Consider the following 72,089-nt stretch of genomic DNA (forward strand, 5'->3'; position numbering starts at 1 on the left):
GCCATGGACAGAGGGGTCTGGCAGGCCACAGCCCATGGGGTCCCCAAGAGTCGGATACGACTCAGTAACTAAAACCACCACCACCAAACTTCTTCATTCTGTTTCCTCTCAGACAAAATGAGGAGAAGAGTAAGAGCCATCTCAAAAAGCTGTAGGGAGAATCTGTGCGTTCCCTGAGAGAATGGGTGAGGTCTGGCACCTAGAAGATGCTCCAGAAATGGTGTCCTTGATTGGTTACTGGGCATGCACAGAACTGGATCAGTTTCTGCCACAATCTTGTAAGCTAGGGCTGTGCAGAGGGGGAGAAAGGGTGGACGGGGACAGAAATCACTACACTTAGAGAACGGTGGAGAACCCAGCAAAGAAATCTATGATTCTCAAGAAACGAGCAAGTCAGATCTTAGGTCTATGGGGATTGGAAGGGGCTGAGGTTATATTCAAACAGGGCAGTTGAGAAAAAGTTCATAGGAGATAGGTTTGAAAGAAGCCAGGTCTCCAAGGGCATGAAGACAAGCTGATCTGCCCTAGTTGAGGATCCAGGGCATAAGGAACGTACCAGGTCTTCAGAGAATGTCAGTTGAGAAAAAAAATTCCCGGAGCCGGGGAAAGTCACAGAGGATGCTCCAGCATGGTGGCTGGCACTGCGTTGCTTGTATCTGTGTCAGGATGAGGTTGACGCAGATCTCTGTATTGAGTGTTCCTGGAGAGGGTCCCACAAGATGGTGCGGAAACAATACATGCATGACCGTAAGAAAGCACAGACAATTTGGTGAGAAAAGGTTCTGACAAGCCAGTTATGGTGTTACAAAGACTAAATAATTGATCATGGGCCTCTTTTCCACTTTATAATTTTGTTTCACGAGTTTCAGAAGCCAAATGTAGACACAGTGTAAATGTGAATATATAGCATCAAACGGCAAGGTCAGCCTCCCCAGCCGGTACAGGATATAACAGTTGGCGCCTACGGACCCAAAAATCAATTCCAAGAGTGAGTCTATCTCAAGATACCATCAAACAGAATTACATTCTGATATCCCTTCCATGTCTTGTACTCAGAAACTTACAAGATCAAGCAATTAATTTCCCAATTGGATTACTTAGACAATCATATATGAAAGTCTATGGATATTAAAAAACTATTACGAGCATTTTAAAGGCAGCATACACTAATCTTTTCACAGAAAGGATAAAAATACAAATCCATTTGCCTCCTAACCTTTCAGCCCACAAACAAGGAGGAATATGGAAATTTCCAAATTTCATGCAAAGAAAAAATATTTTAACTTGTGAGGGTTTATACATACTCCCTTCCAAGGTGCTCTCTGGGGAATATTTTTCACCAAGTTATATTTTGAAGCTACATTGACAATCTGGCTCGTGGCCCAGACTGTCTTTAAATGGTGTCCAAGTTGTAGCATTTTCACAGATAGTGTATAAAAGTTAGGAATTTTATTAAAGAGACATTATCTGATATGAATTCTATATCCAGTGACAGGAATGACATTTTGGTGGTTAGAGGACCACAAGAAGGACACGATAGGAGGCTGAAAGCTGTGAGCTAGAAGCAGAAGGGGAAACAGAAACTACGTCACAGAAAGATTAAATGTGACTTAGTCTAAATGCAGTGTGGCATCCTGGGTTGTATCCTAGAACAGAAAATGGACATTTGGGGGGTGGGGGAAGCAAAAACCAACCAACCAAGCAAAAGGCACTGGGGAAATCTGAATAAAATCTGTCGTTTAGTTACAGTAATGTCCCAACATCTTAGTTTTGACAAATGTGCACCGTTATGTAAGATGTCTGACTCTTGAGGGTCCCTTGGACTGCAAGGATATCCAAGCAAGCCATCCTAAAGGAAATCGGTCCTGAATATTCATTGGAAGGACTGATGCTGAAGCTGAAACTGCAGTACTTTGGCCACCTGATGAGAAGAACTGACTCATTTGAAAAGACCCTGATGCTGGGAAAGATTGAAGGCAGAAGGAGAAGGGGACGACAGAGGATGAGATGGTTGGATGGCATCACCTATTCAATGGACATGAGTCTGAGTAAACTCCCGGAGTTGGCAATGAACAGGTGTGTTGCAGTCCATGGGGTTTCAAAGAGTCGGACACGACTGAGCGGCTGAACTGAACTGATGTAAGATGTCACCATGAATGGAATGGGTGAAAGGCAGACAGGAACTCCCTATACTAGCTTTGCAACTTTTCTGTAAATCTGAAATCATTCCCCCCCCCCCCAAAAAATGGTTATTTAAAAAAAAAATTGACTCAGGAAAGGAAACTCAGTTGCAGGGTTGAAATTTTTCATCAAGGATGAACCTGTTTGCGGGGCAGGAAGAGAGACGCGGATGTAGAGAGTGGACTTGTGGACACAGCAGGGAAAGGAGAGGGTGGGGCGACATGAGAGTGGCTTGGACACACCTACCCCACCGTATGTAAAGCAGATAGCTAGTGGGGAGATGCTGTACAACACAGGGAGCTCAGCTCCATGCTCTCTGATGACCTAGATGGCTGGGAGAGCAGGGGTGGGAGGGAGGACCAAGAGGGAGGGGATACGTGTATTCATGTAGCTGATTTATGCTGTCGTACAGCAGAAATGAACACAACACCGTAAAGCAATTATATTCCAATTTTTTTAATTTTCAATAAATAAATGAAATTCATTAATTAAAAAAATAAATGTTCATCAAGGGAAAAAAGAGGAAAAGAGAAGCTATACCATGAACTACAATAAATATAATATGTCACAAACATGAAAGAATTAGGTAATATAGTAACTGCTATTCTATCCCAATGACTCACCCACCGGAGGATTCCAGAGAGGAACATCTTAAAATACTGAACTAGTGCATCTGAAAACATGCCTTGTTATGAATGCATGTGTGTATGCATGCTCGGTCACTCTGTCACGTCCGACTGTTTGGGACCCCGTGAACTGTAGCTTGCCAACCTCCTCTTTCCATGGGATTTCTCAGGCAAGAATACTGGAGTGGGTTGCCATTTCTTTCTCCAGGGGATCTTCCAGACCTAGGAATCAAAGCCACATTTTCTGTGTCTCCTGCATTGGCAAGCAGATTATTTACAACTGAGGAAGCCTTGTTATGAATGATCTTCATACAAAAAGAAAGGCCTGTAAAGGCACTGTCCTTGGCTCCTTGCTGGTCTAATCGGAAGGAAGCCCCTAACCAGCGCATTGCTTGGGTGACCTTCAATGGCCTTTCTAGCAGGTCTGTTCAGTTCAGTCACTCAGCTGTGTCCAATTCTTTGCGACCCCATGGACTGCAGCATGCCAGGCTTCCCTGTCCATCACCAACTCCCAGAGCTTGCTCAAACTCATGTCCATCGAGTCAGTGACGCCATCCAACCATCTCATCCATCTAGCAGGAGGAAGGCAAAACCTGGTGACCCTCACAAGAGGTGGTGCATCTACTCAGAGCCTAGTTTGTCTCTGGCCCATGCTCTGAGCCATCATCTCCTTCTAAGCCTACTCTGGGGAGAATTCAGCTGTCCAGTCAGACAAATCTGGGGCAAGGAACAGGTCAAGACACACAGTATGGTGCAGCAGGACTAGATCACACACCAGAGACTCACAATTTCCCTAGAATCAAGTTAAGTCCAACTGAAAGCACCCCTCCCACTAGGCGTCAGGAATTCTATCTCAGCCATCTCCTGGGAGCTCCCATCCTTCCTTAAGTACACATAAAGTGTTAGTCGTCCAGTTGTGTCCAATTCTTTATGACTCCATGGACTGTAGCCCACCAGGCTCCTCTGTTCATGGAATTCTCTCAGCAAGAATATTGGAGTTGGTTTCCATGCCCTTCTCCAGGGGATCCACCCAACCCAGGGATCAAACCCAGATCTCCTGCATTGCAGGCAGATTCTTTACTGTCTGAGCCACCAGGGAAGCCCACATAATAGTACAGGGGACTTATAAGGTGTCCAGAAAATGGGCACAGTCCTTGCATCCCCAGCTCATCACAGGCTTCTTGGGTAGCCTCACCATTTGAGCCCAAGGGTTTCCTGGGAGGCGGGCTTGAGCCAGGAAACCTGGCCTTCTTGGGGGTCCCCATGCCAGGGACCAGCCTTCCTCAGTACCCCATGGAGACCTGAACCTCTGAGCAATCATGACCTTTATCAGGAATTCCTGACAATCCTTCCCTCTCCTGACCCCTGGGTATGAACTCTTTAGCTCAGGTTTTGGAAAACAAAATCTATGATGGGTAGAGTCTGCTGCCAACTTTTCCCTTGGGCAGAGTAAAACCTCAAGGGCATGGGGGAGTAACAGTGCCCATGTACCATTCCAGAGATCTGACTCCCCAAAAATTGTGATGCAATTAATTAAAGCATTGATTATCTCATCTAATAAGATAATGAGGGTTTGATCCCTGGGTCAAGAAGATTCCCTGGAGAAGGGTATGGCAACCCACTCCAGTGTTCTTGCCTGGAGAATTCCATGGACAGAGGAGCCTGGCAGGCTACAGTCCACAGGGTCCAAAGAGTTAGACATGACTGAAGTGACTTAGCACACAGCACACACAAGACTTCCAGAGATAGGAACTTCCAAGAATCCTTTGGTGACTCAACAGTATATGAAGATTCCTTCAATACTTCCTCATTCACCTTCAGGGAGTTGACCACATCTTCCCTCTTGGTGGCAAAATGGTTGCTGTGTTGCTAAATATCACACCTTACACCACACTGTCCCAAGCAGAGAGGAATTTCTCTTCATTCTCGTTTCTAAATACCAATCACTAGCAAAAGAGAAAACAATGGCCAAGAATGCCTTACACAGTTCAGGTTTGCCCTCGGGAACTAGACATCCAAGATTCAGGGATCTGTTGGGAAGAAAGGAATGAAGGTACTAGGTCCCCAACAAAGCCTGACACACCCCACCTTATTTAGTGGGTGGGAGGGTTTCGGGGAAAAAATAGAAGCCAAACACAAGTGAGTAACTCCATAAACTATCCTGCCTCCACGAGGAGAGCAAGTGATGCTCAGAGTCAAGAGAAACAAGTGAGGACTGTGAAAATACAGGGAGAACAGAGGTGTCCAGCAGGGCTGCTGTTAATGTGGCAGAATCCTGAGCAAAGAGGAGAGACTGCAGACCTGGTCCTCGTTTCTGGTGTTCACGCTCCAGGGCAGACGAATGTGGGGTCTTCTCCCGGGAAGTCTGGACCTGGGTCTAGTTCCCAGCAGCCCCCTGAGCCCCCAGGACAACCACACATGTCTTCTAGGGGGCCCACCTTGCCGTCTCCAGGGTCCCCCTCCCTAGTAAGCACCTTATATGGTGGCCCCTGGGCTCCATAGGCTGCAAGTTCATCACTTTGAGAACCACAGATGCATTCCTGTGTTTCATTCCTTACGATCCAGGCTGTTCCCTGCAGATCCTACTTAACTTCATTAAAAGACTGCTGCTGAGAGTAGGTAGGTGGTCTGCCCACTTCAAGGGCCAGCCCCACCCCCCTTCACGGTCATCACTGTGCCCACTTAATATCATTTACTAAACATTTTCCCCTGAGCTGGCTTTCCAGTGGTCATGTACGGATGTGACAGTTGGACCATAAAGAAGGCTGAGCACCAAAGAATTGATGCTTTTGAACTGTGGTGTTGGAGAAGACTCTTGAGAGTCCCTTGGACTGCAAGGAGATCCAACCAGTCCATCCTAAAGGAAATCAACCCTGAATATTCATCAGAAAGACTGATGCTGAAGCTCAGGCTCCAATACTTTGGCCACCTAATGCGAAGTGTTGACTCACTGGAAAAGACCCTGATGCTGGGAAAGATTGAAGGCAGGAGGAGAAGGGGATGACAGGATGAGATGGTTGGATGGCATCACCGACTCGATGGACATGAGTGTGAGCAAACTCTGAGAGATAGTGGAGGACAGGGAGGCCTGGTGCGCTGCAGTCCGTGGGGTCACAAAGAGTTGGACACAACTGAGTGACTGAACAACAACAAAGCTGGCTTTTGTAACCAAAAAATTAATCCAAAGGCTGTTTCAGTCTCATCCTCACTATTTGATCCTCTTCTATGAAATCCTGGATATGATGAGCTAGTTTTACTTCTAAGCAATAAAACAAATTCCTAGTTGTTAGTGTTTTGAAGGCACATTGCCAAAAAGCATATTGTGGGCACCAAAGGAGTAAGTGCTCGCTTGGGGCATGACTCTCAGAGGCTAGTATTTAGGGACTCGATGGTATAAAGTAAGCCTTAGGTAGATTCCTTCTTGTTGGGGAGAGCAGGGGAAAGCGGTAAGTATGGGTAGTACGTAGTAAGTAGAAATCAATTGAACCCAGGAAATCAGCACTTATAGGATGTCCACCTAGAAACACAGGAAGGGGTAAAGGTGGGAAAAGAGGCAAACAGAAGAGATGAGATGGGGCGAGGGGGCTTGGCTGGAAAGTGAGCCCAGGGCTCAGGGGAGCCTGGAGAAGACAGGAACCGGGGGCAGGAGACCAAGACAAATGCAGGGGTGATCAGCCAGGAGGGGAAGCTTCTGGGGAAGCCTCCAGGCGAGAGGAATGCCTCAACATCCTGGGGAAACTGAAATTTGAATCCCAGAAAAAGAAAAAAGAAAAAAAACTCCCCAGCATAGCTTCAGGTTATGAGATTTAAAAAAAAAAAAAAAGAAAGAAAGACCGCTTTAAGCTATCTTCCCCAAAAAAGTGCTGCGAAACAGTGTGAGCAGGGGAGGCTGTGAAGCATTGAAAAGCTGAATTATTTTTGCCGAGGTCCCTCTAGCTATGACACTATTTAATAGACCATTTAATAGACAATTACAAACCCGGTTGTCTTCATTATAGTAAACAGACAAATGCCCGCACAATGGGCAATTTTGTGGATCAAACGGTTGAGGACAGAAAAGGTGAAACCCTGGAAGCAGGGGCATCATTCTCATCTGCAGCACATCGGAAAGAAAATTCTAGGGGCCCCCCGCCCCACCCCACCCACCCACCAGCCCGGCACAGGAGACCTTAGAACTTGGTGTGACGTGATAAATTCCTAATCCCATCACGGGTAGAATACACCAATAAGGGACTTCCCTGCTGGTACAGTGGTTAACACTTCACCTTCCAGTGCAGGGGGTAAGGGGTTGATCCCTGGTAAGGGAGCTTCCCTGGTAGCTCAGCTAGTAAAGAATCCGCCTGCAATGCAGGAGACCTCAGTTTGATTCCTGGGTCAGGAAGATCCCCTGGAAAAGGGAGAAGCTACTCACTCCAATATTCTTGGGCTTCCCTGGTGGTTCAGACAGTAAAGCATCTGCCTGCAATGCGAGAGACCTGGATTCGATCCCTGGGTTGGGAACATCCCCTGGAAGAGGGCATGGCAACCCGCTCCAGCATTCTTGCCTGGAGAATTGCCACGGACAGGGGAGCCTGGCGGGCTTCAGTCCATGGGGTCGAAAAGAGTCAGACACAGCTAAGCAACTGAGCATGCAGCACAGGGGAACTAAGATCCCACATGCCTGGAGGCCCCCAAAGCCAACGCGAAACAGAAACAATAAATTAACAAATTAAAGATTAAACATGGTCCACGTCAAAAAAAAAATCTTAAAAACAAACAAACAAAAGATACACCAACAGAAGCCTGGGTGAGCATCACAAAATTTACCCTCCAAGGTTCCCATCTTTCCTGGCCTTAAGCTCCCACCCCTGCCAGCTCTCCCTGTCCCAACAGCGGAGAGTCTGGAAGGTGGCCAGGCGGTCACAGACCCTAATGGCAGGGTTCATTTATGCCCCCTCCCCAATCAGAGGTTAAGTGGATGCCCAACTGTCCCACCCCATCCTTGGCTGATAGAAACATCCTAAGACTAAGACAACTGTAAATGTCTGAGATGCGAAAACGATTTATAAAGCAAACAGAAAACAAAAAAAATCTCATATTTTTAAGTCCACATGCACCTCACAAGAGGCCATTTGATTTGTAAAACGGGTCCGGATTAAAAGAGAAAGTGAAATGAAGGTAAAATCGTTCATCAGTCCAAACTAGGTGTCAGGCAGGCAGCAAGGATGGAGCCAGATGGAGCGGCCTCTGAGAGGACTGGTCACAGGCGCTGGTGGACAACCCGAATCCAAGCTCGCCCCTGAAGCCAAGTTGTAAACAGCAGGCTCTGCACAGCTGCACCCCCTCCGAGGCCACATGGGGAAGAGGTTTAGCAAACATTGCACAAGGTCAGGTCTGGCCCCAGCCCCTACAGAATCCCAGGTCCTCGGTTTGAAAACAGTTTTCCTCCATGAGGGAACTATTCTCATGATGTTAAATGTCAGTGAAAGAACAAACAGGACGGGACTCAGGCCACGACCACGTGAATCGAGAACAGTACCTACGGGAGAGCAGCCAAAGGAATCAGCCCCCACCCAGACTCCAGGACCAGGCAGATCAATAGCAAATGAACGAGTAATTGATCTGATTTCGATCAGGCGTCTAATCGATCATAGTATCTTCCATTCATAACAGAGCTGCAATCCTATGACTTCAGAGCCACAAATAAATAAGTCCCATTTGGTAATTACTTGTGTTATAAATGTAGCCAGTGACTGGGACAGCGTGAGTCAAGTTTTCTTTTTTTTTTTTAAATATGGACTAAGATTCACACATCTAAACAAGGGTTTTCCCTTCTGAAATCTCCCTCCTCACCAGCCTTGGCTCCAAAGGGGCTCCCTCTGCTCAAGTCAGCTTTAGACTCTTCCCCTGGAACTGAGTTGGAATCCATTTACAAGTCCCAAGGCATGCAGGTCACACCACGTTTTTTAAATTCACACAAAAAAAATATTATTCAAGTCAGCACCCAACTTCGGGGGGGGGCGCGGCTATTTGTCTGTTTACCAAAAACAACAGTGCCCCTCTGGCTCTGAGTTTGTGAGAAAGAAGGAGAGTTTTACCAACCACTGAAAACGCAGCGTGATTTATCAGCGTGCGCAGACCCTTCCACACTGTGCTTAAAAATACACAGCCAACTCCTTTAAATTCACCCACGCCGTCTCCACTCGTCTCCTTAAAGCCCCAGTTCAAACGCCTGCTCTGGAATTTTACAGGTCAAAAGCCTTACATCAGCAGTCAAAGCATATCCCTGGCTCCAGAGCCTTCTGATAAAAACACTTTGAGTCCAATCCCCTTGGGTTTAAAGAGGAGATTTTGAGCTGGGAACCTCCTGACCTCAAATAACGGTCTCAAGTGTCTTGGTCTCTCTGCGGTTCCAATATTCATTCACTCCATTTGGGCGACAGGAGGTGGTTTCTCCATTTGAAATCTCAGCTACTTGCCGGAGCTGGGCCCTGCCTTTTTGCTGCTCTCTTTTTAGGAGTATGACTCACTAAGTTTCACTGTAAAACAAAAAGAGTTCTCTAGTGCGGTGACAAAAGAGCCTATGACTGATCGCCAGCCTACTTAGTAGGAAAATGTTTCCTTAACCCCATTTTCCTTAACTTTTATTCCAAAAGGGGGAATTGCTTTGAAAATCAGCAATCAGGTCCACCCCCACCCCACCCGCTACCATCTGACACAGACACATTCTATGTACTGCTGTGCTCCCAACTGCAAAAAAATTTCCCCAAAAAATACAATATAGTTTCTTCTATTGAAAATTAAAGCCATAGAGACGCTTTCAACATCTATGAACTCCAATGATCTGCTGATTTTGACTGTGAAAAGGAAAAAAAAACTTTGAATATTTACTTTTTTCAAGGGACAAACATTCTTTTGACTTTTAGCATAAAGCAAGCCTTTTTTGGGTCTTCCCAGGTGGTGCTGGTAGCAAAGAACATATCTGCCAACGCAGGAGATGAAAGACAAGCAGGTTCAATTCGTCGATCAGGAAGATGCCCTGGAGAAGGAAATGGCAACCTGCTCCAGTATTCTTGCCTGGCAAATCCCATGGACAAAGGAGCCTGGTGGGTCCCATTACATGAAGTTGCAAAGATTCGGACACGACTGAAGCAATTTAGCACTCCAAGCTTTTTTTATCATGATGGGGGAAAAAATCCAGAAGGAGGTTTTTGTGAACAAATATTTCTGAAAATTGAACCATCAGTGGATCAAACTTTTAGCTACAGCCCTCTGCATGCTGGATATAAAACACAGATCACATGTTCAAGAAACGTCCAAGAGGAAGAGAGGGGGTCAAATGAAAGGGAAGGAGAAAGACAAGGATCCTGCATTTTAGAACCTCAAGCTTATATTTAATCCCTTCGAATGCAAGTTTAACTTTACTTGCTGCCATTAGAAGCTAGGCCGTGTTTGAACCTCAATTTTCTTCCAACCTTTATTTCATTACAAATAAAGGTGCAAATATAGAACTGTGTGTAATAAAGGTCTTCATAACACCAAGAGAGAAAATTAAAACAATTATGAAAGCCATTTTTCATAGTGGTCAATGATGTACAGCTCCAATTAACTGCTGTCCTAGTAAGAGGTGGCATTTGTAACTTACCCTTTATTTTCATTTTGTTGTATATGAAAACTTTCACAGTTTATGTAAGTAAGGGAACAGAAACAAAACCGAGACGCTCTGTCCTGAGGTAGCCTTTCCTTACGATCACAGAGGGAAAACCACACTGTGGACGCACACAGGAGCCGGGGTGGCTGCCCTCATTCCCTGGAATTCTGGTCCTGGGAGGTGGCTCACCCACGGCGATTTCAGACGGCTTTCCCAGCGCATAAAAGGGCCAGTGTTCTCGAACTTCGGCAAGTGTAGGAAGTCTCCAGGGGTGGCTGTCAAAATGTGGACACCAGAAATGAAGGTGTCAGGCCCCAGATCATCTGTACAAGAGGACCTCAGACTTACAGATGAACAGTGACAGAAAGTCTGACCATAGAGGAGGAGCCAGTGTGCCCAGACAGTGCATGAGATGATAAAGGGGGCCTTTGACGAGGCAAGGACACCTGAGCTGAGACTAGAAGGGCTGGTGAGAGCCTGTGTGTCGCTGACCGAGAGCTTGCACAGAAGCCTGGGCAGGCCTGACCTTTCCCCGCAGACCCCCCAGGGACTGACATCCACAAGCCAGCGCCCAGCACGCCTGGGCCCCAAGGTACCTAAACCCCACCTTCTCTCGGGCTCTGCTTCACCCTCTGCAGGGACAAGACTCTAAGAATCTCCCCTGGCCTCCCAGAGCCACCCCGAAAGCATCTCTGATGAACCTGCTCACAAGATACGAGCAGAAAGTATAAATCTATTCTAGAAATACTGGCTTGGTCAAAAAGTTTGCTTGGGTTTTTCTATAAAATGGTATGGGAAGCCCAGATGAACCTTTTGGCCAATGCAATACTTGTTCTACGAGCCAACATGCAGCCTGAGCTTGAGTTTTTCAGTGAAGCTCTGAGCGAAACATAGCTGAACAAGGACTGGAGAAGGCAGCCTTGATCCTATTACGGTGATCAGGTTTGTTGCTGCAGTTCAGTTGCTCAGCGGCATCTCACTTTTTGTGACCCCATGGACTACAGCACACCAGGCTCTCTCATCCTTCACTATCTCCTGGAGTTTGCGCAAACTCATGTCCATTGAGTCAGTGATGCCATCCAACCATCCCATCCTAGAGGTCCACACCCTTCCTCACCTGGACAAAGGAAAAATACACTCCTTTCTAAACATCTATTTCTGCTTTATTGACTATGCCAAAGCCTTTGATGGTGTGGATCACAATAAACTGGAAAATTCTTAAAGAATGGGCATACCAGACCATCTGACCTGTCTCTTGAGAAACCTGTATGCAGGTCAGGAAGCAACAGTTAGAACTGGACATGGAACAACAGACTGGTTCCAAATAGGAAAAGGAGTATGTCAAGGCTGTATGTTGTCACCCTGCTTATTTAACTTATATGCAGAGTACATCATGAGAAACGCTGGGCTGGAAGAAACACAAGCTGGAATCAAGATTGCCGGGAGAAATATCAACAACCTCAGATGTGCAGATGACACCACCCTTATGGCAGAAAGTGAAGAAGAATTAAAGAGCCTCTTGATGAAAGTGAAAGAGGAGAGTGAAAAAGTTGGCTTAAAGCTCAAGATTCAGAAAACTAAGATCATGGCATCTGGTCCCATCACTTCATGGGAAATAGATGGGGAAACAATGGAAACAGTGAGAGACTTTATTTTGGGGGGCTCTAAAGTCGTTGCGGATGGTGACTGCAACCGCGAAATTAAAGATATTTGCTCCTTGGAAGAAAAGCTATGACCAACCTAGACAGCATATTAAAAAGCAGAGACATGACTTTGCCAACAATGGTTCATCTAGTCAAGTTTTTCCAGTAGTCATGTATGGATGTGAGAGTTGGACTATAAAGAAAGCTGAGCGCCAAAGAATTGATGCTTTTGAACAGTGGTGCTGGAGAAGACTCTTGAGAGTCCCTTGGACTGCAACGAGATCCAACCAGTCCATCCTAAAGGAAATCAGTCCTGAATATTCTTTGGAAGGACTGATGCTGAAGCTGAAGCTCCAATGTTTTGGCCACCTGATTCAAAGAACTGACTCATTGGAAAAGACCCTGATGCTGGGAAAGACTGAAGGCAGGAGGAGAAGGGGAAGACAGAGGATGAGATGGTTGGATGGCATCACCGACTCAATGGACATGAGTTTGAATAATCTCCGGGAGCTGGTGATGGACAGGGAAGCCTGGCGTGCTGCAGTCCATGGGGGTCACAAAGAGTCAGACACAACTAACAACGGAATTAAGTTGGCTGTCTGGATGAATTTAAATAACAGCACCATCGTTTGCAGGTTTCTGTGAACCGAGCATACTCGTGCCTCACCGAGTTGGGTGTTGCAGATGTGAATGGCTATTTGCACCCAAAATATTAACTATATATGTATCCTCTGATCCATGAATTCAACTTCTGTTCCCCTGTTCTAAAGAGCACCCCTAAATACAGAAGGAGTTTTCCACAAAAAGATGTGCATTACAATGTTATCTATATTAGAAAAAGTTTGAAAATAATTTGTATAAATAAGAAATGAGGAGGGAATAGTGCATTAGATAAATTCCGTATCTGGAAACTCATGTAGAGAGTCTGATAAAGCATTTACAATACAAAATAAAGTAGCAGGATACAAAACCGTGTACTTAGAGTACAGTCATATGTGTGTAAAAGAAAAAATTATTAGGAAAAGAGTTGAAAAAAGTAACACCAAATGTTAACAGTAGTTACAACTACATGAGGGACTGTGAGTGATTTCTTTTTCTTTTTTCTACTTTTCTATAGTTTAAAATTTTTCTAAAATGAGCACATGCTTTCAGATGGGAGAATTCAGTAAGCCTGAAAGTGGGAGGATGTGGTATGTGCAGAAAAGGAGAAAAAAAATTTGGAAGGAGAAAGATGACTGTATGTGTTCTGCAAATACTCGAGGGATCGCTCAAGAGTTCCCTGGAAACTTTGTGAAGATGCGGCTCAAATCAGACTCTCTGGGGATGTCACCGCAGGATCCTGTCAATGTGTTGCTTCTCTTCTAGAAGCGTAAGTACAACGAGGTGGTGTGGCAGAAGGCCCTGTTAGGACCAGCCGTGATACTCCCCTTATCATCAACGTGTTCCCAGATTTGACATGAGGCCCCTCTTGGGGCCCTGATGACCACAGCCCCCTGGCTCAGCCAGGGAGTGTTAATCCAACTTCCCGTGCCCTACACACAGTGAGGCCAAACACACTGAAACATCGGAGTCTGGAGCAGAGAAAGGCTTACTGTAGTGCCATGCAAGGAGAAGCGTGGCTCATGCCCTGAAAAGCCCAAGCTCCCAAGGGGTTTCAGCAAGGCATCTTTAAAAGCCAGGTGAGGGAGGGAAGGAGGTCATCAGGGTACCTGATCAGACTGTGCAGAGTTCTCTGATTGGCTGATGGTGAGGTAGCAGGGTGATGTCACAGGGGTGAACATTACCGGTTCTTAGGCTCCAGGAGGCCTGGGGCTTTGCACTCTTCTTAAGAAGTCAACATCTTCTATTTGTGGCAGAGGAGGAGGCTTTTACAGCTGCAGGACAACTCAGAAAATTTTCATCAAATGTCGTTATCTAGGTACTTCGGAGAGGAGCTAAAGCCGAGGATGTGGGGGGGCCTGTCCTGAGAAGGCCCCATCGGGTCCAGCTCGGTTACAGGCGCTCCTTCCATACCAGGTCCAAGCTGCCAATCATGAAACTGAATTTGGTACAAGCAAAACAGGATTTGTTGAGAGTTATGTTTTATTAGGTGTGAATTTTTAGGACTTCGAGCCCAGGAGGCAGCAACTGAACTAGTCCTGAGAGAACTGCTCTGAGGAGGCAATGGGCAGGGCCAGGTTAGATAGAAGTTTGCCACAAAGAGCAGGGAGTCTGTACATCAAAAGATTATTGCGAATTAAAGAAATCCAGATATCTCAAGTTAAGGAAGTTAGTGCATTTCTATGTATGGGAAGATGCCAGAGTCTGGACTCCCTGAAATCACTCCTTTCATACGTATCTCGGTTATCTGGAGCCAATATCCTGCGCTTTTCACACCCTGAGCTCCTCACTGCTCGTGGTAGGGAGTGGCTGCACCCAATGAGTGCCTGACCACAGCTTTTCCTTCCTGGGTGCCCTTAGGGCTCAGAAATACACATTTGGAGGGTGGAATCACGGATGGCTGTGACACCCTTGTTTCCTGATATATAAAGAGTACTCCATTTCTCTTATTCCATGGCCAGCAAACAGAGAAGGGAGGCTTGTGTTCTAAAGGCACTTTCTCCCCGACCAAGGGAAACTTTATACAACAAAAGGTCAAGCTCCTCTGTCTGTAGGAGTCTCCAAGCAAGAATACTAGAGTGGGATGCCATGTCCTGCTCCAGGGGATCATCCCCACTCAGGGGTTTTTCCCAGTGTAGGGATCAAACCCGAGTCTCCCACATTGCAGGCAGATTCTTTACCATCAGAGCCACCAGGGAAGCTCCAGGGAAAAGGCAGAGAGTTTCAGGAAATAAGGTCCTTTTTTTCTGGTCCTTGTAGGGTCATGATACCCACAGTGAGTCTTAGCCTTATAATGTATTATAAAGGATATAAAGAGAAAGGGCTTCCCAGATGGCACTAGGGGTAAAGAACCCGTGTGTCAACGCAGGAGACATAAGGGATGCAGGTTTGATCCCTAAGTGGGGAAGATCCCCTGGAGCAGGACATGGCATCCCACTCTAGCATTCTTGCTTGGAGAATCCCATAGACAGAGGAGCCTGGCCAGCTACTGTCCATAGGGTCACAAAGAGTTTGACACTACTGAAGCAACTTAGCAAGCATGCATAAAGAGAAAAGAGATGAAATCTAGCCGCCTTGGAACTGGCTGGTTCAGTCTGGATTTTCCTGTGTTGCGTTCAGTTGATAAAGCGTGACCACGCTCCTTGGTTCATGTGCAGTGTTAAAGACAGTTTCTGCACCTGAGATTTGGGCTGCAAAGCTTGGGGGACAAAAAGAGAGAGAGACAGAATCTTTCAGACATTTCCACTCTTCCAGGCCCCTAGAATATGACAGTGACAATCACTGAGGCTTTAAGCACCTTCTTTTTTAAAATTTATTTTATTGAAGTATAGTTGACTTACAATATTATGTTAATTTCTGCTGTACAGAAAAGTGATTCAACTACACATCAACATACATTCTTTTTCATATTCTTTTCCATTATGGTTTATCACAGGATATTGAACATAGTTCCCTGTGCTATACAACGTGTGTGTGTGTGTGTGTGCTCAACTGTGTCTGACTCTTTGCAACCCCGTGGACTGTAGGCCATCAGGCTCCTCTGTACATGAAATTTTCCAAGCAAGCATACTGGAGTTGGGTGCCATTTCCTGCTCCAGGGGATCTTCCTGACCCAAGGATTGAACCTGTGTCTCTTACATTTCCTGCAGTAGCAGGTGGATTCTTTACCAGCGTACCACCCGAGAAGCATGTTCTACAATAGGTCCTTATTATGCAACTTCTCTTAATTTCTTAACCTTCAGGCTCCAGGGCTTTCTTGCAGTCTCCTCTCTTATCAGCACCTAGCCATCTCCCAAATCTGAGTCTCTGGCTCCATCTCTACCTTTATGACACCTCTGTCTCCCTCCACCCCACTGATCGATCACGCCCAGCCCAGTGTTACCTATAACCTCCTGTGGTCCTCCATTATCACACACTAGGGACAGTGAATCCCTAAGGGCCTGTGTCATCGATAGGCTGTGAGCCTTGGGAGGACTGAGAACACCCCTCACTCATCAAAGAAAGGTTGTTGAAGAAGTGAATGGGTACATTTTAAAAAATCAAGGAGTGGTTCTCTTTCCTGAGCTTCAGATTTTGGCTACTAGTCACTTGGCGGTCCTTCTTGAACGCTTAGATTCACAAATATATTGAACAAATCAACGAAAGAGATTTATAATTGAGTAAAACACTTTGCAAGATGATATTTGTGTGCCTTCTCCAGTCAACAAACTAGACATCCAGCTGAACATCCCTCCAAGATTCCTATACCTGGATTAGCAGAGAGTTCATCTTAAAAGAAACTGGCAGTGGCACTATCATTTCTGGAAGTTGTTCTCTTGAGAGATTTCCTTTAATAAAACTTTAAACAAAGGTGTGTTAACACAGGTAACATCTTCATGGATCATGGTAAGATGAACTGGACATTCTTGTTGATCTGGGAAGAAAGGAATCAACAATGCAAAGTTCATTTTTATTCAGAAAAGCCAAAATGAAATTTTGTGGTCATTTCCCCAAAGTAGAGCACACTCTCTGGACAACTTGGTTTAGTCAATGTCACAATTACCGGCCTGATCTGCTTTATATGGACTAAATCCTAATCTATTCATAAGAGAAAGACCACATCCCTGCTTAACATTCACCTTTGAAATGTCTTGAGCAGCTAAACCTTCCCATGACCCAAACTGTAAAATATCTCAGTGTGCAACAAATCACGTCACTGATCGCAGTGTGATTCCAGGGGTCATTCTGAATAAACTTCTGGTGTAAATAGTTGATTAAATTTTGTGAAAAAAAACACTTCTTCCTTTTTCAGAGTCCTTAGTGGGTATAATGTATCACGATTTTCCCATTAGTTTCCTGCAAGTTGTTGACTATCGGCTGCCACTCAAAGGGCAATAGCCTTCACATTAGGCTATATTTAGAGACATCTTTTCAAATATTTATTTATTTACTTACTTATTTGGCTGCTCTGGGTCTTAAAGCTCAACATTCAGAAAACTAAGATCATGGCATCCGGTCCCATCACTTCATGGCAAATAGTTGGGGAAACAGTGGAAACAATGACTGACTTTATTTTGTGGGGCTCCGAAATCACTGCAGATGGTGACTGCAGCCATGAAATTAAAAGATGCTTACTCCTTGGAAGGAAAGTTATGACCAACCTAGACAGTATATTAAAAAGCAGAGACGTTATTTGTCAACAAAGGTCCATCTCGTCAAGGCTATGGTTTTTCCAGTGGTCATGTATGGACGTGAGAGTTGGACTATAAAGAAAGCTGAGTGCCGAAGAATTGATGCTTTTGAGCTGTGGTGTTGGAGAAGACTCTTGAGAGTCCCTTGGACTGCAAGGAGATCCAACCAGTCCATCCTCAAGGAGATCAGTCCTGGGTGTTCATTGGAAGGACTGATGTTAAAGCTGAAACTCCAATACTTTGGCCACCTGGTGTGAAGAGCTGACTCATTGGAAAAGACCCTGATGCTGGGAAAGATTGAAGGCAGGAGGAGAAGGGGACGACAGGATGAGATGGTTGGATGGCATCACCAACTCAATGGACATGGGTTTGTGTGGACTCCGGGAGTTGGTGATGGACAGGGAGGCCTGGCGTGCTGCAGTTCATGGGGTCACAAAGAGTCAGACACAACTGAGCAACTGAACTGAACTGAAGTGGGTCTTAGTTGCAGCAGGTGTGATATTTAAGGTTCGTCACAAGGATCTAGTTCCCTGACCAGGGATCGAACCCCAGTCCCCAGCACAGCAAACACAGAGTCTTAACCACTGGACCACCAGGGAAGTCCCTGGGCTATGTGTTTAAACAAGAGATTAAAGAAAACCCAGCCCTTGCTTTTCAGTATTTTATTGAAATGCACACGTTTTAAGTCCAGATCCCACTCTCAGATCAGTGAGCCTGGAGTTTGATGCACGGCTCACTGGAGATGACTGAAGAAAGCAAGACTAAATCCAGCCATCCTAATAGTCCCTCTTTAATGAGCTTGAGCTAATATATCACTTAACACAGGTTCCTTAATTCTCCTGGCCTCTGAGAATGGGAATATCTATTATTTCCTTTTAGAGCAGGAGAGCTGAAGCCTCAGGGTGTTAAATAACCTCCCTCTAACTCTAGAGCCTACGCTCTACTGCACACAGCAAGGCCAGGAACACATCCTGCCTAGCTTTGCAGAGGCTGGAAGTTACATTCCTAACATCAGAAGAGGCTCTGGATGAGAATAAATCACCCCCTTCAAGTGAAATTGAAAGAGTTGCAACTCCTTTTCCTCCAGGAGTGTGCTCTAATCCTCCACATTTGTTGTTGTTGGTGTTGTTTAGTTGCTAAGATGTGTCTGACTCTTTGTGACGCCATGGACTGTAGCCCACCAGGCTTCCCTGTCCATGGGATTTCCCAGGCAAGAACCCCGGAATGGGTTGCCGTTTCCTTCTCCAGGGGATCTTCTCAACCCAGGGATGGAACCTGCATCTCCTGCATTGGCAGGTGGATTCTTTACCACTGAGCCAGGGACTTGGGATAAAGGCACTTTGCCCTTCTCTCCACCGTCCCCTCCCCCCACAGCGTGTCACCAGCCTCTCCTTTCTCATAAGGGCGCCGACTTGCCTAACTTCTGGTACCCGATCCCTCGCACACGTCTTGTGTTTATCTGTTCCGGTGGTGGTCCGTGCAGCTCTGCCATGTTCCTGAACATCTGGACTCATCTCCTCTCTGCTAATGACTCAGTGGTCTGCAGAAAGGCATGCTGAGTGCAGACGCGCCAACCACCAGGCTTAATGGGACACAGAGGAGCCGAATCTAAGGGATCTCTACCCAGGGCACCAAGGGCTGGAGCAAGCAGGTGCCAGGTAAGGGGGTGAGGGGGATTCTGGGCTCTGCAGAAAGACCCAGGCTGGTCCCCTTGGCAGGTGGGAGGAAGGAGAGCCCAGACCACAGAGACCTGCTGCGAAAGCCCCCTTCTGCCTGGGTTGCCGCTGACCCCCCATGGTGGGGGGTTGACAGAGACGGAGACCTCCCCGAGAGGAACACAGCTGAGACACTCAGTGTGGGCAGCGAGACAGCCCAGCAGGAAGGGGCTCCTATGTCCCAGCCCCCCTCGTCTCCCACCCAAGGGGTCTCCTCCTCCCCGCAGAGCCCAGACACATGCTGTCCCCCATGTCCCCACCCCTACACTTGGCATTCCCCCACTTCCCAGAGCAAATGACTGGAAAGTCAGCTTTCTCACCAAGTCCCCCTTTACCCCTGGCTATGAAATCTTATTATCTTTCATAATGTTATTTATATTACTTACAAGATATATTCAATCACTGATATATAAATTTATTAATATATTATTATCCTATAACAGATTAAAACAGCATTATCCTTCCAGGTCATAGAAAGTGGGGTCACATTTAAACAAAAAAACAACAGGCATGTATACTGCTAAAAATGGGATTCACTTCTAATGAGGTTCCTGTAACACAACAGCCCTGAAAGGCAGCAGGAGGGGAGACCCAGCACCGCCCTGGGACCCCGAGTCACTGCACACAGTCAAGCATCCTCAGCGTGAGGTCCAGAGACCACCTGCATCACCATCTCCAGGGAAGCTGCTTCCAGTACAAGGTTCCCGGTGCACAGAAGGCTTCCTGGACCAGAAGCTACAGGATACGGGGGCAGGGGTGGGGGCGGGGGGGGGGGAGTGGGCAGGGGTAGAATCTACATTTTGAGTGAGCTCCCAGATAATTCTGAAATACCAGCAGTTTGTGACCCCTACATCCTTAACCATCACCCAGGACTGACCCTGCACACAAGACCAGCGGGCTCGGGGGCTACTCACAAGCCAGGAAGCAGGGGTCGGTGGGTGGGGCTGGATCTCATCACAGCTCTGGATCCAGTCTGCAGCCTCTCTCTCACCTGCCTGTCTTGGCAGCTCTGACTTCCAACCCTCTCCACCTGTGGTCCCCTTCACCAGTCTCTCTATCTTCAACCCCAGGGCCACTCCCTCCACAGCACCCTCCCTGGGGTCCGGACAAGCCTCCTGACTCATGTTGCAGGGCCCTGAGCTGCTCATGCTGGGAAAGATTGCAGGTGGGAGGAGAAGGGGATGACAGAGGATGAGATGGTTGGATGGTGTCACCGACTCGATGGACATGAGTTTGAGCAAGCTCCGGGAGTTGGTGATGGACAGGGAGGCCTGGAGTGCTGCAGTCCATGGGGTCGCAAAGAGTCGGACACGCCTGAGCGACTGAACTGAACTGTGCTGCTCGTGCCACCTGTCCCCTCACTAAACTGCTGTTGAGCCTATCTGCCTGCTCCCTACTCACCCCATAAGAACCTTGCAAAACCTAGAATGACCCTTACCTTTCCATCTCCAGCTCTGATGTGGGTATTTGACATGCAAGTACTACAGATTTGATGAAAGCAACTTCATCTTTTCAGAAACAAGTCTTGAGTGAAACGCAGGAAATGTGAGAGGTGACAGAATCCGGGCCAGACCTGCTGTAAACATCAGCTCCCCTGCACCTCCCCATGGACATGTGAACAAGTAGCCAAGTCGCCCTGAGCCTCAGTTTCCTCACCTGTAATATGGGGATGAAGGCTGCCTTGTAGGTGGTTTTGAGGATTCAGTGGAGAAAAATTGTAAGGTACAGTAGCCTATGAAGGGTCCTTGGTGAAAGTTAGCAAGTAGTTAGAAGAGGCGGAGAGAAAAAATGATGATGGGAAAACCTAAAACCTATTTCTCTTGGGACTCAAGCGTTTTGTTTTCAAATACAAGGCTTGCGAATGTATAGAACATTGACTGAGCCCTGGAAATACCATCATTTGTGGGATTGGGAAGCATAATCTGGTTTTCTGATCATATATGAAAAAATGAACCAAAAATTACAAAGTGTACTGCTAACTGGCCCAATTTCACTTTTTTCCTCCAATGCAGAATTTTAGTATTTAAAGCTACTTTTGGAAAGAACCAACTTGACTGCAGATGTTTTTTGTCATTTAAAAATTAAGGGCTTGTGTAGTTCAATGAAATATAATCTATAAAAATACTGAACCACTATGCTGGGCACCTCAAAGTAATATAATATACTTCAATAAAAAATTGATAAGTAAATAAATTTTTTTAAAATGTAAAAATTAAGGTTTTCGAGAAAAGCTGCAAAGACAAAATCTTGCCTAGTAAATTCAAAGCTGTCAGGACTGGAAGTGAATTCTGATAGAACTGTGCTTATTCATTCAACCACCACCGGTGAGCTGGGCAGTGTGGACACCAGGGTTCCAGAGTCAGCCAGGGCCGGGGTGTGGGGCTGGGGCGGCAGGGAAGACAAAGCAGAGAGATCACGCTGTGACCAGAACCAAGCTTGGCATGGTCAGAGGTGTGGGATGCTCAGAGGAAGGGTAGCCAGCTCGGTCTGGGAGGATCCTGGAAGCTTCTTCGGGGACAGGAAGCTGCTCTGCCACCGCCCCCCAGGATGTGCCCACCAGGCAAGGATGCAGAAGATGCCCACTGACACCAGAGGTTGGAGCCCAGGGCATGGTCAGCAGGGCAGGGGACGGGGGAGTCAAGAAGGAGCCAGGGTTAACCCTGACCTGGCCAGGGTTATTCTGTACTTTATCCGAGGACTCTGGGACACCAGGGACATGCCGTGGGGACAGGAACGTGGGCAGAAGGCAGGGAGGCTGGTCGGAGCGGCGGCAAAGGGGAAGGAGGTGCAGAGGAATGGCTGAGGCTTTTTTTTTTAACTAATTAATTTATTTTAATTGGAGGCTAATTACTTTACAATATTGTGGTGGTTTTTGCCATACATTGACATGAATCAGCCATGGGTGTACATGTGTCCCCCATCCTGAACCCTCCTCCCACCTCCCTCCCCATCCCATCCCTCAGGGTCATCCCAGTGCAGCAGCCCTGAGCACCTTGTCTCATGCATTGAACCTGGACTGGCGATCTATTTCACATATGGTATTATACATGTTTCAGTGCTATTCTCTCAAATCATCCCACCCTCGCTTTCTCCCACGGAGTCCAGAAGTCTGTGGCTGAGGCTTTTTGACTGCAGAGCAGGAAAAGGAAAGGAGTCGAGGTAGGCAGCTGAGTGCACAACAGCATTTACTAGGAGCTGGGGGCAGGGGTCTTAATGCCCTCGAGCCATCCTTGTCACGGCTTGTCTCCGGGGTGAGGTGTCATGGACGGGATATCTGTGTCCCCGCCTCTCCAGTTCATATGCTGAGGTACCAGCCCCCAGTTCCGTGGTGATCGGGATTAGGGCCGTCATACACAAGACCCAGGCTTCCTTGGTGGCTCAGCTGGTAAAGAATCTGCCTGCAATGGGGGAGACCTGGGTTTGATCCCTGGGTTGGGAAGACCCCTGGAGAAGGAAAAGACTACCCACTCCAGTTTTCTGCCCTAGAGAATTCCATGGACTGTATAGTCCATGGGGTCACAAAGAGTCGGACACGACTGAGTGACTTTCACTTTCAAACAAGACCCAGTTTGCTCGGCCTTTCCCCCATGGAGGGCACAGCACGGCTGTCTACAAACCAAGAACCAAGAAGGGGCCCTCACAGACGCCAGGTCTGCCAGTGCCGGGATCTTGGACAACCCGCCTCCAGCCCTGAGAGAAACAAATGTCCCATTGTTCAAGTTACTCTGTGTGTGACACGTTACTGCAGCAGCCCCACCTCCCAGGGACTCTGTAAAATCAACACCCCCCAACTTCCCCTGCAGCACCCCTTTCTCCCAACAGGCAAGTCACCAGCCTGGTACACGCCCCCGGGTCCCTAGTTCCCCTCCTAGCAGGGTCGTGCGCGAAGCTCAGAGCCCGTGGGGCCCTCTGCTACCCCAACAACACATTTCTACTAAGCTGCTTCTCAGTCCACCGGGTCACAAAGAGTGGGCAGGGCTGAAGCGACTCAGCACTCAGGCACAAGCTCTTCCTCAGGGACTGACATGCCCCCTATTTCCTTGACTCAACAGGTCATAACGCCAGAAGCTTTCTGTTCAACCACAAAGACACCAACAGAGAAAGGGGCTGTCATGAACAGTTGGAATAAGTTTTATCAGCACTTGGTACCAGGCGGAGAGAGAAGGGACAGACCAGGGCCAAGAAAGCAGCCTGGGAGAGGCCAGGAGCTTGGGGTACCCTGGCGCCCCTCCAAACACTCTGGGGAGGACCCAGAGTGGCTGCCTACATCAGGAAGACAAAAGCTGCGTCTTGAGTCCCCCACTTTTACTCCACCTGGCTCTCCCACCAACAGAAGTGGGCGCTCACCCCCCATGACTCAGGACTCCCTCCCCCGGACGGGAACCAGGCCGTCTGCGGCTGCACGGAGCACAGTCCATTGGAGACAGGCGCCCTTGGGCCGGCTCCCACCGGTCCCAGCACCTGCGGCCCACGGCAAGCAGGGCGGTGTCTCTGACACGGGCAGACAGCGCAACCAAGCACTCACCTCCTGAAATGTCCCTCCGCGTCTCTTTATGGTAAAAAGAAAAAAAAAGTAGATTTTTTTTTTTTTTCCCAGAGATACCCTTTTGGCCTGAACAGGAAGGTTAAAAAAGAAAAAATAGGTTTAACAATTTGGAGGACTTTCTGGCTTAGAAAGTAGAAGCTACTTCTCTAAGCCTGATTTCAATATCCTAATCTTCTTATGTCAGGGTACTGATGCATATAAAACACATACAGCCAGGTAACCAAGCTCTTAGCGTCAGTTAATTTTTTTTTTTTTCCTTTCGGATTGCCCAAATAGACAAAATTCTAAAGTGTGTGCACAGACCCTTCATTTGAATTTTGAATGATTCAAACAAAAGCTACCATCCTGCACATAAAAAGAAGACAATTAACGTGCCACTTTTGCACAGCACAACCGTAGGGTAAGCTATGGCCTCTGAGACACACAAGTAGAGGCTCTCTGTCTTAACTTCCTGATTCTACACTCCGTGTGTGTGTGCATGTGTGTGTGCGTGTTAGTTGCTCAGTCGTGTCTGACTCTGCAACCCCATGGACTGAAGCCTGCCAGGCTTCTCCGCCCATGGAATTCTCCAGGAGGCAAGAATACTGGAGTGGGTAGTCATTTCCACCTCCAGAGGATCTTCCCCACCCAGGGGTTGAACCCAGATCTGCCCCACTGCAGGCAGATTCTTTAGCATCTGAGCCACCAGGGAAGCCCATTATACATTATACCTGTGTGTAAATAATACACAATGCATGTATTTATATATGTAAATACACCATACACTGTAATAAACACACAAGAGAAATGCCGGACGTAGATACAGACATATAGGTACAGACATGACAGACCCACACACCATTTTAACAAAGTAACTGGCAAATTAATTGCCCGATAACTGGCTATGACCGATTCAGACATGCAAATTGCTGTCTTATTTTAGCCTTTCCCACCTATTTGAATGCACACATTTGCAGAGCCACGCAAATAAGCCAATCCATCTTTTATTACCCATCGCCACAAATTCTTAATTCCTAATTCCCTCTTAAACGCCCCCGGTGACTTGGCAGTGACAGCAATTTGTTTAAGATAGATATTTACTGCCGGGTCCCGTGGCCAGGCCCACATGTCAGGAGGCAGAAAGCAAAGAATCATACTTCCTTAGATTGCTTGTGAAGGAAGGCGGACGTGATGAATGATGCATGTATGCGTGCAAGGCACGGGCCGGGCCTGAGCTGAGGCCGCTGATGAATGGCAAGTCCAGCGTCCAGGGGCCGATGCTGGCTAACTGGTGTGGGGGCACCCAGCACTGGTTGCCCTGGCAGGGTGGCCTGTACCCCAGACAATGATACGAAGACGACACCTTCTACTTTCTCTCAGTGAACCCGAATGGTCATGATTGATTCCAGCGGGCTGGCCAGAGGACATGGTCTCATGGGGTTCACCTCCCTAGCCCATGCAATCCTAGCACGTTTCTTAAAGATCTGATTTAACGATTCTTGTGGCGGGGGTGGTGGAGGGGCTTCCCTGGTGGCTCAGCTGGTAAAGAAACCTCCTGCAATGCAGGAGACCCGGGTTCAGTCCCTGGGTGGGGAAGATCTCCTGGAGAAGGAAATGGCAACCCACTCCAGTATTCTTGCAGTGGGGCGGGTGATGGGGGAGGAATTTGCCCAAGTGCACTTGGCTTAAAGGACCCTTCGCCTCCAAAGTGGACAGAGGAGCAAGATGCTGGGTTTCCTGGAAACAAGGGCCAAATTCATTTTACATTTCTGCTTCCCCAAATTCAATCAAATGCTCCGGCCTCCCTAGGCACACCCCCCCAAGCCTGCAGGGACTCCCCAACCACCCAGCGGAGAGTCCTCAAGTCAGCAGATGGCTTTTTTCAAGATAACGATGCCAAACTGAACCTTCTTGTAGAAACCCAAAGCCATAATAGTCCACGGAGGCCATCGTGACTTTAAACTAGAGATTTATAAATCAGCCTTCATGAAGGGTGTATCTTTTGAGTACCTTTTTTAAAGCCAAACACAGTGCATTTTATGAGCGGTGCCCCACGGGGCAGGAATTCCTGGACAAAGACATGCATCTGAAATTGTTACTACCTATTAACCATCATTTCGCTGCTTCTTCCTAAAACCACACGACCTCCTCAGCCACACAAAATAAGATGGTAGGAAAGTAGTATAAATATCGCAGGACTAGGATATTTTTGACACGTGAGTAATTTTTAATAGGACGCCCTGTACAGATAGACATGAATCCATAATGAATGAGGCCGGGGGAAATGAGTAGGGTTTTTGTGTTTACCTATAACCTTATCAATGGGCGCCCCTCCCCTGGAGACCTCTGCCCCACGAGCAGCCCAGGCTCTAAATGAAAGGTGATCAGCTCCTAAGGCTATGTCTTCCCGCCTCTCTGGGCGCTCCTGCCCTCCGAGAGGGAGCATCACCTGCTCCCCGCCTGGCTCCTGTCTTCTGTTCTTCATTACCCAACAGATGACCTATCTGATAGGCGTCCCCCTCCTGCAGATTCCCGCTGCCAGCCTTCAGTGAGAATAAAGCCGGCAACCCTTTTTATCTTCATTCTGCCTCCGTTCCCATCCTTGTTTTTTTTTTCTAAAGATCGTTTGCCAGCATCACTTGCTTAGTGGTACCCAGTGGAACAAGCAGTGTCTTCTGAACTGACAATTCTGACTTTTTGCTGCTTGTGATTTTTCTAAAGCATGACAACCACTTGCATGAAGACACGGTAAACCTTTTCAGATAAGGAAGTCGGTGGAAAGAAAGGCCTTTCAAGAAACAGAAGTAGTTACTGCAGGAGCTGAACAAAACAAGTCTCTTATGTATTAATTTAATTTGGCCATGACTTTCAGGTGGCGAGAGAAATTAGGATCACAGCCTCCGTGAGGGTGTGTGTGGTATGTAGGTGTTTTTAAAAGAGCATTTCATTTGGACAGACGTTAAGAAAATTCTTAACAACTTAAAAGCATAAGGTTTTGTCTATTTCATATTTATACACATGCCATATTGTAATGTGTTTATATTCACTGGAGATTGGCCTAATTAAGAAGACAAACAGGAGTTTCTTTTCACTATGGCTCTCAATACTATAAACAGACCAAATCTGATCAAATCCGAATGTTGTTGCTTTCACAAAAGCACCAAGAAAAGAGATTATCTGTTGAGTCTGGAATTTAATACAGTGAATCATCTAAGCTAAATAAAATTTTTCACCTGACGTCTTCTACTAATTAAATGTAATATTATTCCAGAGAAATGGCAGAATACATAGTGATTTAGTGATTTCTGAGTTATATCAGTACAGTATCATTTCAGAGTAATATCAGAATTTTCCTGATATTGTTAGAGGAATGGTTCCTTGCCTGCAAGAGTCCATCACAACAGATTCTCTGAATTTCCCAAAATTTAAATCAGACCAGCTTATGAACACCCAGCATCTGTTTTTTGTGTGTGCCAGAAATAATTCCTAAGAGTTAATTGGACTTATTGAACATGTATTCTGGAGGACAAAGAAATCATTTAAGACTTTCATTCCTAATTTCTTAAAAGCTCACATATTTTCTGCCCATTTTAATACAGATTTACAGATAAATAGTTATTTTGTCAAATTATGATAATAACCCTTTATTGAGCAATTACAATACATCAGGTGTGGTGTTTTGATACTGGTCATGTGTTTTGTTATTGTTATTTATTCAATCAATTGTGTCCAACTTTTTGCGACCCCATGGACTGTAGCCCACCAGGTTCCTCTGTCCATGGGATTTCCCAGGCAAGAATATAGGAGTGGGTTGCCATTTCCTTCTCCAGGGGATCTTCCTGACCCAGGGATTGAACTCACATCTTTTGCATTGCAGGCAATTCTTTACCACTGAGCCAAGGACATGATGAAGTAGGTACAATTGTGCACAGCTGGCAGAGAAGGAGCCCAGGCCTCAGAGGACTTGTGAATTTGCTCAATGTCACGCAGCCAGAAAGTGACAGAGTAGCCTGGCACCCAGATGCATCTACTCCAAGGCCAAGGCTCTGACTCCTCTCACAGGCCATCACTCACAAGAGAAAATGCAAATGGTTACCAATAACAGAAGAAAGGTTGCTCCACTCCACAAATGCCACCTCTTCCATGAAGTCCTCCAGATACCCCTCAACAGAATTGTTTTGTACCTACAGTAGATTGCTGATCATGTGTTGCTGGACCATACAATTCTGTGTGTGTCTCATCTCCCCTAACTTACTGGGGACAGGAAGCATGTCTCACCATCCGTTGCGTCTAGTGTCTAACAGTCAAATAGTGTTCACCTGGTTTAATCAAGTCAATCTGCTCGCATCTGACAATGTTCCCTAATCTCTTGTGCTCGTGCTTAGCTGCTCAGTCACATCTGACTCTTTTGTGACCCCCATGGGCTGTAGCCCACCAGCCTCCTCTGTCCACGGAATTCTCCAGACAAGAATACTGGAGTGGGTATCTCCTTCTCCAGAGTATTTTCCTAACCCAGGAATCAAATCTGGGTATCCTACATCGCAGGTGGATTCTTTACCACCCATCTGAGCCACCAGGGAATTCCTCCCTTAATCTCTAGTCTGCCTGTGACCTGTGTCCATTAAAAACAAAAATAAACAAACAAAAAACACCAAAAGATGTCCAAGGTATATTGTTAAAGCAAAAACACAGGTTACAAGATACTATATATAATAGAATAAACTCATTTTATTTTGCTTACACACGTACACACACACACATCTAAATACCCAGGAGAAAAGTCCAGAATTATATGCACCAAAATAGTCATAGAGATCAAATTAAGTTCGGGTTTAATTCTTTATCTTTTCATAATCTATATTTTCTCATTTTTTTCTACAATGAACATGCATTTCTATCATTAAAAAAAAGTGTGGAGGATATATATAGTCAGATGTATTTCCTGAAATCTAAGGACATTCCAGCTAGAAGGACCCCAGCCAAGAGTTCAAATCCTCAGGTGGGAATTGAAGGATCAGCGCCTCCTGCCACATGGACTGAAGATGATCCATCACTTCTTCTGTACACCTCCTCTTCCTCCCAGCCTTTGGGGCCCCTTGGTTCATCGAACAAGCTATAGAGACCAGGACCCTCCTCTCCCTCCAAGAAGAACCATCCTGAAGGATCCCAATCCTGCCAGCCTCCTTGGAGCCAGGAAATGTTCCCTGCAGCTACAGAAGCCGGGTCTGGAGGTCAAGGTGAATTCCTGGGAGGGTGCTGGCTGGGGAGGGTTGTAGGAAGCCTGTGAGGGCATTATTTCCCCCAGCAGGGAGAGACAGAGGGCCAAAGCACACTCCTGGTGTTAGAAATCCAGGGAGACCAAATCAGCAAAGACGGGCCAGTGATTGCCAAGAAGTGCCTGGGAGTGAATTTCTTAACTCATCCGTCGCGGCTCTGCAGTCACTTTGAGCCCTGGACCAGTGCAACCAGGCTTGTGGGGATGCCTTTCCTGGATTCAGTTCCAGCCTGTCTGCCTGTCAGCTGGTGACGCTTGGAGCCAAATCCCAGCCAGAGCGGCACAGGCAGCGGAGCCTGGCGTCCGGGGAGGACGGGACGAGGCACGGACACAGCATCCCCCGTGCTCGGCCCAAGGAAACACGAGATCGTCCCGGACCACCCTACAGGGACGTGAAGGACGCTGGACTCCCAGACAGAGTGCTGCCCTGGAATCGTAACCACTCCCAGGAGATACAGTCTAACCATCCTGCATCTCCAGTCTACCGGTGTGCACCGTTCACGTGGGCAATCACATCACAGCAAGAACTTGCTCATCTCAGGGGCAGGGGCCTATGGGAACTCTCTGTACATGCCACTCAAGTTTCAGTTCCATCCAGTCCCTCAGTCGTGTCCGACTCTTTGTGACCCCATGGACTGAAGCACATCAGGCTTCCCTGTCCATCACCTGAGTTTACTCAAACTTATGTCCATTGAGCCGGTGATGCCATCCAACCACCTCATCCTCTGTCGTCCCCTTCTCCTCCTGCCCTCAATCTTTCCCAGCATCAGGGTCTTTTCCAAATGAGTCAGCTCTTCGCATCAGGTGGCCAAAGTATTGGAGTTTCAGCTTCAACATCAGTCCTTCCAAAGAATATTCAGGACTGAGTCCTTTTAGGATGGACTGGTTTGACTCCTTGCTGTCCAAGGGACTCTCAAGAGTCTTCTCCAACACCACAGTTCAAAAGCATCAATTCTTCGGCACTCAGCTTTCTTTATAGTCCGTCTGTCACATCCATACATGACTACTGGAAAAACCATAGCTGTGATTAGATGGACCTTTGTTGGCAAAGTCCCAGCCGGGCTGTGTGACGGTCCAGTGAGCTCCCGCAGGTAAGGCCCTTAGAACAATACCTGCATGGAAGCCCTTAATAACTCTTAACCATTAAAGGTGAACTTTTATATCATGTTGCTTAATTTTACAGTTAACTGATTTAATTCTGATTTTTTGGCTCATACGGGAGAGCTGTCCAAACACAGAAAATGGCTCTAATCCTAGCAATGTGTGTGTGCATCTCAGCCATGTACCAACTCTTTGCAACCCTGTGGCCTGTAGCCCACCAGTCTCCTCTACCCATGGGATTTCCCAGACAAGAATACTGGAGTGGGTTGCTGTGCCCTCCTCCAGGGGATCATCCTGACTTAGGGATGGAACCTGCATTGCAGGCGAGTTCTTTACCGCTGAGCCACCAGGGAAGCTCAATAGGAGTAACTTAATCCTGGAAACAAGTGATCAAATGACAAGTTGGTGTTGCTAGCCAATCAATTGATCAGGACTCTGCTGAGTTCAAGGTTTTTTGAGCAAGAAGGTGCCAGGTCACTCCTGAGTGCCCCACCGGGGATGTGAGGGCAACATCATCTCCATGGCAACCAGGCTGGGCGAGCCCACCTCTGTGCCCTCCCCGTGAAGCTTTTCTTCTTTTAACCTTCCTTTTTGTGTCTGGTTCAACCCTCAGATCAATTTAAAGGTTGTTGCAAATGTCTCCACCCCAACTTTTATTTTCCAAGGTTGTAAACCAACTTCCATTGTCTACAAGAAGCCCCAGGTCACATCTGAACCGTAAACCTCTCCCCGGGGCCACGGGAATCCGTGCTGCTGTTTCAAATAAGCAATGGCTTCCCCAGCAATAGCCCAAGTTAGTGTGAGTGTGTGAGCCCTGTATGGCTCTTCATCCAGGAGTGACAAGCAGGCCTTCCATCACTTTCCCAAGACCCTTCCTAGCAACTCAGGAATGAAAGCAATTAGAGCCCTGGCCTCCTGACCCCTGCTGATCTTGGTGGCACTGCCTTCTTAGGAGACAGAAGAACAAAGGGTGAAACCAGAGGCTCCCTAGGGTATTGAGTCTGAAATGAGAAACTCCCGGTAGCTTCAGCAGTGAGCGTGAGGAGGAATCAAAAGGCCCTCCAAATGCCCCTCCAGCCTCCTCATCTCCAGCCGGTCCTTCCTGCAGCTCTGGGGACCGTCCGCCAAGTTCCCTGGACACCCTCAGCCCCCAGAGCCCTCCAGGGCAGACCACTTAAACGAGTCCTTTAAGTGCTGCATTGTTCGTTTCTGTGCCCCCCCCCCCTGCCAGGGAGAAGAGGGTCAAGGCTGTGCTCCACCAGCCCAGTAACATCTGACGGTCCCCAGGATCTGACAATTCTTATACTGGGTGTGTTATTTTTTGTTCGTTTGTTTCTACAAGTGGCTCAGACTGTAAAGCATCTGCCTGCCAATGCAGGAGACGCGGGTTCCATCGCTGGGTTGGGAAGATCCCCTGGAGAAGGGAATGGCAACCCACTCCAGTATTCTTGCCTAGAGAATCCCCATGGACAGAACAGCCTGGCCGGCTATGGTCCCTAGGGTCACAAAGAGTCAGACACCACTGAATCGGCTTAGCACACAAGCATGCACGTGACCATAAACTAGACCCACACAGGGCGGCTATGGGATGTTGTCCCCACTCACTTCCTGGAAGCCTTACCTTCCCCGCCTCTGGTGGGATGTTCCAATGGTGGCCCCCAATAAACCATGTGTCCAATATTCCTGTCACTTTGGAGTCTCCTTCCACATGTACTCTGGGCTTGGTCGTGTATGTTGTTTTAGCTGGGTGGGATGTGAGAAACATCAGTGGAAGCAAAGGTTTGCTAAGTATCTCGTGATGGGACCCTCCACGAACTTCCTGGGAGCCCTGAACTGCCATGCAGAGAGGTCCAGCTTCTCTGCTGGGGAAACAGCAGAGAAAGACCACACGAAGAGTCACATGGCAAGAGATGCTCAACCCTATATGGAGAGCATGGGGGCTCCAGCCAGGCCCGGGGTCCCAGGTGGGCCTGCAGGTGATCCTGCTTCTAGCTACGATCTCACTGTATCTGCATGAAGGACATAACATGAGGCCAGCACAAGAACCAGCCAGTGGAACTCAGTCAACAAAGAGAACATGAAGGATAATGAAAGGGAGGTCTTCCCTCGTAGCTCAGTCGGTAAAGAATCTGCCTCAATGCAGGAGACCAGGGTTCAATTCCTGGGTCGGGAAGATCCCCTGGAGGAGGGCATGGCAACCCACTCCAGTATTCTTGCCTGGAGAATCCCATGGACACAGGAGCCTGGTGGGCTACAGTCTATGGGGTCGCAAGAGTCAGACATGGCTTAGCCACTAAACCACCAATGAAAGGGATGTTGTAAACCATTAAGTTCTGGGGTGGTGTGCTTATAGGTAACTAAAATAGCCTATTATCACTCAATTCAGTTCACAGTTCAAGGAGCACTTGAACTTCTAATATGTGTATTCTACACTTCCTGTGTGATAATGGATTACGAAAACGAGGGCATAGACCTCTCCTTCAAGGAGCCTGCAGCCCAGCTGAACCCTCCCAGGCCTGCTTCCTTCCAACAGACATTATTTTGAGCGCCTGTTATGTGTGACTGCAAAGGTCTCTTGCCTACATTCACCTTGGCTTCCACTTGACCAGCTGTTTTCCATTCACACTTAACCTCCAGGGCTGGAATCAGCTGCTCCTCTCAGAATGAATGCGTCCCAAGTGCTCCCTGAAGACCCAGATCTGGAAACTCTCAGGGAAGATGATGGCAGCTTAGGGAGCATCAACTCACTTAGGAGAAATGGCTCCATCTGCTGCGGGTGGTGGAGACAAATCTCCCCCAAATCTTCTAGGTCAGAAAGGGAAGTGTTCCTGCTTCATATTCAGAGACCCATTAGTTCTTTCAGGTTATTGGAATATGTATTATGCTAGTACAACACATATTTGTATCCTGTACAAAGAACTCTAAAAATTCAACAATTACAAAACGAACAACCCAGTCAAAATAAGAACCAAAGATCTGACCAGACACCTCACCAAAGAAGATATACAGATCGCAAAAAAATTTATTTTAAAATGCTCATTATCATATATCATTAGGGAGTTGCCAATTAAAACAAAAATGAGATATCACCAAGCACCTATAGAATGGCTAAAACCCAAAACACCGACACCACCAAATGCTGGTGAAGATGTGAAGACCCAGGAATTCTCACTCGTGGCTGGTGAGAAGGCAACATGCAGCTTTATTACAAAGCACACACAAGCTTGCCATAGACTCCAGCAATTGTGCTCCTTGGTGTTGACTCCAAAAAGCTGAAACCTGAGGTCCCTGCAAAAACCTACCCAACCATGAGTGTTTATAGCAGCTTTATTCATAATTACCAAAAACGGGAAGCAACTCGTTGTCCGTAGGTGAGTGGATAAACTGTGGTCCACCCAGACAATGAATCTTACCCAATGATACGAAGAAATGAGCTATTAAGCCAGGAAAAGACGTGGTGGAACCTTAAAACCATAATACTAAGTGAAAAAAGCTAGTCTGAGAAGGCTACATACTACATAACTACAACGATTTGGGAATTGGGAGGGGCTTTATAAATCCAACTATCCTTTTAAAGTTGAGTCATGGATTAGTTATCATTGAACTCAACAGTCATAACTGGTTTCCATGGGAAAGTTAACTCCACACATCTGATGACCCAAGTACCCCTTGTGATAGTTTCTATGTGATATTAGCACCCAAACAGCTCGATGGAATGTCAAGAAGAAGCCCCAAATAAAATAGTTTTTTTCCTTTGCATTGAAGAAAAAAAGAAAGCATATTTATTGAGCCCCCACTAAATGTGACATCAAAGATTTTTCTTATCTGCACTAGAAATTGATAACAAATGAGATAGTACATTGATTTGAAAAGCTTTGCCCTCCTTTTAATCAGTATTTTTCATAAAATAAAAATCTATTAGCCAACACATAAAAATAGCATTTATAAAATCTACAGCATATGTATTTGGGCCACAGTGTTGGATTACAAGTATTTGACATTCTGGAAAAGGCAAATCTATAGAGACATTAGAAAGATCAGTGGTTTCCAAGGCCTCGGGGAGAAAGGAATGAATGAACAGGTAAAGTGCAGGGCATTTTTCAGATGGAGCAATTACTCTCTACCATCCTTTAATGGTGGATAAAAGATGGTTTGCATTTGTCAAAACCCATAGAACCATGCAACACAAAAAGTGAATCCTAATGTCAACAGTAGACTTTAGTTAATAAAAACAAATCAATTTTGCTTCATCAGTTTTAACACTTGTAACACACCAATGCAAGTTGGTGAAAATGGGGGGAAACCATGGCAGGGATAGTGAATATTAATTACATGGGAATAGCAACTTTCTGCATGACTTTTCTGTAAACTGAGACTTCTTTGTAAAAACAGCTTATTAATTTTAAAAACATACAAAACATTTCTGAAAGAAATTTTACAAGAAACAAATACATTCAGAGAAATTCCCATTTCTGTTTGGAAGACAATATTGTTAAATCTTGGTTAGTGCAAATTGTCCTGAGTTTTGAAGTCAAAAGGTGTGTGTCCTAAACTTTGTTCTTTTTTTCCTGAAAAAAAAAAAAAAAGACGATTCCTCACCTGCCCCTGGGCGACAGCATGATGGCCCAGGGCCAGCCCCACTGCCCTGGGTGACTGAGCTCTCCGCTCCTACTCACAGACACAGCCCAGAGGGAGTGAGGAGACCGCTTTCCCCGACAGATCCTCCATCCTTCCCGGAATCGCTGATGCTGCGGCACTTCATTGCTGTCTTTAAGAGCTCACAAGTGGCTCCTTCTGGAGCCCACGGTGGAGCAGCCTGGGCTGAGGCCAGGGCGCTGGCATCAGCTGCCGGAAGCAGGCGGCAGGCTCGCGTCTGCGCCTCGCTAAGCGCCCACTGGCCTGGGACCCGAGCACGGTGCTCGGGGCTGCCTTTGATCTGGCCCGCCTGCTGCCAAGTCTCAGACAGCCTGCAACACAGTTGGTTCCGGCACAAGTGCTGAGAAACGTAAATCAGACGATGGTCTCAAAGAGGAGTGAGTCCCTGACCTGGATACTTGGAGAGGCCAAGAGGAACCGCCGCCCTTAGTCTGGGGCCCTCAGCAAAGAGCCCACTGTGCTGCCGAGCTCTGGAATGAAGTCTCCAAAACAAGTTTAGGGACTGGATTCCCTGCATTTAGACACTGTCTAACGAATGCAAATTGGTCAAACAAAAGGGACGTGCAGGCTTTCCCAGGCCCTCATCAGAACAAACACCCGCCACTGCGCCTGCACCATTCCAGGGACTAAGGGGCCTCTTGGCTGAGGAAGCAGTGGGAAGAGCCCTTTCTCCTGGAAGCGCTTGCTCGTGCCAGCTCCTGCGCTCAGCGCTGTCCATTCAGAGAATTTGCAGGATTACGTTCATTAGGAATGTGATTCATTTTTAATTCCACAGTCAGACAAAGGCTGGGGCAGGGTGCTCTGCTTTCTTGCCTGTAGCTCAGATGGTTGACACCAGTGCCAGCTTAACCTCTGGACACCATCCTAAAATCTTTCATGCAAGTGGTTCATTGTAAAGAGGAGGTGATGTAAGATGCTCCAGGGTAAGGTAACTGGGCAAAAATCCTATTGCTTTTGCTTAAAAAAAAAAAAAAAATAGGAAGACTGCTTGAACCTACTTAGCCTACTTTAAAGGCGTGTTAGCCTACCTACCTTTTCTCTGCTTCTGCAGCTGTGTGATATCTATTTCACATGCATTTCTAAGAAATACAAGGAAAAGTAGGGGCCAGGGGACCAGGAGCCCGAGGCTGGATGTGAAGGTAACCGGGCTTATGAGGAACTTAGCACTGGGGCATTTTAGCGTGAGCCCGTCTCTAGGGCAACCCCTGAGGATGCATGTGGTAGGAAACAGGACCCCAGAGAAGTGAGGGCTCTGGTGTGGGGTGTGGAAACATCCAGCAATGTCTCAGGGAAACATCGGGGCCCACAGGGCAGTGGGCGGGCTGACTAAGTCTGTTTGTAAAGACAGCCAGCCGCCTGAATGGGAAACAGTGAACCACTGACAGAAGCGCTGCTGTGAAGGTGGGGGGTGGGGGTGCATCACATCCTGGAGCATCTTACATCGCCCCCTCTTTTCGATGAGCCACTTGAATGAAAGATTTTAGGATGGTGCCCAGAGGTGAAGCTGGCACTGGTATCGACCATCTGAGCCAGCAGAAGATCTGCTTCAAGGCACATCCCCACCCTCCCGTCTCAGACTTTTCCATGGGCCCCCTTTCCCAGCTGTAATGCCCTTGGAAAATGAAGAGGAGCTGGCTGAGGGAATGAATGAGAAATGCAGAGGGAAAGACTTTTTTAGCACACAGAGCTTGGGCCACATCTCAGAGAATATCAATTTACTCTAAGGTGTGTAATCAATGGACCAGACCCAGACAATACAAATACCAGCTCCAGGGCTCTAAGATCTCATATGGCTGCTGTTCAATTGCTAAGTTGTGTCCGACTCTTTGTGACCCCAAGGACTGCAGCACGCCAGGCTTCCCTGTCCTTCACTATCTCCTGGAATTTGCTCAAACTCATGTCCATTGGGTCAGTGATGCCATCCAATCATCTCATCCTCTTCAGCCCCTTTCTCCTTAATGCCTTCAATTTTTCCCAGCATCAGGGCCTTTTCCGATTGAGTCAGCTCTTCGCATCAAGTGGCCAAAGTATCGGAGCTTCCCGTCTAATTAGACAGCCCTTCTTTATATCTGTAATAGTTCAGTTCAAACCTGTAGTAGATTACCACTCTCATGTACCACTAGTGAAATTATAAATTGTTAACTGTCTTTCTAAAAATAAAATAACCACAAATGTTTGGAGTAGGATATTACGCAGCCATTAAAATTTGATTGACAAAGGGAAATGCTCCTGTGTGACATTGGGTGAACCAAATGGACATCACATCTCATACATGTAAACTTCTAAGGGCTGGCCCCATGCAGCCTGCAGTCCAGTCTGCACCGCTGCCCACTCTTGTAAAGCTGTACGTGAGACAGCCAGGCTCACTCACCTGGATGTCGCCTGTGGCCGCTTTCACGCTGCAACATTGGAGCTGAGTTGTTGTCACAGAGATCTGCAAAACCTGAAATACATTCTATCTGGCCAGCTATCCAAAAAAAAAGAGAGAGTTTATAGACACCGACTCTACATAAATACAAAGAAAAAAGACTGGGAAGGACCCCAGGCTGCTGACTATGGTTTGAGTGTGATCATTCACTGATATCACCCTGATAACACACACAGGTTTGAAGTTATGTGAGGTGGGCAGTCAGTGAGTACAGGTACTTGTAGACTAGGCAGGAAATTCGAATATTTGAAGCTGGAAGAAGGGGTTGATGACGTCAAGTTCTAAGTGGTGATCCTGCGTGAGGTCTGAAAAGAGGCCTTGGCTGGGGGTTGATCACTGGAGATGTCCATGAATGTCCATGTGGTCAGGATGAGAAAGTGAGGAGGAAAGGACAGCCATAAATATGGGCCGTTGGATACATGGAGTTTGTGGAAAAATAAAAAACGTAGGGGCTTTCCTGGTGGTTCATTGGCTGAGATTCCAACACTCCCAATGCAAGGGGGCCGGGTTCGATCCTTGGTCACAGAACTAGATCCCATACGCTGCAATTAAGACCTGGCGCAGTCAAATAAATAAATACAAGTGAATAAATAAACAAAATGAATAAATAAATAATGGAATCCCAAGAAGTAAATGCGTCAGACTGACGTCTGTCTCAGGAGAGAGGAAGCCACGCAACGACTAAAGGATTTGAGAGCTCTGGGGTGGTTCATGCTGTGGGTGCCCCCAGCGTGAAACCTGCAGAAATGATTATAAAGGGTGAAATCTCCCTTAAAGTTAAAAATGAGTCTTCCACAGGAATTCACTTGTGTCCCGTCACATCTCAGATTTCCGGCAATCTCTCCCTTTTCTTTCATTCTCTTTAAAACATCACCTTGTAAGTCTGTATTTCTTGGTAAATAAGCCAAACATCATTTATTTTGCTTGCCAAAACTGAGCCTTTCTCAGATGTTAAGGATGAAACCACCCCCAAACAACTGGCCTGTTCAGAAAAGGAAGCTATTATATAAGGACATAGGGTGAATTTTTTTCCGGATGTGAAAATATACACTTTAATTTCACAAGTTAGTAATTAGTATCGGAGGATAAAGTCATAATCTAAAACAATAATCTTTATTACCAAAATAGAGATGAAGCACAATTAAAATGAACAATATTACTAGCCATAATTGCTGATCAATTAGCTGAGAAGCTATATTACTATAATCTTCCCAGTCCTCAATTTGCCCTTCCTGTATTTTTTTCACTTTTTATAACAGAAGATGGAGGCTGGCTGAAAGGATGCATCTGCAATGCCCTTTCTGAACCACATCTCGGGATCCAGCCATCTCATCCTCTCCCCTGAGTGCCTCCACCCTCTAGGTGCCCGGGAGCCGTGTCCCTGGCTGTGGAGCTCAAGGTCCATGCCAGCCACCATTTTTCATCTGCACTTGGTTAATCATGGGCAAAGTTACTTCAGTCGTGTCGGACTCTTTGCAATCCTACGGACGGTAGCCCACTAGGTTCCTCTGCCCATGGGATTCTCCCGACAAGAATACTGGAGTGGGTTGCCATGCCCTCCACCAGGGGAATCTTCCGAACCCAGGGATCAAACCTGCATCTCTTATGTCTCCTGCATTTGCAGATGGGTTCTTTATCACTAGCGCCCACCTGGGAAGCCCAAGAATACTGGAGTGGGTAGCCATGACCTTCTCCACAGGATTTTCCTGATCCCAAGATGGACCCCAGGTCTCCTGCATGGCAGGCAGATTCTTTACCATCTGAGCCACCAGGGTCAATCATGCTCACTAGCAAACACATAGGGTAGCATCTACTCCCCCAGCTGCTGCCTGCTGCCTTTTCCTGCTCAGAACAACCCCAAGATTAACGAACCACAGCCAAGGAGCCCGTGCTAAGCCCCACCAAACCAGAGCATGTGGGAGCCAAGCTCGACCTTCAGGACCCAGCCTTCATCCCTGGAAGCAAACTGTAAGGACCATCCACCTGGAGCCCAGTTTCCAGAGAATCCAGTTCACACCAGGACAGTTTTGCCCATTACATTTCTCTCCATTTCTGAATAATGTCAGCCATTCACAGGAAGAAGGTGCTGAAGCTCAAACTTCATGGCTTTCCTGAGTTTTCTACAGTGTGGCTGGAGATGATTTCTGCCAGTGATGGCCTGTCCCTGTGCAGCAAAGAGATGGAGCTCTGAGGCTCCTGCCCACGGGGGCCCAACAGTCCTGGAGTTTGGCCCCCCTTGGAGGAGAAAGATCCTGACTTCGCAAGGAACCTTGGGTGGCGGGGTTCCACTGCTGACGGCCTTGGGGAGCCCGGCCAGTTGGTCAGTGGGAGGCAGGCTGTGGGCAAGGACAGGAGCGCACGGGGACTGCCCACTGGTCCCCTGGTCCCTGTCCCTCCTGCTCCAGCTCTGGCGGAAACACTCTCACGTGTACGCTGCTTGGCTTCCCTCAGGTCTGCGGCTTCAGCTGTGAGGCGTGGGTCCTCTGTCCTGATCCTCAGAGTCACGCCGGGGCCCCTAGGCTTGGGGAGGCCGATCAGGGGACCGATGCTGCCTGCCCTGGGCTAGGAGTCAACAACCCTCTGCTGTGGCTTTGCCGGCTCACTCACCGCATTTGGGAGCAGGTTTTGGACAAGGTGTCCACGCAGGGAAGCTTCTCTCAAGGCTCACATTGCATCTCTACCTCTCCTCCACCCTTCCATTACTCAGAACCAGGGGCTCCCCTGCTCCTGGGGCTGCAGCAGCCCCAAGTCCCATCCCCCAGCCTCTTGCTCCTGCCCATCCTGAATTCCGGTGAGGTGGCGGCAGGTGGGTGGGCTTGGGGGGGCGTGGGGAACCTCTTGCAACAACCTCCACCCCGACCTGGTCTCACACAGGAAGAAAAGGTCAGGAAAGGCTTGAGAGGTTGGATGGCAAGGAAAGCTGAGGGGCTGAACACAACTCAGATTGAGCAAATCTTGACCCCTGGCCCTTCTTTTCGGTTGAAGGAAAAAAGCAAAAACAAAAACTGGTAATCTGATCTCAATCTAACCAGAAAACTTTCTGCGTGTTGCAGTCTTCCCTGCTCTCAGCCTGGAGGAAATCCACACCGACTGACTGGATGCGGATCAGGAACACGGGGACCAACACTGACGCTGTGAGCTCGTCAACTCCGTGCAGAGGGCTTTGCAAAGGCAGCGGATCTGAAGCACTGAAGCACAGGACTCTGGTTTTGCTGGGATGTTACGTTAGTATAACACCGGCTGCTTACCCGTCCCCTTAAAGAGAAGGAAGACCAGTTCTTCTAAGGACAAACAGAGACCTCCCTGGTGGCTCCGACGGTTAAAGAATCTGCCTGCAGTGCAGGAAACTCAGATTTGAGCTCTGGGTCAGGAAGATCTCCTGGAGGAGGAAATGGCAACCTACTCCAGTGTTCTTCCCTGGAGAATCCCATGGACAGAGGAGCCTAGTGGGCTCATGGGATCACAAAGAATAGGACACGACTGAAGCAACTTAGCACATCTGAGAACTCTGCAGGCCAGGAAAGGCAGGCTGGACCAAGGTGGATAGAAAGAAGAATGGCCGTGTCTTTTCAACCCTCCACCAAGTCTCTCGGGAGTCTCGATGTCTGAGATGAAGGCCTCTTCTGCTGGACTTTTGGGGAAGAAGCAAAACTGAGACGCAGGGCATGACCCTGACCTTGGCAAGTCCTAAGGCGACCTTGACCTCGATCACTGCCAAGACCATGACCTCACAGCCCAGGCTCCCATGGACCAGCGGCTCCAGCCACGGTCTCCTGGGAGCCCCAGGACATGTCCTGCAGAACCAGGTGAAGGAAGGAGCAAGGAGAGGAGGAGAGGGAAGAAGGTTTCAAACTTTGCTCATAGATATTCCTGCGGCGGTGTTTAATACGGCTCCTTTGTTTGTTCGACAATGGATCTTATCTTGGGTGAGGGCTGTGTTCAGGTCTATTATTACCCGATATAAAAGGCTCGCAGGCTTTCTTCCCCCTTGTTCGGCGGCACCGGAGTGCCAGAGCAAATTTAATCGAAGAACCAGCTCCAGGGAGAGCCTTCGGAGACTCTCCCCTTTCTCCCAATGCCGTTATCTCCCCTTCCTTGTGTTGGGGAGGCATAAAAATCACAAAAAAGTCATTCTGAGGATATTCTCCCTGATAATTATTGTCAGACTTGGAGATAAGTCCTCTACGTGATGTAACGTGTGTTCACCAGGCCCCCTGAATGCAAATCCTGCCGCAGCCCCGCCAGACAATGGTCGCCCGACATCAACTGGGGCCTCCGCGCTTTGCCACAGACAAGAGAGTGTTTTGATTTTTTTGTGTTTCGATAAGGCCCAATCTGGGGGCCTTTATCTCCACTGTTATATTTAAAGATGACATTCTAGCCCTGCCGGCTTGCCTTTTGTTTCAACCCTGATTATCCCAAATGTTGTTGTTTAGTCAAACTCACCAGCTTAATGAAAGGCCTGCTCCCAATTTAAGGAAAATTATTTAAATGCAGAGTATCCTATACACTGTGGCTTCAAAAAGAACTAGGTGGTTAATCAAAAGTTAATTGTATAATTCTCATGCAGATTAGGCCCTCCACAAATGATTCCCAGGTTGTGATTATTAAAAAAAAAGAGAGAGAGAGAGTGCAAAGCAATGCACAGGGGCCTCCCGTCTGGTAAACAATCAGCCCCGGTTTAATTTGTGGTAAACAAAGTGATGATACACTAGGGGTCTCCACAGGAGAAAAAAAGGTGAAAATAAATTAAAGCACAACATACAGATATCATCTTTTTGTTTGAGGCCATCTTTCAAAAACATAAGCTAAATGAATAAAAAGCAGCCCATTAATATTTACCGGAAGCCAAGAACTCTACAAAGACCGGCAGGTCCGTAATTACACTGCAGGGTTAGGAGGGGCTCGGGGTAGCAGACGGACATCCTCCACCACCACTGCGATGACCACGGCTGCTCCCTCCCTTTGGGAAGCAAGACAGTGGCCGCTTCCCCACCATCTGGAGACCCACAGCTGACCACCTGGCTTTGTCTTCCCAGAGCATGTGGATCGCCCGCTCCGGCTGGGGAAGTTTTGCCATGGATGACCTGCATCCCACTGGAAAGGCCGGTGGGCCCCAGCCCAGGCTCCCAGGAGAGCTGGGGATGTTTACAAATGGGCTAATAGCCTGCAGGAATGTGGTTACTGATCCAGAAAAATTAGACAATGGAAGTGGTCACCTTTGCTTCATCCCCAACAACCAGCTTCTCCCTTCTCAGGAGTGGTACGCCCCAGCCCTAGTCTCACTGGGATGACCGTCGGCCTAGTCTTGCTTCTTCCAGAGGAAGAAGGGAGAAGCCGGCGGTTCCCACGCCTCTTCTGTTTTCAGAGGAATGGAGCCAGTTTCAAAGACCACAGCCCTCGGGGACTGCGAGGCCTGGCAACCTCTGTTCAGTTATCACCTCGGCAGCAAGAGTCCCGGAGCCACCCCGGGGTCCTGCGGGGGTCCAGTGGGACCACCGCCCTCCAGGTGATGCAGGGCGCTCTGGATTCGGCATCCTGCTTCCCTCCGGGGCTCAGATACAGCATATGGGGCAGGCGGGAGGCGTCATTTGTCAAGATTAGTAGTGGGAATCAGCTGAGACGGCACTCATGACACACAGTGTTAATTCATAAGTTTCCCCACATCAAAGTCCCGGGCTGAATCCTAAAGACAAATAGAAGTCTTCCTGCTCTCCTGCCATTCCACCGCATCCCTGCTCGGAGGAGGAAACTAAAAACCACGAGAAGAGAGAAGGTCGAAGTAGGGGCAAGGGTCTCTGAGACCAGCTCCATCTCTAGCCCTGGCAGGAAAGAGTTTCCATCCACCCTCTGCCTGCCCGGTTGGACCAGTCCCAGCCCCACACTTCAGGTGCAAAAATCTGTGGTTCCTCCCATTTCCACAACTGGAACAGGATGCAGGCCAAGACTTGACCAAGTACTGAGAAATCTCGCGTCTCAACAGCAAAACACAGGATCTCTCCCGGCAGTGGGCTCCTTTTTGTTGTTGTTGTTCAGTTGCTAAGTCACGTCTGACTCTTTGAGACTGCAGCATGCCAGGCTTCCCTGTCCCCTACTATCTCCCAGAGTTTGCTCAAACTCATGTCCATCAAGTCGGTGATGCCATCCACCCATCTCATCCTCTGTCACCACCTTCTCCTCCTGCCCTCAATCTTTCCCAGCATCAGGGTCTTCTCCAACGAGTCAGCTCTTTGCATCAAATGGCTCGAGTATTGGAGCTTCAGCATCAGTCCTTCCGTGAGGATTCAGGGTTGATTTCCTCCTGAGCCTTCACATTTTTACCAGTTGTATCAGTTTCCCGGGGCTGCTGTAGCAAAGACCATGCTCTCGTTGGCTTAAAACAGCAGACTGTTGTGGTCTTGAGGTTCTGCTGGCCAGAAGGTGGGAAATCAAGGTGTCCACAGGGCCATGCTCCTCTGGAGGCTCTGGGGGTGTGGGGGCAAGCTTCCCGCCTCGCCCAGCTCCTGGAGGGTCCCGGCTGTGGCTGCATCCTTCACTCCCTGCGCCTCTATGTCTTCTTTTAAGGCCACCAGCATCGGACTAGGGGCCCACACTACTCCAGCATGACCTCATTGCAACCGATTAAACTGGCAGAGAAGGCCACATTCTGTGCTCCCTTTTCATGCTGTTCACGGGCTTCATGGAAAACCTGGCATGCTGCAGTCCATGCCGTCACAAAGAGTCAACGTGACTTAGGCTGAACAACACGAGGAACAAATCGGAGGCTCCTGGGGCTTAGCACTGCAGCAGATCTTTGGGGGAAGAGACCCAGTGCAACCCGTAGCAGAGCTGCAGGTGAAAGCGCCCTCCTGCACTCCTTACCTGGCTACTGTCCCGCACCCCGTTTAATTACATGCTCCATCTCCGCCTGCAAACGAGAGCCCCAAAAGAACGCCCTCCAAGGCCCCAGACAGAACCTCACTGGAATGGAGGAAGCTGGGAGATATGAAGCAATCCTGTCACGATGCGGGGCTTCAGGGGCAGCTTCGTCCCCCTTTTGAAATTACCTCCAGGCCAGATTAGGCCTCCACGCCTCCCCTGGCCGGGGGTTCACCCGCCCCCCTAGAGCGTCTGGCCTCCAGATGGCCTTTAGTGCACCATCTAGTGGTCGATCCTGGAACTGCGCCTCATTACCGAGATGTTTGCATCAGTCCTGCCCAGGGGCCACCTCTCATAATGGAAAATATAACCCGTGAGCTGACTTTTCAAAGCAGCTACCCTGTTCTTTTCAGGCAAGACTACGCAGCTGTTAGTGCATGCAGAGCCAATCACTATGTCTTAATAACAGACACGGAAGAGCCCTGCATCATAAAATGGGTCTGGGAAGGCAAAAGTCAGCAGGCAGAGCCCGTTTCCTCCCCCAGGACTTTCACCCGGACTCCATCACACCTCTGCGACTACCCCATACATCTTAATCAATCTCGCATTAGAGAGAAACCTTTGAAACCGAATTGTCCAGTAATGCGCATTTTCCAATCAAAACACATGGGAGTTTTAAAATATTTACCACCCATAAATAAAATATGTTGCCTGTCTGACGCTTTTTATCAACCCCACACACTGCATATGTATTGACGCTGAACATCAATGTTGATGTGTAAATAATAATATTAGGCACAGAAATCTGCAGCTTCCAGCAAGATCTAATCACACCAGCTTTGGTCCCAGGGAAAGACACACTCCTCAGGGCCATTTTGAAGATGAGATGTTATCACCTTGTCATGGCTCTTGCCCTAGACAGGTGTCACCTGCCTTCCTGCCCATGAGGGACTCCTGGGAACAGGACTAAGGAGCCATGAGTACCTGGAGGGGCCCACTGCCCCGCGGACCTGGGACACGGGCAGGCAGAGGCGGGTGGAGGTGGGCAGATGACCACAGGCTGCAAACGCAGCAGAGCTGGACCGCACTGAACCTCGTCCCCAAGCCTGTCCTGGACGCATGAAGCCAGCCCGGGGTCATCTGGGGTGAGCAGGGGTGGAGAAGGAAAGCGGGAAGAACTCAGTGCTCTCCTGAGGTCACGGGCGGGATGCCCCAGGCCAAGGGGGCAGGGAGCTGTCTCCTCCGACCCCAGGCTCTCGCTCCAAGAAGGGGCGCCAGGCTGCGTGTGGCACAGCTGAGCAGGTGGGACTTTTCAGGAGAAGGGACGCCCTCAGGGGCCCGGCCTCACCAGCTGGGGTCCGGGGAGTTGCGGGTTTCAGTGAGGACTCCCCGTCATACCTACAGGGTGAACCACCAAGAAGGCCTCAGGGTAACACAGGCCGGGCCGGGGGATGAATCGGAGTTAACTCTCCACGGCAGTAAAACCTGGGGCGGTTTCCCTGCTCTCTTGAAAGAGAACAGGGACCCAGCTACAGGAGGGCCATGGGACGCGATAATTTAATTTTAGGAAATCGCAAGGTATTGGGCTGGCCAAAAGTTTGTTCAGTTTTAAGTTAAAAAAAAAAGGCATATTTTTCATTTTCACCAAGAACTTTATGTCGTTGTTCTCTCACTTGTGTCTGACTCTTTGCCACCCCATGGACTGCAGCACGCCAGGCTTCCCTGTCCTTCACCATCTCCCGGAGTTTGCTCAAACTCATGTCCATCAGGTCGGTGATGCCATCCAACCGTCTCATCCTTACTGAAAGACACATTCACTGACTGAACAAACTTTTTGGCCAACCCGAATTTAACGTCGCTATAAATGTAGTAGAGGAGGGCATGGCACCCAGCCCAGTGCTGTTGCCTGGAGAATCCCATGGACAGAGGAGCCTGGTGGGCTGCAGTCCACGGGGTCACAAAGAGTCAGACGCGACTGTAGTGACTTAGCAGGCGCGCATAAATGTGATAAGATATTACTCCTTTGGTAAAAGTGTGGACATCGTCTACTAAAGTGCCTGTGGTGGCGCTCACCCTCAGTGGGGGCTGAGAAGACAGAGGCAGGGAGGCCTCACCCCAGGCAGGGAGGCCTCAGGAGGGGAGGCGGTCCGAGGTCACCCAGAGCCACCCCAGGGAGCGCCCAGAACAGCGCGAGGGGAAACGGGAGGCCCCAGGGCAGGAGGAAACCAGAGACACACCCTCTGTCCTCAGACCCTTTGCCAACAGAGAAGCGGCACAGTGCGTCCCCTCCCCCCCAAGGAGAAAAGTGAGGCGCGGAAGTTGTCAGCCACCCCCAGAAGAGGCAGAACTGAGGCTCACTCCCAGAGCTTGAGCTGGGGTCCCAGCCTTGCTCCCCAAGGTGCTAAGACATCTGGAAGAGACACAGGGACGCTGCCATCTCCGCACCTGCTGGCCAGCGGGCAGCCAGCCCCAGCTGGTGCTGAGCATCCTTATGCTGTGCTCGGGAAAGGGAACGCGGAAAAAGTGATTTTTCTCTAGAAGAGAAAGAACAAAGATCCATGTGTCCCTTGTGGTCCGCACCCAGTGCCCGGCACCCCATGCTCACAGGCCCCCTGGACCCCAAGTCCTGCGGAAACGATCTGCCCGGTACTGCCCCAGCCTGGCGGCAGGGGAGGCTGCGGCGCGCCCTCTGGTGGTCAATCCTGGAGCCACACGCGCCGCGTGCCCGGGACCAGACTTCACATCGGTCAGAAGGAACAAGGGCAGGTGGAATCGATTTGTAAACACCTCCGTGACAACTAGAGAAACCGATAAACAGAGTACAGTCAAGCTTCCCATTGCTGCACACTAACTCAGGAAGGAAAACAACTTCACTTCCGCTTTTTTTCACAGTCCAGCTTCCTGGTTACGTATATTTCCAGGGATCCAAAAAGCAGTTGAACTTTTCTCCAGCAGAAGTCCCAGGAAGGAGCGCGGAGACCAGACCAGCCGGTTCAGGCGGCTTTGGAGGTGATACAGTGTCCTGAAATAATGAGCCTGTCTCCTCACTGCTCACTCCCCCGAGTATTTATGGGGCAATTATGTTTGAGGGAAGGTTCTGGAACGTGGCAGCCCCCTGCTTCCATCCTGCTTGCTCATCCTGTTGCCTTGGAGCCTTGGGCAAAATATGTCATTTCTCTCTGATCAACCTTCCATCTGCAGAAGGTGATCCCACAGGACTAGTGGGAGACAGAGATGAGAGAATATGTGAAACGGACTTTTCAAAACACTTTTAGAAGTCTTAGAACTTGAGAACTTTTATTTAGTGTACTTTTAGTTTTATGGGAAAGTCACACAGATAGAAAAGGATACCCATCACACGGTTTCCCCCACTGCTGACATATAACACACGTGTGGCACATTGGCCCAGATAATGAGCCAGTATTGATGGTGGTTCAGATTGTAAAGGATCCGCCTGCAGTGTGGGACACCCAGGTTCAATCCTTGGGTTGGGAAGATCCCCTGGAGAACGGAATGGCTACCCACTCCAGTAATCTTGTCTGGAAGATTCCATGGACAGAGGAGCCTGGCGGGCTACAGTCCAGGGGGTCACAAAGAGCCGGACACGACTGAGCAACTAACACTTTCAGCTTCACTTTTCGTTGATACAATAATATTAACTGAAATCCATACCCTCTTTGGGGCTTCCCTGGTGGCTCAGTGGCAAAGAATCCATCTGCCAATGCAGGGTCTCCCTGGTTCTCCCAGGTTCGATCCCTGGGTGGGGAAGATCCCCTGGAGAAGGAAATGGCAACCCACTCCAGCATTCTTGTCTGAATAATCCCATGGACAGAGGAGCCTGACAGGCTACAGTCTATGGTGTCACAAAAACTCAGACATGACTTAGTGACTAAAAAACAACCACAGTACCTTCTTCAGGCTTCCTTGTCCTTTGTCTGTCCCAGGACCCCACATTATGCTCGGTCATCCTGTCACCCTGGTTCCTCTAGACCGTGACCGTTTCTCAACAGGCCTTGTTTGAGTGACAGTCTGGAGAAGTCCTGGGCATATATTTTGTGCTGGGAGGAGCCGTATCCTGGAAGGAGGGACCAATCAGCAGCAGAGGAATTCTCAAATCAGAAACTCAACCTCACTGGGGAGCTGGCAGTGTTTCAGGGGCCAGCCGAGGCCCTGCACCCGGGAGGTGGGTGCCGACAGCATTAGGAGGGGGGCGCTTTCTTCCCGTCCCTGGGGAGCATGTGATACAAAATCCAGGGACCCCTTTCTTAGCCTGTCCATACCCCTCGGTAGACAATGCCACTGGAGGAATTCTCATGTGTCAGGTACCGATTAGGGAATGCAACAATATACTCTACCGGTGAAACTGCAGGGAAGCAGCCACGCTCGTACGTTGGTGGTGGGGACGCAAACTGGCAAAAGCCTTTTGGAGGGGCAATATGGGACTAGCTTCAGCACTCCAGCTTCCAGAACCCAACCTAAAGGTACACCTCCAGCAACATGAACTAGATACACACAAGGTCATCGATCGCAGCGTTGCATTGCAAAATACGGGAAACAGCCTAATGACCACAATCGAGAGCGGCTGAGTGAACTGTGGCCAGTCCATTTGGAAGATGTGAAAACAAGAAGGAAGATCCTCACGAACCACTAGTGATGTTCAAGATGTGAAACAGGGAAGTGTAAAAAGAAAAGGTGTATATACCATCGTAGGGAAAGGAGAGCAATAAAGCATATCTGTATGTCCCTCATTTGTGCAAACACAGGAACGATAAGCTGAAAACCAGCAAGACGGGTACTCAAAGGGAAAGGGCAGAAAAATTGAGAGGGTGGGGACAGGCGGAGGAAGGGGCAGGGGACACCCCTCTGAGGATAATATTTACACGGTTCTGGCTTTTAGAGCCATGCTAATTCACGTACTCAAAAAAATTTTTATTAAATAAAGAGAAAAACCCCCAGATGAAATACAAACAGAAACAGATGAACCTAAATGTATTTTGGATGCCAGCGCACGAGCAAAGACAGAAGAGCCAGTTCAGGGGACTTTTCACTTGTCACTCTGTGTCTACACTTAGCGCCGCAGGCTATAGATAAAACAAAACAAAACAAAAACTGTTAAAAAGAAAAGGATAGAACGCCAATTATCTGATGTTCACAGTGGCATGAGATAGCAGTTCTAAAATTATGGGGCCTTTTTTCCTCCGGATGACTCTCACGGCAAGGAGACCTTCCCCAACCAGGGATCGGACCCGAGCCCCCTGCAGTGGAGGCACAGGGTCTTAATCACTGGACCACCAGGAAAGCCCGATTCTAAAATTATTTCATGGATATTGTCATATTGAGTAAAAAGTATACATATTGTGAGTAATGAGAGCCAGGCTTTTCACTGTTGGAAAAGAGAGTTACAAAAGTGGAAGGGAGGAGGGTTAGAATGAACCCCCGTGGGGCTGGATTAGATTTGGAGGTCAGGATGGACGGACGGATGGATGGGCTGATGGATGGTTGATAGACAGACGGATGATTGATAGAAATGCACACACATACGTACGTTTTCTACCTCTGTCCGCTCATAAGAGGGTTTGAAAGGAAATAGTTGCCATGGGCACCCCCAGAGCCCAAATCCTGGTTTCTGAATACCTTTCTCTAAAAGGAACTAGATCCTCTTGGAGAAATGACTGATTTCCAGGTGGGTGCAGGGAGAAGACAGGATGAACCTGGACTACCATGTTATGCCAAAATCAAGGAAGTGGAACGTGCCCAGAGGACAGAGAAGCCAGCTCCCCACGGCCAGATTTAGGACAATTTCAGCATCAAAACAGTGATAGTAATGGGTTATTAGCCATAGACCAAAATAAGAGTCTATGAATCCATCCAGATATAGATAAAATTAAAAACAATAAAGAGGAGAAAGGAAAAGTTCTTTCTAATGGTAGAATTCTAACTAAACATAGAAGGAAGAATGGGATCTCTAAAATCACCTTTGGGCAATCTGCGTCATCATGATTGTTTCAAGCGAGAAGCATCAGTGGATGCTAAACCTAGTAACAATGTCATGATCACGGGATAATTATGGAGCTTCCAAGAACCATTCCCAAGATACCTAATAATTACAAAGGGGAAGGTAGTAATGATACAGGAGAGAAACCCAACCAGGGGAGAGTTCATGTGGTCAGAAACGGGCACAGAGACATCATTCTCCTCCTGGTACGATGATGCCCTGAGGGCTGCCTCCCTGTACGGCTTCTGGTATCTTGTTAAAAATGCACAGCCTGGGTTTAGTCACGAGGAGACATCAGACAAACTCAGAAAGAGGGACAGTCAATAAAGTAGCTGTCTTGTACTCCTCAAAACTGTCAAAGTCATAAAAGACAGAGAAACCCAAGATGATGCTGAAGGTTAAATAGTCTAAGTAGACAAGACAATTCAGCAGTTGAAATGGGGCTCTCAGGGGAATGGGGAGGGAGAGTTTGCTAGAAAGGATGTTAGCAGGACCACCCATGAGATCTGAACAAGGCCTATGGATTAGTTAACACTGCATGGGTGCTGGCTTCCTTTTGTTGATCATCATGCTATGGTTTCAAAAAGAATGTTCTTGTTTTTATAAAGCACATGCTGATGTAGTTAGAGATAGTTCAGTTCATTTCAGTTGCTCAGTTATGTCCGGCTCTTTGTGACCCCATGGACTGCAGCATGCCAGGACTCCCTGTCCATCACCAACTCCCAGAGCTTACTCAAACTCATGTCCATCTAGTTGGTGATACCATCCAACCATCTCATCCTCTGTCATCCCCTTCTCCTCCCACCATCAATCTTTCCCAGCATCAGGGTCTTTTCCAATGAGTCAGTTCTTCGCATCGAGTGGCCAAAGTACTGGAGTTTCAGCCTCAGCATCAGTCCTTCCAATGGATATTCAGGACTGATTTCATTTAGGATGGACTGGTTTGATCTCCTTGCAGTCCAAGGGACTCTCAAGAGTCTTCTCCAGCACCACAGTTCAAAACCAGAGAGTGGAGAGGAGAGTAAGGCAACTGTGATAAACGTTAACATTTGGAGATTCTGGGTAAAGGGAGTCCTTGTATACTTTTTGCAACTTTTGTATGAGGGTAAAATTATTGCCAAAAGAAAACTTTTTCAAATGCAAGTATTGGGCTTCCCTGGTGCTCAGTGGTAAAGAATCCACCTGCCCATGCAGGAAACATAGGTCCAATTCCTGGTCCAGGAAGATCCCATAGGCCATGTGGCAACTAAGCTCGTGCACCACAACTATTGAACCAGCGCCCTAGTGTCCTGGAGCCTCAGCTACCAAGCCCGTGTGCCTAGAGTCTGTGCTCCACAGCAAGAGAAGCCACCACAACGAGAGAGTGGCCCCCACTCACCACAACTAGAGAAAAGCTCTCACAGCAACAAGGACTCAGCACAGCCAAAAATAAGTAAATAAATAAAATTACTTTAAAAACATAAAATAAATAAAATGCAAATATCTTTGTAAATGGCAATAACCAGCCCCTGGGAACTTACCCCATGTAGGTGCGAGGCAAACCTCCTGAAAATAAGCTGGTCCTTCTGAGAGATGCTGTCTTGGGTAGGGGAGTCATAAGAGCCTCAGCTTGCTGGAAAGGCTCTTTCCACAATTCCTGGGTAGAATCTTCTAGAACACCCAGAGAAGGCCCGACATTCCTGCTCCGTAACCTCCCCAGGCCCTGCTCATGATGAAGCTAGTTGGATCCTGGTCACGCTGTGAGCTTCCTACCTCAGCGTCTAAAGAGGAAGAAAGCCCCATGCAAGTAGAGCTGTCCACATACTGGAGAGAGGGGATACCGACCTCACATTTCTAGGTAGAACCATTCCGTGGCTCCCCTCCCCAGGGAAGTGTCTGGTCCTCAGCACCGTTGACATTAGGCGGGGATGAATGTTTTCGCTGGGGCTGTCCTGTGCATTGTAGGTTCGACCAGCAGCCCCGCCTCCACCCTCTACATGCAGGTAACTCGTGACCACGACCCCCCCATCATGACCACCCAGAATGCCTCTGGATGTGGCCAGGTGGTCCCCGAGGGGCAAAAATCTGTCCTCAGTGAGAACGACTGCTGTAGAACTGTCAATTCAGCAATGTTATATAGACTGCAAGTGATTTTCCATTTGAGAGTGTTTCCTAAGTGCACAAGGGCATCTGATGCTCTGGCATCAGTGATAATATGGGCCATGTCCACCTGCGTAGCTGAACCCTCAGCCGGAGTCTAGGAGGTAAATAGTGGATAACAGCTCCGTTCACATAGCAGCTCAGGAAAGTTTTGAGACCACGCTGAATGTCTATCAGCGTTCTTCCAACCCCTCAGTATGTGGCCTTGTGTTTGTTCAGTAAATAATGGAATCAACTTATTTTTAGCCAACTCTCACAGGGTACAGTCATCCTTGAATGACTCAGAATACCCGTTTACATCCTCTCCGGGTTATGTCCCCATAAGATAACCAACTTGTTCCAGTTTGAGCCCTGAAAGTCCTTGGTCCGAGGCAAACCAGGAGGGCTGGTCATCCCACTTACCTGTAAGGTAAATCACACACACACACCCCATCAACATAGCCAGGAATAGGAGCCCGGATGGCTGGTACAGGGAGAGTGACAAGCAAACATTGCTGTTTTTGTCACTATCTTTTTTTTATTCAAGTTAGTTGATGTGCAGTATTATATAAGTTACAGGTGTGTAATACAGTGATTCACAATTTTTTTAAAGTTATACTCTATAGTTACTATAATATATTGGCTATATTCCCCACGTTATACAATATATGGGGCTTCCCAGGTGGCACAAGGGGTAAAGAATCCACCTGCCAATGCAGGGGACACAAGAGACGTGGGTTCGATTCCTGGGTTGAGAAGATTCCCCTGCAGGAGGGCATGGCAACCCACTCCAGTATTCTTACCTGGAGAATCCCGTGGACAGAGGAGACTATAGTCCATAGAGTCACAAAGAGTCAGACACGACTGAAGCAACTTAGCATGCATGCATGCATATAATACATCCTTATGCTTACTTATTTTACACCTAACAATTGTACCTCTTAATTCCCTACCCTTTAATTGCCTATCCTCACTTTCCTCTCCCCACTGGTAACCGCACTAATTTGTTCTCTACCTCTGTGGGTCTGCTTCTTTTTTATTATATTCACTAGTTTGTTGTATCCTTTAGATTCCATATGTAAGAGATATCATACAGTATTTATCTTTCTCTAGCTGACTTATTTTAAGTACCATAAAGCCCTCCAGGTCCATCCATGTTGCTACAAGTGGCATTATGTCATCCTTTTTTTATGGCTGAATGAAACAAGTGTTAGTGGCTCAATTGTGTCCGACTCTTTTCTTTGCAACCCTATGGACTGTAGCCTGCCAGGCTCCTCTGTCCATGGGATTCTCCAGGCAAGAATACTGGAGTGGGTAGCCATTCCCTTCTCCAGAGGATCTTCCTGACCCAGGGACTGAACCCAGGTCTCCTGCATTGCAGGCTTCTTTACTGTCTGAGCCTCTAGGGATGCTGCAGAATTAAAAATGAACAGCTACAAAACTTACAACCTCCCTTTGTTTTTCCTCCCTCTTAACAACAGCTAACAACCCTGTTACAGCTTCCAGTTCATCTTTCTTTGCTCATCAAGGATTTCTGATTCACTTTGACAAATTTAATTGATGATGATGCAGTTATAAATATCAAATTACTCTTCATGTAATTGTCTGCTTTATAATGACTAAATGTCACCATTAAATTCTAAATCCACTTTGTTTATTAAAAAAAAATTTATACAACAGGGAATTCCAAGGAACAGTTCAACTTGTCTTTGTTCAGAGAGAGAATCAAAGACTGGAAATCACCGTGTTTTCCTTCTGTACCTGTGGTGCTGTGTGAGATGCTTCCACAGGCACTCCAATAACACTAATATATTAGTATTATTAAATCCATGATGATGGCTTAGTCACTAAGTCGTGTCCAACTCTAGCAACCCCAAGCCACCAGGCTCCTCTGTCCATGGGATTTCCCAGGCAAGAATACTGGAGTGAGTAGCCATTCCGTTCTCCAGAGGATCTTCCTGACCCAGGGATTGAATCCAGATCTCCTGCATTGCACGCAGATTCTTTACCAAATGAACCACCGGGGAAGTGGCTGCCCACTTTGGTAAATGTGTGTATTAGTCACTCAGTCATGTCTGACTCTTTGCGACTCCACAGACTGTAGCCCACCAGGCTTTTCTGTCCATGGGATTCTCCAGGCCGGAATACTGGAGTGGACTGCCGTTCCCATCTCCAGAGGGTCTTCCCGACCCAGGGATCGAACCCTGGTCTCCGGCATTGCAGGCAGATTCTTTACCCTTTGAGCTACAGGGAAGTATTTACTTTGGTGAATAATCCATACCAATAAACTCCAAAGTTTCTCAGGCCTTCCCTGGCCCTGAGCAGGTACTCACCCTGCGTCCTCTCTCCAGTCCTCAAAGCTCTGGGACACTGCTGGCTGTATCAGCCCATTTTACAGACAAAGAGCCTCAACTAACTTGCTGGAGATCACAAAGCCGGGGTGGGAGCCAGGATCCACACGTGGCTGCCAGCCTCAGAGAACCTCCCTCCCCGCCCTGCCCAGCCAGCCGCAGACATCAATCTCGTGTGGAAGAGATTGGATTTGATGTAGGAGATTGTTGACATTAGCCACACTCCTTTCCCTTTAATCTCTAGAAAATGGAAATCTTTATTTAGGCCTTCCCTGATAGCTCAGTTGGTAAAGAATCCACCTGCGATGCAGAAGACCCCGGTTCAATTCCTGGGTCTGGAAGATCTGCTGGAGAAGGGATAGGTTACCCACTCCAGTATACTGGGGCTTCCCTTGTGACTCAGCTGGTAAAGAAGCCACCTGCAATGCAGGACACCTGGGTTCGATCTTTATTTATGATGTGCTTTGTGCTAAAGTCGCTTCAGGAGTGTCTGACTCTTTACAACCCTATGGACTATAGCCTGCCAGGCTCCTCTGTCCGTGGGATTCTCCAGGCAAGAATACTGGAGTGGGTAGCCATTCCCTTCTTCAGGGGATCTTCCCAATCCAGGTCTCTTGCATTGCAGGCAGATTCTTTACCATCTCAGCCACCAGGGAAGCCCCACCCATGCATGGGGCAACATTAATTCAAACTCATCATTTCCAGTGGCTGGAAAAGAGAGAGATGGACATTGATCCTCCAAATTGTCTCATCTACAAGAGGAGAAGATGGGAAACCCATTCTAACAGAGTGTGTTTCCATGAGTGTAAAGAAAGAAAAAGGAACACAACCCAAGTAGGTGGCAAGGAGAACAAAATAGAAGTCCTACTCCAGTGACTCTTGAAGAATATGGAATTATTTGCTAGAAAGAGAAGATGAGGTGGAGGAGGTGGCTGGAAAAGCATGAGCGCCTGAGAAAGGTCACCCACTCAGAAACCCCCAGGCTGTGAGCAACAGGATGTCTACACATCCCCAGAGAACCAGACAAGGAGGCGGGGATGGAGCCATACTGAAAACCCCATCTGGACATGTCGTGACTTTGGACTTTCTCTAGAAGCTTGTCAGGAGCCACTAGAAGACTTTTTTAAAAAGGAGGGTCTTTGCCAGGTTGGCATTTGGGGTGGACACCTCTGCTACCAGGGTGGAGAGAATGAAGTGGGAAGGCGTGTAACTAGAGGCAGGGAGACCAGGATAAGCAGGAACCCATGGGTGAAGAAACAAAAAAACTGAATTAAGTCTATTTCATCAGTGGAGAGGAAGAGAAAAAGACAGCATTCAAGAAATAATGTTGAGAAACTAACTGCTAGAACAAAATACGTATATCCTAAGGGAGACTGGGTACAACTTTGACAAAAAATCCGAAGCTTTTATTCTGCATGTCCCACTGCCTGCCCTGCCCTGCCCCTGTCCCATCCCTCGAACCTGCCCCACCTGTCAACCCAGAAGGGACTGATGGATCCAAAGATGGACGTGTGACAAGGAGACAGTCCAGCCATTGGCTGTCCCTTGGGCGGCTGGGCTCAAGGAAGAGCTAGGCTAGTCGCATCCTGTCTCTAAAGACACAGGGAGCCTTGAGGGTGCTGTAGCTGAAAGGTCAGAGTGGGGACATGGCCTGGTCACCATGTTGGGTCACTAGCGAGATGAGAAGGCAGAGCCGCTTGGAACAGGAGGATGGGGCAGCATCAAGGGACCACCGAGCGGGTGAGGCCAGGGGGCTGCGAGACTGAGAAGTCGGTGGGTTCCGACGCTTGGCTCCCAGCCCCGGGTCAGAGGAAGCCTGGGTGCCCCTCTCCCCCTTCTCCTTTGGCGACACTGCCCCCTTCCAGCAGACTGCAAGCTCACCTGTCCTAACTCAAGCCGGATGCTGTCGCTTGCAATCAACAGTCTTAGTTAGAACAAATCCTTTTTTTTAAGTCAAAAATGGAAAGCACCACAAAAGAAAAGTGGACAAAAGACGTGAACAAGCAGTTCATAAAAGAACACAGCCGACCAATGAACACATGGAACCATGCCCACCCTCACTTGTAATCCAGGAAACGTGGCAGATTTGGAAGCTCGTGATAACTGAAAAAGCTTCATTCACTTGTGGAAATACAATTGACTATCCTTTTCTAAAGGGCAATAAGCAATCACCAACATCTTCAAATTCTTCGTATCCTTTGAGTCACCGAATTGCCTTCTGGGAATTTATCCAAAGGGAATGCTAAATCAGCTCAAAATTGATTCTATTTATGAGCCAATCCTGGGCCAAAGAAACACAAAGATGTAAATACTGAATGAGGATGTTTATTGTATGGTTGCTTGTGAGAGCAAAGATTCAGAAACGACATAAATGTTCAGCAATAGGGAATTGGGAAGATCAATTATGGATGGTTAGATAGATGATGCAGAGAGGGCAATAGTGGCCCACTCCAGTTCTCTTGCCTGGAAAATCCCACGGACAGAGGAGCCTGGTGGGCTGCAGTCCATGGTGTCGCTGGGAGTCAGACACGACTAAGCGATTTCACTTTCACTTTTCTCTTTCATGCATTGGAGAAGGAAATGGCAGCCCACTCCAGTGTTCTTGCCTGGAGAATCCCAGGGACAGGGGAGCCTGGTGGGCTGCCATCTATGGGGTCACACAGAGTCAGACACGACTGAAGCAACTTAGCAGCAGCAGATAGATGGTGGGCTATTATGAAGCCATTAAAATAACATTTGACAAAAGCATTAAATGGACTGAACATAGGTGTTATTTGTTAAGCTAAAGATATATGTGTCGTTGTTCAGTCGCTCAGTCGTGTCCGATTCTCTGTGACCCCACGGACGGCAGCCCACCAGGCTCCTCTATCCCCCACTGTCTCCTACGGTTTGCTCAGATTCATGTCCACTAAGTCACTGAAGCTGTCTAACCATCTCATCCTCTTTCCTCCCCTTCTGCTTTTGCCTTCAATCTTTCCCAGCATTGGGGTCTTTCCCAATGAGTCAGCTCTTTGCATCAGGTGGCCAAAGGATTGGAGCTTCAGTATCAGTCCTTCCAATGAAAATTCAGGGTTGATTTCAATCCTGGGTTGATCTCCTTGCAGTCCAAGGGACTCTCAAGAGTCTTCTCCAGAACCACAGTTTGAAAGCATCATATATCATTTACCAAAATAGAAAATTCCCAAGGGGAAACAGGCTGGATGAGCTCAGTTGTGGACTTGCCAAGGCAGCCGAGTGGACGGGACTGGGGCTGAGGACACACAGCTCAGAGACGTTGAGCATCACCAGCTCACCGGTGGTTGTAGAAGCCACGGAGCAGGTGAGATCATCCAAGGGATCAGAGGGCAGAGCGAATGGAACCCCAGACAACAGCAACGTGCAAAGACTCAAGTAACAGGAAGAAACTCCAGAGAGTTAAGAGGAAATGGACAGGGAGAGAGAAAGGCAAGAGGGTAGTGTTTCAGAAGGCAAGGCCAAGGGGAGATTCTGGGAGGAATGAGCGGGGGTTGAAGAACCGGGTCGGGGGGGCTTGGGAATGAACAGGGTACCATGTAGGGATGTTCGTCTTGGAGCTGGGTACCAGCCATCAGACCTCACGCTGCCCAGCTTGATCATCCCCACAGACTTGGGACAAGTACATCAATCTCAGTGTTTTGCCTGTCACACAGTTGGGATGTTAGTTGTTTTGTTGGTTTTCTTGCTTACATCTCCCCCAACCAATCAGGTTTATCCCACTGTCCTATATATACTAGCCCCGCCCCCTCCATCCTAATGCTCTTGACCTTGCTGGACTCAACTTTTCCTTCTTTCTGTAACACCATCACCTTCTAACACATCCTCCAGCTGTCTTATCACAGTCCTCATTCATCTGAGCACCATGCCGGCTATAGGAGGAAATCATCCTTTGACCATTTTGTTCACAGACGTATTTAAGCACTTAGCACAAGGCTTGTACCTAGTGGATATATGATAAACATTTGTTGCAAAAATAGTTATGATAGAAGTAAAGTCCACAGAGTTGGGATTCTAAGGATTGGTTGGGAGGAGGGCTCATTACCTTTAAACTTCTCAGTAGAAAAACTCTGAAAAAGTTGTAAGGACCATGTCCATATCCCCTTAACAGATATTTATGAGAACAAATGTCTGTCTTCCTTCCCGTTGCAGGCTGTTGCTGCCTGTCATCTGTCCAGAAGACGCTCGGCTTTGAGGTGTGCGTGTCTGTGACGCCCTCATGGGGACAAGGCAGAGGGTCCCCCCGACAGCACCCGCTGTGTCACCACCTGAGGAGGGAACAGGACTGAGAACTGCACTCAGCTCGGCTCACCAGTCCTGACACCGGGGTACGGTGTAGACAGATCACCCATCGCCCTCCACCGCTCTCCCATTATCTCTCAAGATTGAAACCAGTTCTCTGAATTTTTTTTTTAATAGAACACAAAAACTGTTCTTTATCAAGATATAGCCAAGCAGCCATGTGCTTTTCATAAAAACTGATTACAGAGACCAGATGAAAGAAGTTGATGAGGTCAAAATGCATTTCAAACTCCCTCCGTTGTCCAGGATGGGGAAATGTTTTCTATTATATTCATTAAAAGTTCACCACCACCTGATAAAAATCTTGAGAAAGGGCATGTGTGTTGCTAAATTAACTCGAAAAGGAGACAACTTGAAGTAAAATAAATCTGAGTTAAACACGAGCTCGGGTTACCTGCCCCAGACTCCCAGAAAGGGGTGGTTCAAAGGGAAAGCTGGAAAGGAGCTCATCTAGCCAGCCAGAGGAGTACCCTAAGGACTGGAGGGGCCCTGGAGGTCTTTCCACAGTTATAATAATTGTAACGCGTATGTTTTGTATACTATTTTACAAGCTGTAATGGCCTTCCACATTGTCTTATTAATTGTGAAGCCCTCAGAGACTTTTAAGCCCTGAACGGTCTGTTTTCGTCATTCTATGTTAGTCACTCACTTATTCATTCAACAAACACCAATTCAGGTCCAGGCCTCTACTCCACAACAGATAGACAAAAACAGTCATGAAACACTGTCTTGTGGACAAAGGAACACAGATCATTGAGCAAAACCCGAAAATATAAAGTAAAATCATCCAGAACTTCCATCGGAGGTAGCAACTATTAACATTTTGGCAGAGATGCCTTCCAATTACAGAAGGTAAATGAATGGTTACAAAATTCAATACTCTGCATCACATGATGATTCTGTTTTTCCAGAGACATTGTTTCATCAAACATTCATCTGCAAGATCCTTTTCAATGGCTATATGTCTGAAACCTGGGTTCGATCCCTGGGTTGGGAAGATCCCCTGGAGAAGGGAAAGGCTACCCACACCAGTATTCTGGCCTGGAGAATTCCATGGACTGTATAGTATAGTCCATGGGGTTGCAAAGAGTCGGACATGACAGAGCAACTTTCACGTTCACTTTCACGTTCACAGTCATGCCTGAAATTGTTCTCCAATGGTTTTGTCCATCAGTCAGTTAAGGATTGTGTCTTTTCAGACTATCACAGTGTTGAACCCTTTGATAGGATCTGGAGAATCTGAGAGCAAAAAAGCCTGAGGACTTCACAGACTTTTCAGGAAGGAGAGGAATTACCCATCCCAGCTGATGAGAACAAGAGAAAAAAGATTCATTCCTGTAGAAAGTCATGTGGAATGTCCCAGAGGTATGACAGAGTGTTGGAGAAAAATCTTTGATAGAGGTTTTGGGGAGGGTTTTGACCTACAGTTGAGTAGGTGGGGAAAATATTCAAGGCAGAGAAAAATAGGAAATTCTTGAAGATAGAGTATTGTTTCTCTGCTCTTCTAATTCTCACCTTTCTGGCAACCCTGGCATAGACAGTTCTATGCCTCCAGACTCCTGAGCCTTCTCTGCTTCTGTCCCCTCGAGCTGCAAGGCCCCCCACCCCATCTGTAGTTGTCAGACTCCAGTGTGTCCCACCCTGCAACGCCATGAGCCCTCTCTGGCACCCAATTACAAGTCAAAATAACCCACATAATTTCCATTCTGAAGAAACAAGTCAATCCACACATGACAGAAAGTATGCAGAGTGCACTAAAAATAATGTATTAAGAAAACTAATGAATCCCCGGAGAGTGACAACAGAAATTTAAAGAATGACAAGCTTAAATACTCCTGGCCAAGATAAATATTCTTTTATCATAACTCCAAGGGTTAACGCAAGAAACCACTTGCAGGAACGTTTCTGAGTCTACAATGGTAGCTCTCAAAAGAAACTTTCACCCAACACAACTAAGACTTAAAACCACTTATTTTCCTCATTTTCCAGCAGTAGAAAGAAGCTTGGAAGAAAGACGAAGAAGTAACGCTTGGAAAAGTTCCCCCAGAGATTCCAGTATGGCGCCTGCCATCCACAGAGAGAACTACGACTCTGTGCCATAGAAAAAATGAGCTGTAAAAGCATGATTAGTAATCCAATAAGTTAGATCCAAGATCTTCTAATAGCTTAATGGCTACAGAAGCACTTCCCTGCTCCATATCCATCAGCTGAAAGGAAACTCAAAATGTTTTGCTGCCAAATGAGCTAGAAAGGAAGCAACAGACAAACGAACAAATACAATGCAGCATGTGCAAACAGTGGGTACTGCTGCTGTTCAGTCACTCAGTCGTGTCTGACTCTTTGCAATGCCATGGACTGCAGCACGCCAGGCTTCCCTGTCCTTCACCATCGCCTGGAGTTTGCCCAAACCCATGTCCATTGAGTCAGTGACGCCATCCAACCAGCTCATCCTCTGCCGCCCCTTCTCCTCCTGCCCTTCTCCTGTGGATTCTTTACTATCTGAGCCACCAAGGGAACCCCATAGAATACTAGTAAGTCATAAAAACGGAAGGAAGGAATGGATGCAATTAGAGATTATCAAATTAAGTGAAGTGAGTCACAAAGGTGAATACTATATGATGTCATTTATATGTGAATCTCAAGTATGACGTAAATGCACCTACCCACAAGAGAAACAGACTCACAGACATAGAGAAAGACTTGTTGTTGCCAAGGGGGAGGCAGTTGGCAGGAGTGGAGTGGGAATTTGGGGTTAGCAGATATAAGCTTTTATATATAGAATGGATGAACAACAAGGTCCTACTGTATAACACAGAGAACTATATTCAATATGCTTTGATAAATGATAACAGTAAAGAATATAATAAAATAACTTATATATGTATAACTGAATCACTTTGCCATACAGACGTGATTAATACATTGTAAGTGAACTGTGAAAGTGAAAGTCGCTCAGTCATGTCCGACTCTTGGCGACCCCATGGACTATACAGACCATGGAATTCTCCAGGCCAGAAAACTAAAGTGGGTAGCCTTTCCTTTCTCCAGGGGATCTTCCAAGCTCAGGGATTGAACCCAGGTCTCCCACACTGCAGGCAGATTCTTTACCAGCTGAGCCACAAGGGAAGCCCCAACTTAATTATACTTCAATAAAAACTAAAAATAAAGTGGATATCAGATTTTTAGCTGAAAAAAATAAATTTAGAAAATGGTAAAAGAAGGAAATTCTGACACAGGCTACAACATGGATGAACCTTGAAAACATTATGCTAGGTAAAATAAGCTAACGTAAAAGAACAAATATTTTATGATTCTGCTCATACGAAGTACTTAGAGGAGACAGGTTCTTACAGACAGAAAGTAGAACGGGGTGCCATGGGTGGGGGAGGAAAATGGAAGTTAGTGTTTGATGAGTGGAGGGTTTAAGTGGGGAAGATGAAAGAGTTCTGGAGAGGGAGGGGTGGTGATGTTCCCACAGATGTGAATGTGCCACTAATACCGCTTTAAAATGGCTGAAACGGCAACGTCTACGCTATGTATATTTTACCATAATAAAAAATTCACCCACTCCCACACACTGAGGGAGGAGGCGTTGTTGGCTGCTGCCAAATCTCCAGAGAACAGAGAAACTCAGTGGCTGAAGTGCTGAGGGCGGACACGGCTCACAAGAATCGATGCGGAGCTTGAGAGAAGCCTCGGGTCAAGCAAGGAGGACGCAAAAAGAAAACCATCCAGGAGAGGGTAAGGTAAGAGCCCAGGGACCACCTGCTGCACCAGTCCTTCTTAAAAGCATTATTGAGACAAGAATTTATGTGTAGTTTGGATTTTTTTTTTCAGAGAAATCCTCACAAACATGAGTCCTTTTGGGAGTTCTAATGGGTCTGATGTGTTTTCTGACTGAAGGGTGGCACCGTACCAGTCACCTCGCAATGAGAAGTTCTGAATAATGAAGGGAAGAGCCAGACTGACACGCTGTGGAGATCATTCTAAAATGTATTGGTTATTTATTCCATGACATAGCAAACAGAACCCATAGGTTATTACCCAACCTTTTCTTCAAAACTCGGGGTTACCATTGCGCCATAGAAATATGAATACATACATAGTACAGGACATCTGACAGGCTTGGACCCCTCTCTAGCCTAACCTGTAGGTGCACAATTTGAGGAGTTTTTTATTTTAATTGTATTGGCTGGGGAAAAACAGCTTGCAGTTTGCAGTCTTGGAAATGACATTACCACTTACCCTCTTTATATAACATAAAGGAGTGGATCTAAGGGAAATCTATAGCATGAAATGCTCATATTAGAAAGTTTAAAAGGTCTCAGATTATTAACTTAAGCTTTAACTTAAAAAAAAAAAACTAGAAAAATGACGATAAAATAAATCCAAACAAGCAGAGGAAGGAAATAATAAATAAAAATACTAAAAATAAGAATAGAAATAAGTGAAATTGTAAAGAAGAAAATAATAGGAAAAAAATCAATGAAGCAAAAAGTTTTTTTAAAAGATCAGTAGAAATGATAAATTTCAAACCTGATCTCAAAAGAGACAGAGATAAAAGTTTCAAATTATTAATACCATGAATGAAAGAGAAGCTATTACTATAGGCAGAATTGGCAATAATAATGAATGAAAACTAAAAGAATAATTCTATTCACAAAAACTCAACAATTTAGATGGAATGACTCAATTTGCAAAAACTACTAACTGCCAAAATGTACCCAAGATGAAATAGAAAACCTGAGTAGTTTTATCAATTTAAATAATTTGAATTTTTGTCATTTAAAACTTTACTCACAAGAAATCTCCAAACACAGATAGTTTCACTGGTAATCTCGGTCAAACATTTAAAGAAGAAATAAAACCAATTCTACAGAATCCCAGAAAACAGAAGACAAGAGAATGATCCTCAACACAGCTTTATAAGGTCAAGTACCTCGAGAACTGAACCAGACAAAGACAACACAAGAAAACAAAACTACAAACTAATATCCATTATGAACATAGAAGTAAACATCCTCAACAAAATATCATCAAATCAAATCCAACAAGATGTAAAATAAAGAACATGCCAAGTGGAGTTTATCCTGGTCACTCAGTCATACAGTCAGTTACTCAATGCAGGCTCCTCTGTCCATGGGATTCTCCAGGCAAGAATACTGGAGTGGGTTGCCATTCCCTTCTGCAGGGATCGTCCCCATCCAGGAGTTGAACCTAGGTCTCCTGCGTTGCAGGCAGATTCTTAACCATCTGAGCCACCAGGGAAGCCCTGTTACTAACCAAGCATAAACAAGAAAAAATTACTAGTGTACATAACATCCTGGATGACTCTTAAAGGCACTTTGCTGAGTGAAAGAAGTCGATCTCAAAAAGTTACTTACTGCTTGACTCCATTCGCTTGTCTTTTAGAAAAAGACACAACTGATGGGACGAAGAACAGGCTCATGGTTTCCAGGATTAAAAGAGGAAGAGGAGAGACTTCTGGGAGTGCCGGGAGCAGCTTCGGAGGGTAATGGAACTGTTCTGAGTCTTGATTGTGGTGGTGGCTACAGGAATCTATACAATGTGTTAAAGTTCGTAGATGTATATACGCAAAAAAATCAATTTTATTGTGTGCTAATTGGAAAAATTTTTAATTAAAGCAAGGATTTCTTTCTACAAAATGAATGGTCAACTCAGCCGTTGAAACCGTCTCTAGTTCAATTGCCTCCTGGCTCAAGCCATTCTTCCTTTCACTCATTTTCTGTGCCCTTTCTAACTTATTAAAATTCTAACACTATATTATGTTAGCCTCCATAACTATCCTTAGCCAGCACCATTACCATTTAACAGCCTAGGTATGACAGTAATCTCACTTAATACTTTTGTCAAAATCTGCACGCTGACCAGCCTTCTAAATTAACTTGTTTAATACTTTACCCAAATGAAAATGTTTGCACTTCCGTATCCAACTATAAACAGGAGGTGCTGAGGATACAAGAGGACCTCACGTATCTAGTTGTTCAAATTTCCAACTTGCATCATTCTGGATACTTGCTTTCAATTGTTATGTAACTGAGATCTTGCTATATATACTGATTTTTAAACCCAGGCGTAATTCTCAGAACCTTATAAAATGCGTATAATAAACATCCTTTCTTATGAAACCATTACTATCAAATGTTACATTCTAAAGATCTTTCTTACCTCCATAATTCAAAAAAGTCAGTGGACCAACAGATACTTGGGTAATGATACTCCGAGTACCTGTTTACCCATACACTGGATATTAACTAGCCTTGAACACAGAGGGAGAGCCCGAGTAGGTGCCTGAAATGGAGCAACAGTTGTTAAACTCCTGCTAAAACTTCCATTAACAGCCACGTCTTCTTTTATTCCTTCTTTAAAACTTCAGTACAGATGTAACCCAAGAGGGCATTTTTTCTAATTTCACTGTCTGTTGGCAGTCTTCGCCATGAACACTCCGCACAAGTGTGCATTGTATATTCAAGGGCAATTAAGTTGCTAATAGTCAGCTATTTCCAAAGTCGCCTGCTGCAGACAATGATATATTATAGCACACGCGATGCCAGAAATGTAACTGGAAAAAGGAAAGCTCTGTTCTTCCCTAACTCTTGTTAATGAAATATCCCAGCGCACCTGGAATGGAAAGCCCAAGTTCTGTATCAAGCGCTCGAGGTTGAACTTCACTGTACAGGAAGGCATTGCATGTGAACTGGCTTATTATGCACACGGGAAAAGAGAGGAGGCCAGCGTATTTTTTTCCCCCACTTCGTCGTACCAAATATTCTGCCTCTTGCCTTGCAAATTCCTTCTAAAACACTTAAGCAAGATAAGATGCTCTCCTACCCCAGATAGAAATGTTTTAGCTCATTAAGCCCTTTCTTCCAGAATACTAATTCTGGGTTTGACTGGTGCTTTATTACAGATAAGAGAATAATTCAAAATTAAAGGACGTGAAATGGAGCTCTTCTAAGCAATCACTTACACCATTTGAGGGGAAAAAAATAGGCTTATCAAACACAATTTTTAATAATAAAATGGACACAAACATTTGCTCGAAGTTCCGATAGCCTGATTTTACCTCATTTCTGAAGAGAGCTGAATATGTGATGCAAAATAGCTGTGCAGATTCTTAAAGCTGCTCTCTTGGCAGCAGTGAAGTTTTTCCTGAGCTCCCGGCTCTGGTGGGGCTGAAAGCGGCCAGCCTGCCTGGCCCTCCTCCTGACTCTGGGGCTCCCCCTGCTGGTCCTCAAGTACATCGCCCGGCTGTCTGACCCGACGTCCAGGGCGGCAGAGACATCCCTGTGGGACTTGGCTCAGATGCTTGAAGTCAGTCCTGTTCAAGTGGAACTTTCTATCCCTTTCGGCTCTTAAGACTAATCTGCTGTGAACATTTGTCCTTAGACACGCATGCTGCGTCCCAATGAGGACAGTTAGACAGACCAGCAGAAGCAAAAACGCCACTGATGGCTGGCAAGGATGTGAAAGGCAACGGCTTGTTTCCAGCACCCCCTCTTCAGTCCCCACCCTTTTCTCCAACAAGCTCATTCCCTAAAGTCCCGGACATCGCATTCCATTCATACCGCAGGCAAAAGGGTCCACTTTCAGGGAATCTGACATTTTACACCAGCAGTGGAAACGTGGGGCGAAAGCTTTTTTCCTACCAAGACATTTCCAGAAACTTCTCACTTGTGGAGCGGGCCCTCCTGTGAGCCCACCCCCAGCAGCTGAACGGCACTGATTGGCAGGAGTCCTCTGTGTCCCCCAAAGCCAGCCCCGATCAACAGGGCAGATCACAAGGGACCAGCACTTGGCCTGAGGCAGAAACCTGGCCTGTGGAGCAGATTTCTTTTGTCCTCTGATATTATGCAAATAAGCAAATCAAATTAAGTACCTGAGTTTTTTTTTTAATTAAGCGTTTTGATTAGACACGATCTGTTGTCGGCAGAAGAAGAAATTTTATTCCAAAACCCCAGATACCCCAGCTCTTCTGCAGTCTTCAATCAGAACAAATCTCCCGGAATTGCAGGGAGCTTGTCTTTTGATTTTCAGGTGGGTGGGCTCCTGGGACAAGAGGGAGAACTTAGCCTGGGGATGGCAGAGGGAGAAAGAGAAGCTGTGTAACTTATTTAAGAGTCAAACTTGGCTGCTCGGCTACTCTCAGATTTTAGTGTGCAGCCCAGAAGTAAACATCAAGCCATAGCCCATAGTCCTGCAGAACAGTCTCCTGAACCGGAACTTGAACTTGGAAGCCCCTGAGCCTCAACTTAGACCAGAGGCCAGATCTCATAGAGCTAAAGAACATGGTAGCTGGAGGGTCTTAGAGACCACTGTGTGTGGCCCGTTCATCAGGACCCCCATGGGAATGGGTTCACTCCTGCAGGAGCAGGCAAGTGGAGGCACCCGGCCCTCAGGGAGATTTGTAAGGAGGTCATTGGGTTCTTCTTCAAGGCAGCCAAGAACACTCTCAAAAACAAAAGCTGGCTTTCATCCTGAATGTGCATGGCACCTTCCCTCATCACAGCATTTGATTTTCATGAAACTCTTTGAGGCAGGCACAGGACTCTTAAACTCATGACCACTCTAGAGAGGAAGAAAGTGAGGTCTAAGGGGTAGGTATCAGGATCAGGAAGTAAGAAGCTTGGATTCAAACCCAGTGCTGGAACATGGGCTGGCACAGGTAGGTATGCACTAAGTGTTGTTGAATGAGTGAGTGAGTGAATGAATGTGATATGGGAGAGATTGAGATTAAGAACACAGAGTCTGAGATAACAATTAACTATGAAAGTAGCTAATTCCAAGGTGAAATCCCGTAGCATAGGAGAAAGAGAAGGAAAATCTGGGATCTAGGCATAGGTTTTGTCCACTCAGACACATGACCTTAGACAAGTCACTGCTACCCAGTCCTCTTTTCTTGCAGTAACTGGAGCTGTGCTTTGGGCAGTCTTAGCTGGAACCTGGCATCCTAGATTTTGGCCAAGTAAGTCCCATGAAACCCTTCTCAGAAGGCCAGATAGAGCTAAGCAAGTATTACGTTAATAACAATGGCATCTCCAGGAAATGCCAAGTCAGAGCCAAGACGATCCAGGGTCTAATTGTCATTTGGAAGAAGACTTGGCTGATCAGGTGCAGAGCTCAACTAAGTTCCCGATGAGCTAGGAAGCGGTTTCCTCATCTTGTTTCCCCACCTCCACCCACTGTGGTAGGATCTTGGACACCAAAGTGTCATTCAGAAGGGACATCCATTGACACCGCTTCATTCTTTACTTGATTGAAACATACAAATTCAAATGGTAAAGAATAATCATGGAAAATATGAAAAGATGTTCAAGTTAATAATCAATTAAAGATAAAATAAAGAGATACCATTTTTAACCACCAACCTGACAACTATCAAAAAGACCAATAAAGCTCATACTGATTAGACTATAGGGACAACAAGATGCTTTTTATATGGTTAGCAGAAATACAAAATTGCACAGTCTCTTGAGATGGTAATTAGGGAACATCAGACAGAAGCCATTACTACATCAACATCTTTGACCAAACAACTGGAGAGGAAGTCAAAGTGTTAGTCGCTCAGTCGTGTCTGCCTCTCTGTGACCCCACGGACTGTAGCCCCCCAGGCTCCTCTGTCCATGGGATTCTCCAGGCAAGAATACTGGAGTGGGTTGCCATGCCCTCCTCCAGGGAATCTTCCTGACCCAGTGGTCAAACCTGGGTCTCCTTCACTGCAAGCAGATTCTTTATCATCTGAGCCACCAGGGAAGCCATAAAGAAATAATGGAACCAGGACATCCATTTCAGTATTGTTTATAATATTAATAGTAAAAGGTGGAAACAAACTCAATATTCAACAATAGGAGTATAGATAAATAAATACAATAAAATATTATGACTTTTTAAGATATATATTATAGTTTATAACTATATATTATATACTATAGTGCATATTACATATATTAAATTATATATTATATTTTAATTTGTTTACACAAAAATAATCCTAGGTATTATTATACAAACAAAAATAAATACAATAGAAAAGTATGACATGTTTAAAGGTATGTGTTATAGTTTATAGCTATATATGTTACTATTATGTATTATAATGTATATATACTAAGCCATATATATATTATAGTTTAATTATTTGCACATAAAAACATGCTGGATATTATTATACAAATAAAATACGCTGCCAAACAGCATGAATGGAGAGTTACCTAGACAGTCTATAAATTCTATAAATTACACCGTAAACTGCTAACAGTAGTCCTCTCCAGGTGATATGATGCCGAGTGACTTTCACTTCTTCTTTACATTTTCAGTTTCTGATAATTTTAATAGTATGTATCATTTTCATAACCACCAGATTATGCCATTTGCAGCAACATGGATGGACCTAGAGATAATCGTACTAAGTGAAGCAAGACAGAGAAAGACAAAAATCATATGATACCACTTGTATGTGAAGTACAACAAATGATACAAAATGAACTTACTTACAAAGCAGAAACAGACTTCAAAAATAAGCGTACAAAAAAAAAAAATAAGCGTACGGTTATGAAATGTGGGGGGAAAGGGATAAATTAGGAGTTTGGAATTAACATATACCCACTACTGTATACAAAATAGATACATCAACAAGGACCTGCAGTATAGCACAAAGCTGCGGCTGTGTGCGCAGTCGTATCTGACTCTTTGCAGCTCCAGGGACTGTAGCCCATCAGGCCCCTCTGTCCAAGGAATTTTCCAGGCAAGACTACTGGAGTGGGTTGCCATTTCCTCCTCCAGGGGATCTTCCTGACCCAGGGATCAAAACTGTGTCTCCTGCGTCAGCAGATGGATTCTTTACCAGTGAGCCACTTGGGAAACCTATAGCACAGGGAACTCTACTCAAGATTCTGTACTAACCAATATGGGAGAAAAAAATCTGAAAAATAATGGATGTATATGTATCACTGACTCACTTTTGCTGTGCACCTGAAACTAACACATTGTAAATCAGCTATACTCCAACATAAAACAAAAATTAAATTAAAAAGATAAATTAAATTTCAAAGAGAAAAGACAAATAGCGATATATCATTTTCATAACTACCAAATAACCAAGCCAATGATACTATTTTAAACGTTTTAAAAATTTTGATAGTGCAAGCATAGCTGCTATCTAGAAAGTGAATATGTCCTGCTTTTAAACTATCAGAATTCATTTTTTTTAAACTAACAAAAAATTTTTGATTGTTATGGTAAAAACTAAATACAAGAAAGAGTAAGACGTAATATATAAATATGCTGCTGCTGTAACAAGTCACCACAAACTTAGTGGCTCCCAGCAACACAGGTGTGTCATCCTGCAGTTCTGAGGTCCGAGAAAATGGTCATGTATCGATATGAGAGCCGGACCATAAAGAAGGCTGAGCGCCAAAGAATTGTTGCTTTTCAACTTTGGGGCTGTGGAAGACTCTTGAGAGTCTGTTGGACAGCAAGGAGATCCAACCAGTCCATCCTAAAGGAAATCAGTCCTGAATATTCATTGGAAGGACTGATGCTGAAGCTGAAGCTCCAATACTTTGGCCACCTGATGCAAAGAGCCGACTCATCAGAAAAGACCCGGATGCTGGGGAAGATTGAAGGTAGGAAAAGGGGGCAACAGAAGATGAGATGGTTGGATGGCATCATCAACTCAATGGACATGAATCTGAGCAGACTTCGGGAGATGATAAAGGACGGGGAAGCCTGGGGCGCTGCAGTCCACGGGGTCACAAAGAGTCAGACATGACTTAGCGACTGCACAACAGCAGTTTCTGAGGTCTGAAGTCCAGAAGCAGCCTCTCTGGGTTCCAGTCTAAGGGAGGATCTGCTTCCCTGTCTTTTCCAGCCTCCAGGGCGCCTCCTCCTCCGAGGAGCTCCAGGAGGATCCTTGGCCCCTCCTCCATCCTCAAAGCCAGCAGTGGAGTGTCTTCCAGGCTCTCCCCAACTCTGACTTTCTGCTGTTGCTTCCACATTTTAAGGGCCTTTGTGATTACATTGGGCTTGGGATAATCTTTCTGTCTCAGAATCATAGACGTAATCACCCCTGCAAAGTCCCTTTTATGATGTAAGGTGACATCCTCCCGGGTTCTGAGGATTAGGATGTGGACATTCTGGGAGGGCATTGTCCTGTCCCCCACAGGGAACCAAACAGTGCATGTATGAAAAGCATCAGGCTCAGAGCTTGGCAAACAACACTCAGGGCACTCAAAAGGCGTATTATCAGACTCCCATGGAGGTCCAGCAATTAAGTCTCCGTGCTTCCAAGGCAGGGGGCTCAGGTTTGATCCCTGGTCCGTGATCTAGTCTCCCACATCCTGTGTGGTATTGCTAAAAAAAAATATTTTTAAATTTTTAGGTCATATTATTATGAGTTATTGATAATCATAGAGATGTGTGATATCTGGATATGATATGGATATGAAATGTTTAATATCCAGATATATCTGGAGCTGATAAGAATGGGGATAGAAGCACCCTTAAATACACCTGGAGGAGGAGAATAAATTAGAGGATCATTAATGTGGACACAGTTCTAAGCAGGCTCTGAGTCCATGAACTGAGCCTACAGAAATTGCTGGATACATCGGCTCAATGTAATATACATGATTATTCTTTGCAGCCCTGTTTATAATAGCAAAAAAAATATTTATAAATACATCCCAGGATATCCATGTCCTGGAATATAGTACAGTCATCTGGAATTATTCTTATCTATTATTAGATGTCGAATAATAACATGAGCTTGAGCAAACTCCAGGAGTTAGGGAAGGACAGGGAAGCCTGGCATGCTGCAGTTCATGAGGTCACAAAAAGTAGGACACAACTTAGCGACTGAACAACAACAACAATTATTAGATGTCTAATTCTTAACATAGAAATTGTTCACCGTACACTAATGAAAATATGGATTTCAAAAGAGTGACAACTCTTCCGTTTTATAAAACAGATACACACGCTACCATGTCAGTTCAGTTCAGTCGCTCATTCGTGTCCAACTCTTTGGACCCCATGAATCGCAGCACTCCAGGCCTCCCTGTCCATCACCAGCTCCCGGAGTTTACCCAAATCCATGTCCATCGAGTCGGTGATGCCATCCAGCCACCTCATCCTCTGTCATCCCCTTCTCCTCCTGCCCCCAATCCTTCCCAGCATCAGGGTCTTTTCCAATGAGTCAACTCTTTGCATGAGGTGGCCAAAGTATTGGAGTTTCAGCTTCAACATCAGTCCTTCCAATAAACACCCAGGACTGATCTCCTTTAGGATGGACTAGTTGGATCTTCTTGCAGTCCAAGGGACTCTCAAGAGTCTTCTCCAACACCACAGTTCAAAAGCATCAATTCTTTGGCGCTCAGCTTTCT

The sequence above is a fragment of the Giraffa tippelskirchi genome, chromosome 2 (genome assembly GCF_054371585.1).
Source record: "Giraffa tippelskirchi isolate mGirTip1 chromosome 2, T2T-mGirTip1v1.2.pri, whole genome shotgun sequence".
NCBI lineage: Eukaryota > Metazoa > Chordata > Mammalia > Artiodactyla > Giraffidae > Giraffa > Giraffa tippelskirchi.